We start from the raw sequence: 70732 nt of genomic DNA, 5'->3' as shown, positions 1-70732 counted from the left end.
CAATGACAATAACATGCCAACCCCTGAAATACCAGGTAGTCCTCGATTTACGACCACAATGGAGCCCAAAATTTATGTTGCAGTGAGATAAATTTGTTTCTTAAGTGAATCACTACAGTTGTTAAATTAGTAACCCAGTTGTTAAGTGAATCTGGTGTCCCCAGTGTAAATCACGTGACCATGGGTGGGCTGCAATGGTCATAAGTGTGAAAAATGGTTGTAAGTCACTTTTTTCAGGGCCGTTGTAACTTTGAATGGTCACTAAATGAACCGTTGTAAATCGAGGACAACCTATGCCAGGGGTCAGCAACCTGCGGCTCTGGAGGGGCAGGGGGCTCTTTCATCCCTCTGCTGCGGCTCCCTGTCACTCAAAATATGCGTCACAACTGTCAATGTACGGTCGTTAAGGCCATCATTAAGACCATTAAGAATAAATGGTCATTAAGCAAACCATTGTAAGTCAAGGACTACCTGTATGTACATCAGGGGTGAAATCCAGCAGGTTCTGACAGGTTCTGGAGAACCGGTAGCGGAAATTTTGAGCAGTTTGGAGAACCGGCAAATGCCACCTCTGGCTGGCCCCAGAGTGGGGTGGGAATGGAGATTTTGCAATATCCTCCCCCAGGAGTGGGGAGGGAATGGGGATTTTACAGTATCCTTCCCCTGGAGTGGGGTGGGAATGGAGATTTTGCAGTATCCTTCCCCTACCACGCCCACCAAGCCATACCACGCCCACCAAGCCACACCCACAGAACCGGTAGTAAAAAAAAATTGTATTTCACCACTGATGTACATCCATTAGACATGTGAGGTGTTGTTGATTCAATAACATGAAGTTGGGTCTAGTTAGCTAATTCATCAACAGCCCATGATTCTATAGGAACAGAAATCTCTTACTCGACTTACTACAACAATTGAGCCCAAAATTTATGGTGCCAAGTGAGACATTTGTTAAGTGAGTTTTGCCCCGTTTTACAACCTTTCTTGCCATAGTTGTGTTGGAAGAAATATCCTTCTGGGTTCAGTTCCAAGTGGGGAAAAAGACACTGGATTCGTGGAAGTTGCTTGGAAAGAAGGTTTTATTGATGAACAGGATCACATGCCTTGGAGATCTTGGGTGGAAAAAGGGAAGAGATGCTGAGAGTCCTTGGGTTTTATACCCTCTCTGGCTTTGAACTTCCCAGGGCACAGGAAGAGTACCCTGATTGGTTGCTGTCAGAGGTCATGGCTAGCTTTTTAGGTTGTCTGTGTGTTATGTTTGGTTGAATCTTGCTGGGTGATGCAATAAAGGGCAATTAAATGGCTCTGCCTGAAAGAGGTAGATCTTTGTTATGTAGAATAGACTGGCCCAGGCCTTCATGGCCCAATGATAAAGATGGGGGAGCTGAGTTTCTGCCTCCCTTTTAGGGGAAATATTCTGCCCTTTTAATATTTCATAAAATATCTCATTTTCCTAGGAGAGGGGTGGGTGCTAACTTCCTACAGTTGTTACGTGAATCACTGCAGCTGTTAAGTTAGTAACCCGGTTGTTAAGTGAATCTGGCTTCCCCATTGACTTTGCTTGTCAGAAGTTTGCAAAAGGGGATCCCATGACCCTGGGACATTGCAACCATCATAAATATGAATCAGTTGCAAGCATCTGGATTTTAATCACATGATCATCGGGATGCTGCAAAGGTCGTATGTGTGAAAAAATGGTCATAAATCACTTTTTTCAGTGCCGTTGTAAATTCAAACTGTCACTAAATGAACTCTTGTGTGTCGAGGACGACTGGCATAGCGTCACAAATCAGCTGTCGTCATGCAAAAGGTATTGTTGGTTCATCACTTCATCATCCTACCATCATACCAGGGGTGAAATCCAGCAGGTTCTGACAGGTTCTGGAGAACCGGTAGCGGAAATTTTGAGCAGTTCGGAGAACCGGTAGAAATTTTAAGTAGTTCAGAGAACCGGCAAATATCACTTCTGGCTGGCCCCAGAGTGGGGAGGGAATGGGGATTTTGCAATATCCTTCCCCCAGGAGTGGGGAGGGAATGGTGATTTTGCTGTATCCTTCCCCTGGAGTGGGGTGGGAATGGAGATTTTACAGTATCCTTCCCCTGCCACGCCCATCAAGCCACGCCCACAGAACCGGTAGTAAAAAGATTTGGATTTCACCACTGCTTCATACGTCTTGCATATACTAAATTTGGACCCAGACACCTTAAGACCTCATCTTTGATGAGTTCTCCTTCAAAGGAAACCTCACCTGGTAAGTCTTTTATGCTCAGGGAAGCATAAGGAAGCAATCCCAAATCCCAGTGTCTGAAGGAAAACACCTGGATCCCACTTTTCCTCTAAAATCCTTTCTAAAATCCTGAAGCGCTTTATTTAGCTGTCACCTGAATATATGGAAGACCTGGTGTGAAATAAGGTGAACCAGCCCCTTAACTCAGTTTTTATTCACCTGGAAATGGCTGGATGAATATAAAGGATTATCCCCTTGAAAGCATTTTTCATCATCACCACTCTCACCTAAAGAACCTTCAGGCAACTAGTAGTTTTAAAAAGTTTCCTGCTAGGTCTGAGAATAATTTGATGATGGCTGTATAAGCTTGATCATCGCTCACTAAGTCACACTCGAGATTTGAAGCGACAGGTTGAGAGAAGATGATTGTCATTGAAACTCCAAAGGTAATTTTGGAGTGGAATCAAAACTCTAAGCTCCAGTTATCACACTGACTCTACACTCAATGTTGACTCTGCCCTCTTAGGGGACTTAGGGTGGGTTCTAAATTTTTTTACTACCGGTTCTGTGGGCGTGGCTTATTTTGTGGGCGTGGCTTGATGGTCATATGACAATTATTTAGGATTTAGCAGAGGTACTGGTCTACCAGGCTTTTAACTGCTTGCAGAGCTGTACCGATCTACCCATTTATTTTTTGTAGGCACTGGTCTACCCATTTATTTTTGCAGGCACTGATCTACTCATGTATTTTTGCAGGCACTGGTCTACTCATTTGTTCACTGATCAGCTGTAGGGTGGCCCTTTGAACACCGTGGCAAGAGTTTAAACAAGTTTTTTTCCCTCTAGCCATCAGCTGGGACTCAGGAGGCAGCAATAGATTGGGGGTGGGACCAAATAAAAGGTAAGAATAACGTGGGGGGGCGCGGGGGTTGATGGGGGGCACGGGGGGGGCGGTGTGTGTGGAAGAACCAGTTCGGTGACATCATATCGTCACTGCTACCGGCTCAAGAGGACCAGGCCGAACCGGGAGGAACCCACCACTGGACTGGAGGCTAAAGCATATAAAGAACGGTTGCTGGAATTGGGTATGTCTAGTTTAATGAAAAGAAGGACTATAGATGACATGATAGCAGTGTTCCAATATCTAACAGGTTGCCACAAAGAAGAGAGAGTCAATCTATTTTCCAAAGAACCTGAAGGCAGGGTGAGAAGCAATGGGTGGAAACTAATCAAGGAGAGAAGCAACCTAGAACTAAGCAGAAATTTCCTGACAGTGAGAACAATTAATCAGTGGAACAACTTGCCTCCAGAAGTTGTGGATGCTCCAACACTGGAGGATTTTAAGAAGACATTGGACAACCAGTGTTCTGAAATGATATGGCTACGGCATATTGTGGCGAGTTGGTCATGACAAATTGGTCACGGTGAGTTGGCCAAAGTGAGTTGACCCATTCCAAAGCCAAAGGAGGAGGCCAGTCTACTGAACCTTTGGTTAACAGCACGGTGGTGCAGCAGCCACACGTTTGTCAAATTTCACGCCTACAGGGAGTCTTGGGTCCTGGATTTTGGACCCATTCTGTAAGTTAGGCCATTTGAAGTACCATGGTTCCAAAACTATGCACCATTTCACCCAATGGAAATATAGAGACAAAGAGACACAAATGTTTTAGTAGTAGTATGTATATATGTACAATATGTATGTATGTATGCGTGGATGAATTATTACAGTTTTGATCTAGTAGCCTTATCCTCATTACATGTGGTGTTTCTTAGGAATGATCGATTAATTATGTATCATCAAGTCAGTGTCAATTCTTAGCAATCACACAGGTAAATTTTCTCCAGGATGATCTGTCCCTAACTTGGTCCTTAGGTAGCCCCATTGCCACTTATAACCGAATCCGTCCCCCTTGCTGCTGGTTATCCTCTTCTTCTCTTTCCTTCCTCCTTTCCCAGCATTACAGCCTTTTTCAGAGAGCTGGGTCTTCTTATAGGTAAAGGTAAAGGTTCCCCGAAGACGTCTCCGTGGTCATGTGGCCAGCATGACTAAACACCGAAGGTGCATAGAACGCTGTTACCTTCCCACCAAAGGTGGTCCCTATTTCTCTACTTGCATTTTTTACGTGCTTTCGAACTGCTAGGTTGGCAGAAGCTGGGACAAGTAACGGGAGCTCACCCTGTTACGCAGCACTAGGGACTCGAACTGCTGAACTGCCGACCTTTAGATTGATAAGCTCAGCGTCTTAGTCTCAGGTCTTCTTATAATGGGTGTGAAATAGATAATGTGAGCCTGATTACTTGTGGCTTGAATGACGGGCTGATTTGTTTGATGATTTATTTCTTGACTTTCCCTGGTATCTTCAGGAGTCAGCACTGAAGTTCGAAAAACTGTCAATCCTCTTTCTCTCCCGTTTTTTCAAAAGCGAACACACTCACTTCCAAGGACTTTATTTTCTTTGGATCGGTGAATATTCCATATTGTCGTCACTTAAGTCTGGAACACCTTTACTTTTCGGCTTGAAATTTAGGGCTGCATACTGCAATTCAGGTGGTTCTGATCTCCTTGGGGCTGGAACGGTAGACACCTGGGGTACTTTAGGCTTCCTTTCTCCAGCAGGTTTTGGCTTATCGGCTGGGGACAACCTTGGACCCTGAAAGAAAGGAACAATGTTTTGGAAAAGAGGATAAAAAAAAAAAACCTTTTCTCCCCTTGTTCTCACCTTATTTTCTAACTGATTGTTGGACACAAACAACAAAGAAATGGGAGAGAAATTTGCTTAGTAGCTTAGGTCAAGTGCCCAGGAAATCAGGAGATTCAGGCTGTTCCAGTGGTGGGATTCAGCCGGTTCTCTCCGGATCAGGCAAACCGGCGGGAGGCTCTGCCCACCTGCCCAGACATAATGCGCGAGCACTGCACATGCGCAGAAGGCCGTGCGCATGTGTAGAGGTGGCGCATGCGTGCTCAAATTTGTGAACCAGTAGGCAAGGTAAGTGAATTTCTGCCAAGCACCCAGGATTCTGTTCACGTGATCACAGGGGTGCTGGGACAAGCCATCATTCAGAGGACCAATTGTAACTATCATTCGTTCAGCAATTCTGTAACTTCAAACAGTCGCTAAACAAATAGCTGTAAACGGAGGATTATCTGTATTCTTTTTCTCCCTTCCTGAGAGTGCTTGATGGCGGCATATTTAAGATGACAGTGAAAAAATAATAATAGCTACACCTGACTCATTGACATATGGCACACAAAAGTGTCAGTGCCTCAGTTTCCTCAAAACTGGGTTAATTTAGGCCATGGGCAACATTTGGGGTCTCAGCAGCATAACAACATGCCCCAAAGAAGTTAGAACTGAAAAGAAGTCAATTTTTTTAAAAAAAGAAATATATTTCTTTTTCTTTTAATTAGCTCATTCCAAACCTGAAGGAATTTACTATATATTTTTTTTTTTACATTTTTTTAAATACCAGGAATCTATATGATTTCAGGAAAGACTAATGGACATAAGCTTGCGGATTTAGTTATTTGGGTTCCCTTTTCAATACATTGTCTTTTTAATGTATCTTTACACAAAGGTTGTTTGGATGGTTTTTTTGGCCAATATAAAGATTCCTTACAAATGCCATAAACATAATGAACTCTTCTGGCCAGCTATATTTAAGGAAGGATTACAGCTTGACCCAAAAAAAAACATGCCACACTGGCTTTTGATGAAAGGATTACAACAACAATGTTTTGTCAGCTTTTGAAATTCCCTTACTTAGGATCTTTTAGGACAGCAAGAACTGGTTTTCTATGAACAGAAAAGAAAAACCAGCTACAGAAAGGAAATGTGTTTTTTTGTTAGGTTTGATTTTGACCAGATTCCTTGAACAATCATTTTGCACTCTTAAAAATGGATCCGTAATTTGGAATAGAGTGCCAGAAGATAGTGTTGTGGCCCGCCAGAGGCCAGCAGAGCTGGCAGCAGATTCGGACAGTGAGGAGGTTGAGGAGGAACATGAGCCAATCCTGGAGTCTGGGGAAGGCTCAGACAAGGGCTCTGAGTTGGAGGCAGAGAGGGGGCCAAGGCCCACTGGTAGTTCTTTGCTGCCTCCAGAGTCTCAGGAGCCTGACATCAGCGAGGCAGAAGAACAGTGTGAGCCTGTTCCCAGTGTGCACATAGGCAGAGCTGCCAGAAGACAGGAACAATTAAGAAAATGGGGTCGACTTGGGAGTAAGGCTTGGAGATGATTGGCCCCTCCCATAAGACATAAAAGAGAAGCAAATGGGACATGAGCTTTTGCAGGAAGCAATTAGTTCATCTGGTCGGTAAAGTTCTGTTTGACTCTGTGCCAAGTTTGGCCTTGCCTTGCGTGTAGCAATTAGTTCTCTGGCAGCATTGCAAGGGGGATAAGGTGGGTGTTTCTAAACACTCCCCTGAAAGACTGTTTGAGAAGCCTTTCGGACTGGGAATGACAGTAATTCACAGCCATATGAATTAAAGAGGTTTGCCGGGACTAAGATTGTGCTGTATACTTTCTAAGGAAGCCTAGGTCAGATCAAATAGTGATGAAATCCATCGCTAAGGTTTCATTTCAAGCATCCTGCCTTCCATTGAGGACCTTTTGCAACAACAACAACAACAACAACAACAACAACAACAAAATTATTACACTCTTAGACTAGAGACCAGAACAAATAAAAGCACTCAGTATCTATACACTTAAACTTCTAGTATAAAATAATAAATAACAACTAAAATCTATAATAAAATCCAGTGTCAATTATTCACGATCTGACTATACAATAGTTGCAATCCCTAAACTGTGTGGCCTGTTGTCGGTTCAACGCTAAAAGGGAAATGACTAAACAGTGCAAAGGGTTTGCCCCAATTGTTATGTATCATCAGTGTGGTGGAGAAGACGTGTGTTTGCTTCAAATCTCCAGTGCTGCGGCACAAAATCTAGCCATCTGAGCTGTAGTTATGGGCTGTTTGTCTTTAAGCAGCCACTGAAGCAGTGGTGGGTTGCTCCGGTTCGGTCCGGTTCTTGTGAACCAGGAGTAACGGCGGCGGGAGGCTCTGCCTACCCAGCTGGATGTCATCATGGACAATCTGTGCATGTGCAGAATGCACGTGCAGTCATTGCGAACCGGTAGTGGCAGTAAGTAGAACCCATCCCTGCACTGAAGATAGGTAATGTCGGAATAGCCGGGATACCTAGCAGTTATTGGCAGAATATGTTTTTTCCTAATCTCCGTATAAAAGGAACATCTAAGGAGCATGTGACCCACAGTCTCCACCTCTCCTGAGCCACAGGGACAGAGTCTTCCCATGAATGGTATCCTTTTACACTTGCCGTACAGGACGGCCGATGGAAGCGCATGGCACTGCACGGGGGCAAATGCTTTCCGGTGGTTTGCTGACTCCAACTGACTAAGATGAGGATCTGTGAACTGCACAGGTCAGAAAGAAGGCTGAGAAAATATCTACAGACCCTTCACATCCTGGACATAAATTCCTTCCCTCGGGATGATGCTACAGGGCATTGCGTGCCAAAACAATTAAACACAGAGAGAGTATTTTTTTTCCCTAGTGCCATCACTCTGCTGAACATCTAATTCCCACAGTACTGTCTTAGGTCTAAGTATTTTTACCCATGTAGTATGGCTGTTTTACTTTTATCCTTCTCATCTGTTCCACTAACTTCTCTTATTGGTATCACTTTTATGATTATTATTACTTTGTTGTTTTGCATGTGCACTGAGAGCTTATGCACCAGAGACAAATTCCTTGTGTGTCTATCACACTTGGCCAACCTATTGTATTGTATTGTATTGTATTGTATTGTATTGTATTGTATTGTATTGTATTGTATTCTATTCTATTCTATTCTATTCTATTCTATTCTATTCTATTCTATTCTATTCTATTCTATTCTATTCTATTCTATTCTATTCTTCCGCCTTGCCTTGCCTTGCCTTGCCTTGCCTTCCTTCCTTCCTTCCTTCCTTCCTTCCTTCCTTCCTCCCTTCCTTCCTTCCTTCCTTCCTTCCTTTCCTTCTCCAGATGAAGAGACAGAGAATAGCAAAGCTACATATGAAGCCTACCATCGGAAAAACGTTGCTGTAGATATGGCTGGAATTCTTGGGTTTCTCCTGAGGTTCTCTTCCAGAAGAGATTCCTTCGACATGGCTAGCTTCGAGAATTGCTTTCTTCTGCTTAAAAACCCTGGCAGGAATTCAGTAGGACAACATTAGGTTATTATAGATCCATGGAGTCATAAAATGGATGGGACCTAGGAAATAATTTAATTCAGGGTTCCCCAAAGTGATTGACATTAATCCCAAAGGCTGATGGGAGTATCCAAGGGGTAATCAACACTCCTTTAACTAATAGTGCTATAGGATTATCTGAGAAGTTATTGCTATATTTTTGTATATTTATTACATAATAATAATAATAATAATAATAATAATAATAATAATAATAATAATAATAAATGCTTGGGGGCTAATGAGCAATTAGAAACTTCATCAAGGGGTTGATGAACTAAAGAGTTTAAGGACCCCGATCTAACTCAACCTCTATTACTAGAGTTCCAGGCCCAAAATGGGGCATGGGGGCATTGCGTGCCCCCCTACACCCTATTTTGGGCTTGGATGGCCTCCTGCACTATCCTGGAATCCAAAACAGGGCATGCAGGGGGTCTTCTGGGAGGGGCGTGGTGGGGTGGGGTGGGGCGAGGCCAGCCAGAGGGGGGATTAGCCAGTTCTCTGAACCAGTAAAAAATGTAACAACCGGTTCACTTGAACCAGTGTGAACCAGATGCAGACCACATCTGAGAGTAATCCATTGCTACAGCAACAGTTATTCCAGAGTAAGAAGCAGGGGTGAAATGCTCCCGGTTTGGACCGGATCACCCGATCCAGTAGCGATGGAGGCGGGTGGTTCGGAGAACCGGTAGCAAAAATCCCTGCCCCCCCCCCATGCCCAGCTGAGCCGCGCAATCATCAAAGGCTTTCTTTTTTTATTTTTAAAAGCATTTTTTCTACAACCTCTTTGGCCAAAAAAAATGCTTTTAAAAGTAAAACAATTGCCTCTGATGATCGCGCGGCTCAGTTGGGGTCATCAGAGGCTTTTAAAAGCATTTTTTTCTACAACCACTTCGGCCTTCCTTTTAAAAGGGAAAAAAGCCTCTGCCGATCAGGCAAGTCAACTGGGATCGTCAGAGGCTTTAAAAGCATTTTTTTTTACAATCTCTTCAGCCGAAGAGGTTGTAGAAAAAATGGTTTTAAAAGTTAAAAAAAAAAGAAGTTGGCCACACCCACTCAGTCATATTACCCCCCACCATATTACCCCCACCAAGCCACGCCCACAGAACCGGTAGTAACAAATTTTACATTTCACCACGGGTAAGAAGCCATCAGCTTCTCCATTTTTTCCTCCTAAAGCTGATCTCTTAATCCCTACCTTTTTGCTTGTGTCAATTCCGTAATCGGTTTACATCCATCATTTTTCCGTCCCTTTCTCTTATTAATGATGCATTTCCTTCCCACAACAATGCAACACTCCATTTATTTGAAATCGTAATAATATTGGGTTGGGGTCTTATGTCTTTGTACATACTTTATAAATACTAAAGATTCAGATAGTGTCACCATAGAGGGATAGATCATACTTTGGCTCTTCCCAAATGTAACAATGACAGATGGGTAGTTTAGGCTGAACATCTGGAGTCAAGCAGAAAGTTTTCAGCACTATTATAGATACCCTACTCGGGAGTAGCTTAGTGATAGTAATCAAGCAAGCATGATGTGGAGAGAAACTCACCTGATCAGGAATAAGCACAACATGAAGATTCCAGCTCCCAGAAAAATTCCACAGAGCCCAGCAATGAACAAAGCCTTATTAGATTTTCCTGCAACAATAAATAAACCAAGACCTTTGTGGAAAATCCACCCTGGGGAATTAGGTAATCTGGTTCTTCTGGTAATCATTTGGTAAGAAATTTTAGGAAATTAGGAAGTCTAGTTCCTAAGACCGCACAGCTTGGAGACAGAGGAAGGCTCTGTTCCCAAGACTGTGGAGAATCAGAGTGATGACCTTGAAGCAGGGATGGGCTTCAAAAATTTTAGCAAGAGGTTCTCTGGCCGGTTGCTGGGTGGTCGTGGCCTAGTTGGCCTCCTGCACCATGGCGGGGGGGCATTTTTGCCCTCCCCGGGCTCTGGAGGCTTTCCTCGAGCCTCCAGGAGGGCGAAAACTACCTCCCCAGGCTTCGGATATCCTCTGGAGTCCGAAAATGGGCCTACCGGAAGTTCGGGAAGGCAAGTTTCCGGCCTTCCTGAACTTCCGGTAGGTCCGTTTTTCATCCTCCCTGAGCCTCCATGCGCACCCTGCACTTACCTGCATCCAAAACGGGCCACATGGGGACTCCTGGGAGGGGCGGGGTGGGCGGGGCCAGCCAGAAGTGGGATTTGGGGGTTCTCCAAACTGCACAGAATCTTAGCTAGAGGTTCTTCTGAACCCCTGCGAACCCCCAGCAGCCCACCCCTGCCTTGAAGGAAACAGATAGGAATCATTATAAATAGTCCTTGTTTTACAACCATCCATTCGGGGACCTTTCCAAGTGACACTGGCACTGAAGAAAGTGAGTTAGAAGTGGTCCTCACACTTAACAACCATCATGGCTTCCCCACGATCACAGAATCAAAATCTTGGCACTTTGCAACCGGGATGTATTTTAGGACAACTGCAACACCCCAATATCATGTGATCGCCGTATGCGATCTTCCCAGTTGGCTTCTGATAAGCAAAATCAATGAGGGGGGGAGCCAGTTTTGCTTAACAACTGTGTGATTCACTTAACAACCGCAGGGATTTGCTTAACAACTGTTGCAAAAAAACAACAGGCTGGTCATAAAATTGGGTGTGACTCACTTATCCATAGCAATGGAAATTCTGGTCCCAATTGTTAATTGTAAATCAAGGGCTACCAGTAACTGAAACTTGCAAGCTTGAAACGACCTCTCCCCTTCTTAAATTTTTCTCCCAAAAACCAGGGAGAGTCTTTTCTGAGATGTTTTCTCCTCTTTCTTTAGGAGTCATGTTTCATTTATCAGACCATTGTTTAGCAATAACAATAGCATTTAGAATTACAGTATATACCTCTCCATAGTGTTTTATAGACCTCTCTGAGCAATTTACAATGTCAGCATTGTCCCCAACAATCTGGGTCCTCATTTTGCCGACCTCAGAAGGATGGAAGGCTGAGTCAACCATGAGCCCATCAGGATCGAACTCCAGGCTATTGGCAGAGTTATCCTGCAATACTGCATTTTAACCACTTGCACCACCAGAGCTCTTATTGTCTAGGCCAGGGGTCTGCAACCTTAACCACTCAAAGAGCCATTTGGAGCCGTTTCCCACAGAAAAGAAACCACCGGGAGCCACAAAAACCCTTCCCGTGCCTGACTATTTCTTGAGCGGCCACAAAACTAGCATATGTAGTTGAATTAAACCTTCTGTTTTCTTCTGAAACTTTTCCTTTCTTGGATTTATCCATGGTTGGCATACCAGGAGTTGAAAAGCTCAATAAATCACGTGCCGGCAGGTGTTGCACATTGGCAGTTGTGACGCCTCTTTTGAGTGACAGGGAGCTGCAGCAGAGGGGTGAAAGAGCTATCTGTGGCTCCAAAGCTGCAGGTGTCTGATCCCTGGTCTGGACTGTGGATTTTCCTTCTACTTTTCAAGGTAATTCCCACATATCCTTACACGCACCTGATGGAGTTCCTTACCTATAGAAGATTCTGAAGTTGAGTCTCTCTTGGCATTCAACAGGAATTGCATGCTTTGGATTCCATAAGAATTGCTCCCCATGCAGATAATATTATGAGCTCTATCCAGGCTGCCAGTCCAGTTTAAGGTACTGGTGACCTCATTCATCTTGACTGAAACTTCGACTGTCCAGTTTCCTCTTCTCCTGCTCTCCTCAGTTATCCTCTCCCCATCTACCTCCCACTCGATCTGGGGAGGTGGCTTAGCATGCAAGGTACAAGTACACAGGAAACCATTGTCATGATAATAACACGTTGTATTTTTCTGGGGGTTTCCGCTGAGCTTTGGGGCATCTGGAAAAGAGCAAAAGAGCCATGTTGTTCAAACATTAAGACTGTTGTGACTTAGGCCCAAGTAGTTATTACCAGACACAATCAGTCTTAAACAAACATATTTTATTAGAACAGCTGAGAATTACTTCATTCTCAGCTTAGTCCAAATTAAGTCCAACACAAATTCTTCGTAAACAGTCCTTCGGCCTTATCACCAACCTTTGTCTTCTTTGGCACCCTGCCAAAGGCTTTTCTTGGCAAAAGTTCAGAAGCAAGAGATGCTGACAAGAAACAAATGTAGCAACGTTGCTTTCCTACAAAGATCCCAAGAGCCGTTGCTGCTCTTTTAAGCCTTCTGGGAGGGGCCAATCATCTCCTGGCCTTACTCCTGAGTCGTCCTTTTTGCTTTAGCTGCTCTTGCCTTCTGGCAGCTCTTTCGCATGCGTGCACTAGGAACAGGCTCCTCCTGTTCCTCTGCCTCTCTGCTATCCGCCTCTGGAGGCTCCGGAGTCCGTGCATTGCTCCCAGATGGCCCTGGCCCTATCTCTGCCTCTGATGCAGAGCCCTCGTCCGGGCCTTCCCCTGACTCCAGGACTGGCCCATTGTCCTCCCCAGCCTCCTCACTGTCCGACTCAGCAGCTCCGCAGTCTGCTGGCAGACCTCAGCAAAGACTTCGTAGCAGATTTGCAAGACTTTGGCATCTCGGCATGAAAAGGAAAACGGTGACACATTTTTTTCCAAACGTAGGAAAAACGGACTGTCATGGTGACAAAAGTATCACTGATAAGAGTCTCAGTGTTCTATAATAGGTCTTCAACCTTCATCTCACCTCCCTCATTATGAATGTCCTACTTGGCTTGTGGTATCTCTCTTCAATTCTCTCTCTCTTCAGCTCAACTGAATCTAGGACTGGTTTTCTGCCAAGGATGAGAAATATCCTATAGCTCAAGCAATCTACAGCTTTAATATCTTCCTTCTGGAACTGTGATGGTGAACCTATGGCACGTGTGCCAGAGGTGGCACGCAGAGCCCTCTCTGTGGGCATGCGCACCATCGCCAGCTGCTCTTCTGGTTTCTGGCACACATCTCTGTGGGCACGCGTGTTGGCCAGCTGGTCTTCGTGGGCACCGAAGCACCAGAAAACAGCCCAAAAACAGCCCCAAAATGGCCAAAAACCAGGCATGCATATGCCAGCCAACTGAGCTTTGGGTTTTTAATGCTCCGGCATGCACGAAGACCAGCTTGCCAGCACACATGCGCTTGCTGGAAACCTGAAGACGCTCAGTGCCAAAAAGGTTCACCATCACTGCTCTAGAAGGAAGTGCCTTCTAGAGGATTATGGTTCACTCACATGTCACATAGAGCCGGAAGGTTCCCTCAACATTGCCAAGCCCATTTTTAGCTTTGCACACATAGACACCCTCATCTTCAACTGTCAGATTGGTCAGTCTCAATTGGTTATCTGGAGGCTTCTGCAAGCGACCGTCCCTTTTCGCCCAACTTGTTGTGGCTGGAGGATTGCTATCTGCTTTGCAGAGCAGCTCCAATGAGTCACCTACTTCGGCTGTCCACTCAGACACACTGGACAGCTCCTTGGAGCAACCTGAAACCAGAGAAAAGCATCCATCATTTCCATGAAAGAGCCTTGGTCAAGCCAGCAGGTGGCATCCTTCAGAAAAGTGAGGAATCCTGCTCGTAGTTGCACCCTAATGTACCTTGAGTGAGTATGGAGCCTCTTCTGTGAGTTTGGGTGGTGTTGAAAACCAGCATCCTTGGACGATCTGGGGGAAAAAGAAAACAACCATATCAAACTTCATGAGAGAAAAGCTTTTGTGGAGAAGAAGGGTAAGACCTCTGGCCTGCAAGACAGAGCCTCTTAAAGATTGCTTCGGAGTTTATGGTCAGTAGATGACACGTGTGATGAAATGAGGGGTCTCACTTTCTCTTACCAAAAGGTGAAGAGCTGAATTTTCATGGCTTTTCTAAAGAACTCCAGAATGAGGAGTCGGAAGTTCGAAATAAAGGATTCAAACTGTGTGAATTCTGTACTTTTCTGCACAGGGGTCTAGGACAGGGGTCAGCAACCTGTGGCTCTGGAGCCACATGTGGCTCTTTCATCCCTATGCTGCGGCTCCCTGTTGTTGGTCGGCTCCACATTTGATAGGGATTTCGGTTAGGACAGGTAGAGGAAAAAGGACGCCATGCTAGGAGGAGACTCTATGATGCGGGAACTGGACTTCCAGTCGGCTCCAGAATTGAACAGGGGCTTCCGATTAGGACCTTTGTGGCTCTTTGAGTGTTTAAGGTTGCCGACCCCTGGACTGGGACAATTGGCCATGGCCAACAATTGGTCATGGCGACCTTGTTGCAGACACTTCACCAAGGTGGCAGGATCGCACTGGGTCAGCTGGAATGGGGGGTGGCAGTGAAGTGGCCACGACAATGTGGCCGTGGCCAGTTGTCCCATTCCATCAGCCCAGCACCCCGACAACAAAATACCCATTTCTGAGTTACTGACTATATTTCCTGCATCCTTCATTGTAAACATTTCCTGAATGGGACATCATGTATTCCTTTCATATTGTTATTTGCCTCGTTGTTTGCAGGAGGGAAGTGAGGAAAGAGAATGAAGTAGAATGAAGTAGGCGGGGGGGGGGGGGCGGGGAAATAATCTTCATTTTCCCCTGAGGCAGCCTTTTCTAATCTTGTATCTTCCCCCAATACTTTGAGTTATAATTTCCATCACCCCCAGCCTTCAAAATAGAAGAGAAGAGAATAGATTGGTATATAGATATCTCTCCAAAGTAAAGCAGACCAAAAACTGAAAGAAAAGGGTTTGAAGGCAGCAGAGCAGAAAAATATATTGTGCAAACAGGTCCAGCTTTCCTTGCTCAACTTTTATTTTAGGAAATAAGACACCACGCCCATATTCCTTTCCACAGTTTATACAATCGTTGCATCCCCTCAAAAGTGTGCCTGTTCTTTTGTGGTAAAAGGGAGTTGCAACTGAAATGTTTTTAAGAAAGGAAAAATGTAGTTTGAGCACTGATGCTTATGGCAACTTTCTTAGAATTCCTTATTAAAGGTAAAGGTAAAGGTTCCCCTCACACATATGTGCTAGTCGTTCCCGACTCTAGGGGGCGGTGCTCATCTCCGTTTCAAAGCCAAAGAGCCAGCGCTGTCTGAAGACATCTCCGTGGTCATGTGGCCAGCAGGACTAAACGCCAAAGGCGCATGGAACGCTGTTTCCTTCCCACCAAAGGTGGTCCCTATTTTTTTTTTTTTACTTTTAAAAGCATTTTTTCTACAACTTCTTCGGCCGAAAAAATGCTTTTATGCTCTGGCGATCCCAGCTGAGTTGCCTGATCGTCAGAGGCTTCTAAAAGAATTTTTTTCTGCAACCTCTTAAGGTTGTAGAAAAAAAATGCTTTTAAAAGTTAAAAAAAAAAAGTTAGCCACGCTCACCCAGTCACATTAACCCCCCCAAGCCACACCCACAAAATAAGCCATGCCAACAGAACCGGTAGTAAAAAAATTTAGAACCCGTCCCTGCCGCAGTGCCTCTGCCAGCGAAAATGGAGCTCCATTTTCGCTGGCAGAGGGTTGCAGGAGGCCATCACAGCTGGAAATGGAGCTCAGGAGCCTGTTTTCACTGGTAGAGCACTCAGGCCATCACAGGTGCCCCCGACACAAGTGACATTGAGCTGGCCATGCCTCTCTGGCCACACACCCCCAAGGTCAAACACAACCCTGATGTGACCCTCAATGAAATCGAGTTTGACACCCCGACCTAGATGAACAGTAGGCATTCACATCCGCACACCTTTGTGGAGACCTCCATTAGCGGAAGATTCACCTGGGTAGGGACATATTGACCATGTGCTGCTGCACCAGATGAAATGGGAATGTTTGCTGGATGACTGTAAGTCAAGCTATAGTGGATGAGTGTTTTCAGCTGCATAACCCAACAAGTAGTAAATCTTACACTGGACAATCAGTTCAACCATCGTCTTGATGGTTGATCTGTTCTGCTGATTTGCCAGGCACTGGTATTTTCCAGCATCCTCTGGTCCAATTTCACGCAGCTGAAGGTAAGGCGTGGGTTCACCAATTTTCTGGTTCTCCTTCATCCAGGATAGGTTGGGCGTTGGTCTACCATCAGCAGCACACATCAGGTTGACAGTGTTTCCTTCCTTGGCTATCACAGGGTTGAGTTCCTCTTTCCTTTCCTTTCCTGAGCCTGCAAGCATTTAGAAGCATCAGTCAGGGAATGAAAGACAAAAAGGACAAGTACAAAAAATGGAAAGAGGGTCACATAAGTAAGGCAGGATATCAGCAGACCGCCAGAATCTACAAAGATGAAGTCAAGAAAGCAAAGGCTCAGAATGAACGTAGACTTGCAACAAAAGTCAAAGATAACAAAAAAAAAAAAAGTTTCTTCCAACATATAAATAACAAGAAAAAAATCAAGGAAACAGTCAGTCCACTAAAGAGAGAAGATGGCAAGGAAGTAACAGACAGCAGAGAGAAAGCAGAGCTGCTTAACTCATTCTTTGCATCGGTCTTCATGCAAAAAGAAACTATAGCCCAACCTACCAGAAACATAACTGTATGTTATGGAAATAAAAGTTAAAATAAGCAAAAAAAATAGCAAGAGAACACCTGTCTGATCTTGATGAATACAAATCACCAGGACCTGATGGATTACATCCCAGGGTTCTAAAGGAACTGGCAGATGTCATCTCAGAACCATTGGACCACATCTTTCAAAAATCCTGGAATAGTGGGGAACTACTAGAGGACTGGAAAAGAGCTGATGTGGTTCCCATCTTCAAAAAAGGAAAAAAAAACAGACCCAGGAAACTACAGACCAATCAGCCTAACATCAATACTCAGGAAGATAGTGGAAAAGATCATAAAAAAACAGATCTGCCAACACCTAGAAATGAGTAAAGTAATAACTAGCAGTCAGCACGGGTTTGTTAAAAACAGATCATGCCAAACCAATCTTATTTCATTCTTCAGCATAGTGACTAAATTAGTAGACCAGCGAAATACTGTGGACATAATATACTTAGACTTAAGCAAGGCATTCAACAAAGTAGACCACAACCTACTTCTTCATAAGCTAGAAAAAAGTGGGATAGATAGCTTCACCACCAGATGGATTCTCAACTGGATGACAAATCATACTCAACAAGTAGTCCTTAATGGGTCTAAGTCTACATGGAGAGAAATAAGCAGTTGGGATGCTACAAGATTGCATCTTAGGCCTAGTACTCTTACCTACACTTAGGTAAGAAAAACCAAAAGCACACATATAAACTGGGGGAAACCAGGCTTAATAGCAGTAACTGTGAGAGGGATCTTGAAGTCTTAGTGGACAACTAGCTAAATATGAGCCAGCAGCGTGCAACGGCAGCTAAAAAAACTAATGCAATCCTAAATTGCATTAACAGAGGGATACAATCAAGATCAAGTGAGGTACTAATACCACTCTATAAAGCCCTAGTAAGACCACACCTAGAGTACTGCATCCAGTTTTGGTTGCCACACTATAAAAAAGATGTTGAGACTCTAGAAAAAGTGCAGAAGAGAGCAACCAGGATGATTAGGGGACTGGAGACTAAAACATATGAAGAAGGGTTATAGGAACTGGGCATGGCTAGTCTAGTGAAGAGAAGGACCAGAGGAGATATGACAGCTGTCTTCCAAAACTTGAGGAGCTGCCACAGAGAGGAGGGGGTCAAGCTGTTTTCCAAAACAGGTGAAGGCCAGACAAGGAATAATGGAATAATGGATAATTTCAGAAAACCAAGATAATTGAATATTTGGTTGTTTGGTTTCATTCATGAAATATATACCATATTTTTCGGACTATAAGGCGCACCTACCTTTGTTGGTGAGGAAAAGAAGAAAAAGAAATCTCCCTCTGCCTCTGCCTCTGAGCAATTTTGCCTCGTTGCAGCAAACAGCAAACAGCCTGCTTTACTTTCATTTTCGTTTTCAGCATAGCTTGATTAGCACAAGGGGAAAAAAATCTGCTCCAGCAATTTTCTTCCTTGCAGCAAGCAGCAGAGGCTTGCGCAAAACAGCTGAGAGTCAGGAGGCCGATCCAATCAATTTGTGCTAATTAGACTGTGCTGAAGCTGAAAGGAGCTGTTTTTTCCTGCTGCTTGCTGCAAGGTGGTAAACTGCTGGGAGGCAGAGGCCAAAGGGTGGGGGCCAGTGGGTGGGCGGGGCTACATTTGGTGTATAAGACACCTAAATTTTCACCCCCTTTTAGGGGGGGAAAGGTGCGTCTTATACTCCGAAAAATACAGTAATGCAAATAACCTCGACCTGGTAAAATGGGGGGAAGAGATGCTGCTTATGGAAGGATCAGATAAAAGGGGAGAAGGTTAGAAGCTTGCAAGAACATTTGGGAACAGAGCAGAGAATCAGCCCTCTGTACTGTGCCTGAAGGGCTCTGCAAAAACATCCATGGTTTGAAATCTCACCGGAGTATCCTGCGCCTTCAATGTTCACTGTGATAGTGACTTTCTGGGGTGGTTCTGAAACACAAGAAAAGGAAAAGTGAATGTTCCAAGATGGTATATAGGGTCAGCAAGCTCATAGAAGACAGGGTCAGCTGTCGCAACTTGGCCACTTAGAAAAGAAAGACCCTCGACTCCATCCGTAGTGAAAGTACATTTTACTAAAGCCAAGCTGTTACAACGTAGCAAAGCCGAATCTGATTATTCACGCCCGAAGCATCTGGTTAACTCTTCCCTTCTCCCCACCTTCCCCCTTAGTTATCTCCCCATCAGAGGTGAAATCCAGCAGGTTCTGACCAGGGGTGGGTTCTAAAATTTTTTACTACCAGTTCTGTGGGCGTGGCTTATTTTGTGGGCGTGGTTTGATGATCATATGATAAACAATTCTTTAGCATTTAGCAGAGGTACTGGTCTACCAGGCTTTTAACTGCTTGCAGAACCGTACCGGTCTGCCCATTTGTTTTTGGAGCACACTGCCTTTTACCGCTGATCAGCTGTAGGGCGGTCCTTTGAAGTGCCGCGGCAAGAGTTTCAACAGTTTTTGCCGCGCTGCCACCACAGAGAGCATCGGAAACCGCTTTCAGGCAGCTTGGCCTCAATTGCCAATTTACCACCACCGAGCGATTTACAAGGAGCAGATCGGTTCTAGACGATCAGTTGGGAGGCTTCTTGGCTTCTCAATTTAAAGCTAAGGTGCCTTGTTTTTTTTTTCTCTTCTTTGTCAAGTGAGCCCTGAATTTTTCCTTCTAGCCGATCAGCTGGGACTCGGGAGACAGCGAATAGATTGGGGGCAGGGGCAGGCAGAGGTGGTATTTACCGGTTCTCCAAACTATTCAAAATTTCCACTACCGGTTCGCAAGAACTGGGGAGAACCGGTAGCAACCCACCACTGGGCTGTAACCCAGAATATCTGGAAGGCACCAGGTAACATATCTCTCTTTTTAAAGCAGGAGTCTCCAACCCTGGCAACTTTAAGACCTGTGGATTTCAACTCCCAGAATTCCCCAGCCAGCTGGCTGGGGAATTCTGGGAGTTGAAGTCCACAGGTTTTTAATTTGCCAGGGTTGGAGACCTCTGCTTTAGAAGCATGAGAAGAGACCACAACAACAGATTGCAATTCGGTTCTTAATGTTGGCAGAATATAACCTAATTTATTTCCTCTGCTGAATCAACATCAGGGGTGTAATGTAAAATTTGTTACTACTGGTTCTGTGGGCGTGGCTTGGTGGTGGTGGGGTAATGTGACTGGGTGGGCGTGGCCAACTTTTTTTTTTAAACTTTTTAAAGCATTTTTTCTAATGCTTTGAAAAGCCTCTGACAATCAGGCAACTCAGCTGGGATCGTCAGAGACTTTTCAAAGCATTTTTTTTACCACCTCTTCGGCCAAGAGGTTGCAGAAAAAAATGCTTTGAAAAGCCTCTGACGATCCCAGCTGAGCCGCGCGATCATCAGAGGCTTTTTTTTTTTTACTTTTAAAAGCATTTTTTCGTTGGAAGAGGTTATAGAAAAAATGCTTTTAAAAGTTTTTTTTTTTAAAAAAAAGCCTCTGATGATCATGCGACTCAGCTGAGCATGGTGGGGGGGGCAGGGATTTTTGCTACTGGTTCTCCGAACCACCCACCGCCATCGCTACCGGATCAGGTGATCCGGTCCGAACCGGGAGCATTTCAATCCTGGTCAACATTGGAAGATGGAAGGAGAGGGAGCAGTTGTTTGCTCATCGTTGTAGTTGCAGGCCTCCAAAAGAGTGGAGGAGGGGAAGAAAGAAAGTCCAAAAAAAAAAGGCAAAATGGCGGGCACCAGAGGTAACCGAAGGCTCATCTTTTTGATAACATGTAATTGCACTTTAAAACAAGATGAGGCTTCAGTCACATAGTCACAGAGGCAACCTTGTTTTTTTCACCCAACACATAGATACCTCCGAATATCTGTTCTCCTTTTCTGATCTCTTCACAATATAAAAGAGACCAAAACAGCAAAACAAATAACTCATCCAACAACAGAAAACTACTTACCTATCACATGAACATGAGGTAAAGTATGCTCCATTTCTGGGAGAAAAGAATATTTTAATTGTCTGCTTCCCTCAATTCTCAAGTAGTATCGCCCTTCGTCTTCTATGCGAGCATCCGTGATGACAAGTGAGCAATCTCCTTGATCTGGAACTCCTAATAAATAGAAGCGATCCTTGGCTGAATGTTGGACTGTCGGATATTGGTAGTTGGTAGCTACAGGCTTGCAGACTTCATAATGCAAATAACAGGAGGAAGAATATGGCGGATACTTAAACCAATAAGCAAATATCTTTTCACTTCTCGACAGATCTCTCTGGTCATAAGTGAACCGGCATGGAATATGAAGAGCGAGACCACGCTGTACGGAGAAAGAAGAGTCCACGGTGATACTATACCTCCACGCTTTTTGAGTTCTGATTCCTGATCCAAGAAAAACAAAACAAAATTGGTTACAGACAAAACCTAAATGAAAACACTGGAAAACCCCCTAAGGTTTCTTGCAGGACCAGCTCATAAAATGGAGAACACGACAAATTGTCAACTCGTCCAAAAGATGAGACCATCTGCGCACCCTCTCCACCATAACAAGAGATTGAAAGAAAAGATGTTGTTCAGCAGTTTAGGATTCTCTATATTGTGGCATTATCTGGCTATATTGGTGAACAACAACAACTGTTGAGAAGCCACCGTGTAGTTTTGGTGTTTGGAAATGGTATGTAACAAAAAGGCAGCAATTCTCTATTATTAATCCAGGTTTAGGGTTTGCCATGTTATGTCCAATACAGCCAAAGTATCCAAGACAATAATAGCAATAGCTCTTAGACTTATATACCGTTTCACAGAGCTTTACAGCCTTCTCTAAGTGGTTTACAGAGTCCGCATATTGCCCACAACAATCTGGGTCCTCATTTTACCAACCTCGGAAAAGATGGAAGGCTGAGTCAACCTTCAGCCAGTTAGAATCGAACTCCTGATTGTGGGCAGGGTCAGTCTGCAACACTGCATTCTAACCACTGCGCCACCATTGCAGTATAAATAATAGATGTAACTCTACAATGAAATGATTCTCTGTGGTTTAAGAAAATGCAAGGAAAAAAAAATCATAATTGGACACTTATAACTCATAACTTATAATTCACTCATAAAAAGTGAATTTTGCCAAATGGTTAAACCATCTCAGTTGGAAAGGACAGAGTGAATCAAGAGATGTGTAAAGACTGCAGCCAAAATGTAACCAACCTCCAGTTGTTGGAAACTTATCTAAGAATTTTCTGGATCTCTCACTACCTTTATTTATAAACCATCTTCTGATCTCCCTGTCTGGGAATAACCAATACAATGTTCTATATCAGGGGTGTCAAATGCACCCGGCCCGTGGGGTGCTTAGATCTGGCCTGCGGGGCTACCCAATCTCCATTTTTCACTGGCAGAGGGTTGCAGGAGGCCGTCGCAGCCGAAAACGAAGCTCAGGAGCCCATTTTTCACTGGCAGAGGGTTGCAGGAGGCCGTTGCAGCTGAAAACGGAGCTCAGGAGCTTGTTTTTCGCTGGCAGAGGGTTGCAGGAGGCCGTCGTGGCCGAAAATGGAGCTCAGGAGCTCATTTTTCGCTGGCAGAGGGTTGCAGGAGGCCGTCGCAGCTGAAAACGGAGCTCAGGAGCTCGTTTTTCACTGGCAGAGGGTTGCAGGAGGCCGTCGTGGCCGAAAATGGAGCTCAGGAGCCCGTTTTTCACTGGCAGAGGGTTGCAGGAGGCCATCGCAGCTGAAAACGGATCTCGGGTGCTTGTTTTCACTGGCAGAGCGCTCAGGCCACCACAGGCGTCTCGACACAAGTGATGTCGAGCTGGCCACACCCACCCTGGCCACACACACATCCACCCCCCACCCCAAGGTCAAACACAACCCTGATGCGGCCCTCAATGAAATCAAGTTTGACACCCCTGTTCTATATCTATGTCTCGGTTACACAGTTGAAGTTCTGTCTACAGTATTGCCAGTTTCTCATTTACCTTATAGCCCTAGTATTCTCCGGAGGTATCTCATCTGAGTCCTAACCAAAGCTGATCGTTCTTAGCTTCTCAAAACAAACAAGTTGCTCCTGATCAACTTAGGCATTTGTAAATAAACCAAATTTCATAGAAACATCACAACTCTCCAGTGCAACAGTGGAGACCACTGCTCCAAAGGAAACTGAAATCAGAGTAGAACAACCTTCTATCCACCAGGAGCCTGGATAGCTCAACAGACAGAAGCACTGTAATTTAACACCAGCTGTCTGCAATTAAAGTAAGATCGAATCTCGCCAGGCTCAAGGTTGACTCAGTCTTTCATCCTTTCTAAGGTAGGTAAATTGAGGACCCAGTTTGTGGGGGCAATAAGCTGACTTTGTATAAATATACAAAAGTATGAAGGCTATTGCTTAACGCACTGTAAGCCACCCTGAGTCTCTGGAGAAGGGTGGCATATAAATCAAATAAATAAATTTAAAAAAAGATATGTTGAACCCTATCCCTCCCAATGTCAACTGGACAATAATATTTAATTCCATATTTTTTTTTCTTCTTTTACTACATTGCACTTACCTTTGCAGAGAATGGTCAAGATTGCTGCCAAAGAAAGAAACAGTTTATTTCTCTTACAAGGAAGAAGCCTTATCCGATCAGTGCTCTCATTTTCTGGCATCTTGTTTTATCTTGATATTTCTTTGGAAGAAGGAGCTCTGTAGCAGGAAGAGAAGCAGTGTGACCTGGTGTACTTACAAGAAGCAAAAAAAAAAAAAATGTTTGCAACCTGTCACAGAGATCCCTTTGAAGCATAAGTGGATCCAACATGTTGGGGTGGAAGGTAGAAGTTGTTTCAATTATCTTAAGCAAGACCATCTCCTAACCAGAATGGATTAGCCATGCAAAGTTAACAGGATTCACCTGAAATATTTTGGCAGTAAGATTGGATGAGTTAAGGCGGGGGGTGGGGGGGTGAGGGTCAAACTCAATTTTATTGAGGGCCACATCAGTCTTGTGTTTGAGCTTGGGGGGGGCAGGGTGGGGGAGGCCAGGGTGGTTGAGGCCAGTTTGATGTTACTCATATCAGGTGCCTGAGCGTTCTGTCAGCGAAAACGGACTCCCGAGCTCTGTTTTCAGCCGCGACAGCCTCCTGCTGCCCTCTGCCAGTGAAAACAGAGCTCTCTCTCACACACACATACATTCACACATGAGTTCTGTTTTCACTGGCAGAGGGCAACAGGAGGCCATTGCGTCTGAAAACGGAGCCTGGGAGGGATGCACACGGCCCTCCTGAGCTCCATTTTTTCTGGCAGAAGCACTGTGGGCCAGTCCTTTGCTGTTTCTAGGGTGGCCCCGTGGACCAGATCTAAGCACCCCACAGGCCGGATCGGGTCCCCGGGCCTTGACTTTGACACCTCTGAGTTAAAGAGTGACTCTCTGTTTGATTCCCATCTGAGCAATCCCAATAGTTACAATTATTAACCTTGATCATGATTACTTGTCATAATTCCGACATTTTTGTCTTTTGACAACATCCAAGCTTGTTCCGCATGATATTTTTGGCATGCCTGGATACAAGTCTCTGGTCTAGAGAAGAAGTGATATGTTCTTTTCTCTTTTTTTTTTCCAACTTAAGAAAAGATCTTACTGTAATTTAGTCGGTTAGGAAAGGGGAAAGTATCTCATGGGAACCGAAATTACTATTAATTACTTTGAAATGTTAGTTTTTAGGGTCGGGGGGGAAAAAATTCTGAGGAAAAGTAAAATAGACAGTGCACTTTCAGTTTGGTTTCCCACTTCCTCTTAGCCAGTTTCTGAGATTCTTCAAAACAATTGCCCCAAAGAGGAAACATAAAATTGGCTTGATACAGTTGGTTTGCTTCAACAAAACAAACTCTCAAGTTATTTTCTAAATTAGTTATATAGTGCTGCACTGAAACTATCTCTGGCTGTGTTTTCAACAATCTCTTCCAATTTGATGAAAGAACTACTTTTCCATGTTTTCGATGTTCTGTGTTTGCTCAAAGGAGTACGTTTGGGTGAACGTCTACTAGGTAAGGTGCACCATCTTCCACTGATATCGATGTGTGGGGCGGTTGGAAGGTATGTGAGTATCCTGTTTGTCATTGCACAGTCTTTTTCCCAGGGAACGTGTGATGGTACACTTCACTTAACAACCGTGTTACTAACTGAACAACTGCAGTTATTCACTTCACAACTGTGGCAAGAAAAATCATAAAATGGGCCAAAGCTCACTTAGTAACTGTCGCGCTTAACAACAGATATTTTGGGCTCAATTTGTGGTCGTACATCAAGGACATGATAGCAGTCCTTCAATATTTGAGGGGCTGCCACAGAGAGGAAGGGGTCAAGCTATTTTCCAAGGCACCCGAAGGCCAGATAAGGAATAATGGATGGAAACTGATCAAGGAGAGATTCAACCTGGAAACAAGGAGAAATTTTCTGACAGTGAGAACAATCAACCCATGGAACAGAAGTTGCCTTCGGAAGTTGTCGAAGCTTCATCACTGGAAGCTTTCGAGAAGAGATTGGACTATCATCTGTCAAAAATGGTGTAGGGTCTCCTGCTTGGGTAGGGGGTTGGATTAGATGATGTATAAGGTCCCTTCCAACTCTGTTAATCTGTATCTGTATCTGAGATTCACATTCTTAGTAGCTGATTTTCCTGTGTAGTAAGTTAGGAGAACTTACTTGTTCCTACAGTAGCCATGAGGAATAGACTAAGAACCTGGGAAATGTTGACTATTAAAAAAGGAAAACAATCCAATTGCTGTGATTTCCATAACTTCATCCTATCCTCTTCCGATAGCCTCCTGGTAAGGAAACTCTGAAAGAATCTTTCTTTGAAGGCGAGGTAGCCTTCAAGAACTTCAGATCTGATGTCTCTTGACCTTCTCACTAAATCTAAGACAGAGATGTAGGATCTGAAGCTTCATGATGATCTACTGTGCGTCAGAGAATTCCCAAAAGTTGTTAGAGAAGAACAGAATCTATGAACTTCCGATAAGTAATTATAGAAAAACTAGGAAGCCATTAAGAAAGAATTCTAGAGTGGCTGGGTATCAAAAGCAAATCTTACCGGTATATCTAGTGGGGGTATAGTAATCATATTTCTGTGTCTCTTTCTCCATCTTGAGCTACGTAGTAGTAGCTTGGACAGATTCCCTTTTGGGTGTAAAGCTAGTTACTCTCTGTCCTTCATGTTAGCAATGGATTGTGTTGATGGTTGGCTGCTTTCCTCTTAATGTAGGAGAACTAACTTTGACATGTCCTAAAGGAAGAAGAAATTCTTCCCATGGATTTCTTGTGCCCTTATCGCAATTACAAGATGAGAGAGACTTGTGTGAATGTTGTTCCATTTTGTAGCTAGACTTCAGCTTCCTGGCACTTTGGTTCAGTCCCCAAGGAAGAAGTTAACAAAGGAATTTCTCCATGGACCATTTTCAGATTAGGAAGCCAAAATAAGACAGAAAACATCCGGAGTAAAGACACAGATAATAGAATGCAGCAACATTTGCATGCTCTTTAGCCTTGCAACAGTAAACACCAGAAAAATAACTCATTGGGGGGGACGGGGACATGGAAAGCATCCTTAGAACAATGTAGAAGAATCAAAGACTCCTTGCATGGTGAAGGAAAACATTAGAGGAATGAGAAGACAATTGCCACAGCCATATTCTTTTTATGCATGACCCTGTGATTCAGCAATCCTGACTTCTAGTTCAAAGTGGAGTTAACATCCAAATTTAGTTCTGGTTTACAAAAGAAAGCATCTAAAACCCAGTTTTGAGAGACAGTTTGGTGTAGTGGTTTAAGGCATCAGGCCAGAAACTGTCAGTTCTAGACCTGCCTTAACCAAAAAGGCAAGTGACTTTCTCTTCGTTCTGGGAAAAAGGAAAGGACAAACCACTTCTGAAAAATCTTGTCAAGAAAACTACAGGGACTAGCGCAAGCAGTCACCAGGAGACAACAATACTCAAAAGCTTCCACGTGTCTGCGCACACGCACACACAAACCCAATTTTTGATCTAACACGAGTGTCGGGATTTATGTTCTGAATTAATTTGAGTCAGGAGTTATCCAGAGGATTAGCATTCAAATGAAAATAATACACCATGACGTTCCCTCAGAAAAGTTACTTAAATTCGAAGACTATACCTTGGTTTCTCGTTCCAGATTTCGTCCCTTATCCGATGAGATCTTTTTCTCCGTTATATTATGGCTAAATAATCTACTTTCTCTTCCCACCACGACCGGTGCGTTCTGATTCTTCTGTGAGACTAAGACCGTAGAGCTGAACTGTAGGGAGACGTTTTCTGAAATTAAGAGATAGTGGTGTGCAGAAAAAGCAGAAGTATGTGAAAATTACGTGTGCAAGGGAGGGGTATGATATTTTCCCCAATTACAACATGCCTTCAGAGGTCATTTGGGAGCAAACAGAATTCCACTTGCCTCTTTTATGCTGGTTTGTTTGTTTGTTTGTTTGTTTGTTTGTTTGTCTGTTTGTCTGTTTGTTTGTTTGTTTCCTGCCTTTATTCTTTTTATAAATAACTCAGGCTGGTGATCACCCACAATATTCCTTCCTCCTCCCATTTTCCCCACAAGAACAACTCTGGGAGAGTTGGGCTGAGAGAGAGAGTGTGTGTGACTGGTCCAAGGTAACCCAGCAAAGAAAAATGAAACAATGCTAAAATTAACCAGTTTAACATGTTGTACGAACCAACCATGAGAGTCTTGGATGGAAATTAGCCAAGGAGAGAACCAACTTAGAACTAAGGAGAAATTTCCTGACAGAACAATTAATCAGTGGAACAACTTGCCTCGAAAAGTTGTGGATGCTCAAACACTGGAAGTTTTTAAGAAGATGTTGGGTAGCCATTTGTCTGAAGGGGTGTAGGATTTCCTGCCTGAGCAGGGGGTTGGATTAGAAGAGCTCCAAGCTCCCTTCCAACTCTGTTATTCTGTTAAATGTCTTGACTTGTTACAGGTATGGACACTGAGCCTAAAGTTGGGGACAAAGTTCTCTCAGGGTTAATTTTGAAAACTGCAACTGTTCCACAGAAATTGTACACTGCCAGAAGATTCGTGCGCATTCTCCATGGAGCTACCTGAGCACACGAGAGAGTCTACTCCAAGTTGTACCAATTATCCAAGCACACTGAATTTGGTTAAATGAGCATTTTCTGCCCACCAGGGTTCAGGAACTGTGACACAAAGGGAGATAAAGCCTTGTACTGCTGTGTCTTCCTTCTACAGGGGATTTTGCCTAACTATTCAGTATGCATGCAGGGGGTTTCCAGAGAGGAGACACGTACAGTAATTCTATTTTGAGAAATTCTGCTGTTCCTCTCAAAGATGCTCTTAGTGCAAAATTACCAGACAGAATATAAAATGGCTGAGTAGACACAGATTTTTCTTTCTCGTAAGATGGGTAAGAAATAACTGGTATGAGGGGGGGAGGTTCTCCCCTGGGAGAATAAGACAGAAGAAAGTGGAAATGGTGCTACAGAAGACTGAATTCTTAGTTCTTCAAAATATTTAAGAAGAAGCCACCTCTTAGGAAGAGGTAAGTGCAGTGATGCTGAAAACCAAAAGCAGTCTGTGCATGGGGCTACTTGTGGCTATTCGAATGAATGTTCTCCCTCCGTGTTGTGGAGGGAGACAAGGTTTGTCAGGTGGGACATAAAGTCTTGGAGGTCAGCTGATGATTTGTTCTTAGTGCTTGAGAATTGCCTCATGTCAATTTCTGTTTGAAATACAGGTTTTATATTTAGTTGCTCAATAGCTTGAGGTCTGGAGAGCTCTCCATACATACATACACTTGTATCTTGTGAGTAATGATTGCAACTGTGAGCTATGACTTACCACTTTGTTGCTTGTATGTATAGTGAGAGCTTATGCGCCAGAGACAAATTCCTTGTGTATCCAATCACACTTGGCCAATAAAGAATTATATCCATCCATCCATCCATCCATCTATTCATCCATCCATCTATCTAAGAATAGAATAAAGATAGAATAGACAGAGCCTGAGTGGTGCAGCAGACTAATGCTACTTTTAAAGGTAGTATTTAGCTTCCAGCTGCCTGCAATTACTGCGAGTTCAATTCTCACCAGGCTCAAGGTCGACTCAGCCTTCCATCCTTTCTAAGGTAGGTAAAATGAGGACCCGGATTGTGGGGGCAATAAGATGACTTTGTATAAAAAGAACACCGCTTAGGGGGGCCCGAAAGCCCCACTACATAGGTATATACAAAAGTAGGCTATTGCTTAACGCATTGTAAGCCGCCCTGAGTCTCCGGAGAAGGGCGGCACATAAATCAAAATAAAATATAAATAAATAAATAAATAAAATAAGATAAATGATAGAGATTTCTATCTCTATCATTTATCTATCTATTCTACCTCTACCACAGTCTTCTTGAACCCATCTATCTATCTATCTATCTATCTATCTATCTATCTATCTATCTATCTATCTATCTAATCTAAGATTAGAATAGAGATAGAATAGATAGATAAATGATAGAAATAAAAATCTCTATCATTTATCTATCTATTCTATCGCTTCCACCCATCCCTCCCTCTCTCTCTCTCTCTCTCTCTCTCTCTCTCTCTCTCTCTCTCTCTCCTATCTATCTATTCTGTCTGTCTGTCTGTCTGTCTAGGGATTTATCATGAACCAGAGGACATGTCACCCCACCCCAGAATAAAGCATCATGGCAAGGTGGAGACTAACATTTATTTATTAAGAAAATATATGTGGCTGCAACTCACTCATAGAGACTCCAGGCAGTTTACAGATATAAAAACACAGGACAAGGGGCAATAAATGTCCATCCTTCTCTGACAACTATCAAACCAACCATTGAATGGGCTCCATATCACCTTGGAGTCCCAAGGTCTGTTGGCAAAACCATGATTTCAAGGCTTTTTGCAAAAGAGTGTCAAAGTAGGAGCCAATCTTATTTCAGCAGGGATGATGTTCCACAGGAAGGGACTCCACCATGGACCCACCACAGTCTTCTTGAACCCATATTAATTTATCAACATGCTATATTAATTGCCCAGAGAAGAATCAGCTAAAGTGATGTTCTTCCTTTCATCTTCAAAGTATGCCAGAAAACATATGAACTTTGGAGCAAAGTTCATTTTCCTTGCAGGTTAGCATCAGAATAAGAATAATTTTATTTCTATACCGCCCTTCTCCCGAAGGACTCAGGGCGGTGTACAGCCTATTAAAAGCACAAGACAAACATCAATTAAAATAATTTAAAATTATTAAATAATTCGACTCAATTTAAAACCCCAGAAATTTAAAACACCCAATTTAAAATTATTATGTTGATAGCCCGGCCTGGCAGAACAACAGGGTCAAAAGGAAACATGTTCTCATTTCTCCCATCAGTTCTGAGATGACCACTCACTGCCGAAGCTCGTTAGAGAAATTTTCTTGCATTTTTTTGTTCCCTCCCATCAATTTTTGCTCAGTGGAATGAAAGAGACAAATAAGAGATAACACAAGGATAATAGTAAATGTACTGGAATATTATGAAGCCCACCCAGAGAAACAAGTGGCTCTTGTTTTTCTGGATGCCCAAAAGGCTTTTGACAATCTAAACTGGCAATTCATGATTAGGCAAATTAGACACGTGAAACTGGCAAGTAAATTCAAAAATATGATAGCGGCAATATATACGACGCAGAAGGCAAGGGTAATAGTAAACGGGGACACCACCAACACATTTCAGATAACCAAGGGCGTACGTCAGGGATGCCCACAGTCGCCACTTCTCTTTATTTTAACATTAGAAATTTTACTAAATAGAATGAGAGCAAATTGAGAAATAAAGGGAATGAAAATTAAAAGAGAAGAGTACAAAGCATAGGCCTTCATGGACAACATGGTATTCATTATTGAGGAACCTCTGGAATCCGGTCCTATTCTAATACGAGAAATAGAAAAATATGAGGAAATATCTGGACTTAAAATTAACAAAGGGAAAACCAAAATGATAGTTAAAAACTTAACAACAAATCAGAAAAAAAGAATTAGAAAAGGAAATGGATTTACAAATTGTAAAAAAAATTAAACACTTAGGGATATGGTTAATGGTGGAGGAGGATAACTACATGGTATTAGTCCAACAAATAAAGAAGGATTTGGATAAATGGGGGACGCTACAACTATTGCTTTTAAGTAGGATAGTGACTATCAAGATGAACATCCTACTCAAACTATTATATCTATTTCAGACAATTCCCATATCATTAGATAAGAAGTTTTTCGGAGAACTGAACAAAATTACTACAAAATTTGTTTGGTCAGGAAAGAAGGCAAGGATAAAACTACTCTCTCTCCAAGATAGTAGAAGTAGAGGTGGCTTTGGACTCCCGGCGTGGGAATTTTACCACAAGGCAGCAACTCTGGTTTGGATAAGGGATTCGGTGAATTTAAACAATAGAAGAATCTTAACACTGGAAGGACACAATCTGCAAAAGGGGTGGCATGCCTTTACGTGGGATAAAAGGAATAGGACACACTCATACTTTTATAGACACAAAATAAGAGATGCATTGTTACAAATTTGGGAGGATATAAGGAAAAAACATTATATGAAAATTCCTGGTTGGTTATCCACTATGGAAGCAATGATCCATCCCAACACATTAGCTATAAGCAAAATGCCCAGATATTCAGAAATTTTAGATAAACAGGGGAAGCTTAAAAACAACCAGGTACTAAAGGAATAGGGAATTTCTATTGATTGGTGGCCATATTTACAACTGCAATCTAGATACAAGAAAGACATGGAAGAATATGGAATTGACACGGAACCAAAACAACTCGATAAATTGTTGATAGGCCCTGAAGTAAAATTAATATCCAAAATATACAACTATCTATTAAAATTTGATAGAGTAGAGGAGGTGGTGAAAGAACTGATGATTGCATGGGCTAAAAACATAGGGCATAATATAGATTTAGACGATTGGGAAAGAATTTGGAACAAAAATTACACTATAGCGAAATCTGCTGCTTACAAGGAAAATCAGTACAAAATGCTCTACCGTTGGCACCTAGCCCCAGCAAGGCTGGCTAAAATGTATTCGAATCTAAGCCCAAAATGTTGGAAATGTAACCATCTGTTGTGGCCCATCAGTGGCCTGCGCGGATTGTGGCTGATCCCAACGACGAGGAGGCTGGTGTGGTTCGTGCCGACAGCCTGTGCAGCCGGCGCTCGAGTCGGACAGCGAGGAGGTTGTGGTGCCAGAGGCAGAGACTCAGCCAGGGCCTTCAGAACCTCCAGAGGCTCCTTCAAGTGAAGAGAGTGAAGTGGAGGAGCCTCTTCTCAATGCTCGAGCACGCAGGACTGCCAAAAGGCAGGAGTGGCTACTCAGGAGGAGGTCTCCTCGAGAGTAAGGCTTGGGGTTAATTGGCCACTCCCTTAGCCTATTTAAGTTCGCACACAGATAGCAAATGTTGCTGGAAACAACGTTTTGGTCCTACGCAGAGCAATTTGAGAGTGAGTTTTTTGTTACAACTTGGTTTCTGGGGTGATTGCCAACCCTTGTCGGACTTTGTTTAATCTCTGTAATTCATAGCAGGCTGATAAGGACATTTGTGGTTAAAGCCTGCATTTTGAAAGGGGTCTGTTTGTATTAAACGGAGTTTTTGGAGCTCTGTGTGTGTGCTACACTTCTTGGGACCCGTAGCTGGGGCAGAACACCATCATCAAGGTACCTTCTTTCATGCTTGGTGGCTATGTCCTGAAGCGAAAAAGTACTGGACTAAGATACAAGGATAGCTACAAAAGCTAATAAAATGTCAAATAGAATTAAACCCGGAAACATTTCTCCTGAGAATACTTAAAACAAATATTTGATTCTACACATATTAACAGCAGCAAGAATTGTGTTCGCGCAATACTGGAAGCAACGCAATACACCACCAGAGGGATTGATCATTCAGAAGATATATGAATGTGCTGAAATGGATAAACTGACCCTAGAATTAAAGATGATTTGGAATTTTATGTGGAATTTTATGCAGTTTGGGAAAAATGGTACACCTGGATAGATAATAGAAATAAAAATTGGAAATATGCATAAGGCTATTGAAGATTAGATATTGAATGTATATAATGTATATATTGTATGGAATGTTGATCCGAAGTATACAAAAATGACAGTCTGTTGATTATGTATTAGACTTGTATAAAGGAACATTGTAATAAAAATTATTTTTTTAAAAAAAGAGATTTTGTTTCTAAAAGAAACATTTTTGTTTCCATCAAAGAAAAGGAGCATGTGGGAGAAAATTGTGTGGTTGAAGTGTGCAGTTCTCGCCTTACTCTGCCAAGATGTGCCCAAGGGGCATTATGGGTCTCCAGCATTTCCTTTAAACCCCATGAGGCTTTTCAACAATGGTGCTTCGGTTTTGCCCTTGAGAAAAAGCAAAGTTCTCCTTTTTGTGGAAAAACATTTGCAAAAAAGGAAGAAGAATCCAGGAGGGCAACACATTTGCATTGGCAATTTGCATTGTCTGCCTCTTGAGAGTCTACGTGGCACATACTGGAAAATCTTTTTTTTTTTTTTTTAATTCCCCCGGCTGCTGTTTTGCAAGCGTTAGCCTTTGAGAGAATGACTCCTCTAACGTCATCCATTGGAAATTGTGTGTTTGTGTCAGTGGTGGGTTTCAAAATTTTTTACTATGGGTTCTGTGGGTGTGGCTTGGTGGGCGTGGCTTGGTGGGCGTGGCAGGGGAAGGATACTGTAAAATCTCATTCCCTCCCCAATCTAGGAGAAGGTTACTGCAAAATCCCCATTTCCTCCCAATCAGCTGGGACTTGGAAGGCACAGAATAGATGGGGGTGGGGCCAGTCAGAATTTTAACTACCGGTTCTCCGAACTACTCAAAATTTCCTCTACTGGTTCTCAAGAACTGGTCAGAACCTGCTGAAACCCGTGTGTGTGTGTGTGACTTACAACCGTTCCTTTAGCAACTGTTCCTTTAGCAGTTTTAATCATTTTGATCTTTTATTATTGTATGTTTTTAACTTGTGTTCGCCGCCCTGAGTCCTTAGGGAGAAGGGCGGCATATAAATTTTTGGTAAATAAAATAAATAAATAACCGTCTGGAGTTACAACAGCACTGAGAAAAGTGACTTACGACTGGTCCTCGCTTTTACAACTGATGCAGCGTTCCCAGGGTCAAATCATCAAAATTCAGGCACTTGGCAATCGACAAGCTTTTACAATAGTTGAAGAGTCGTGTGCAGGGGTGGGTTCTAATTTTTTTTACTACCGGTTCTGTGGGCGTGGCTTATTTTGTGGGTGTGGCTTGGAGGTCATGTGACTAGGTGGGCGTGGCTAGCTGGTCAGAGTCATTTCTGGAAGGTCCTCGCACTTACGACCAGTCCTCGCACTTACGATCTGACTCATTTGTTTGCTTTTAACACTGATCAGCTGTAGGACCGCCCTTTGAAGCCCCGCGGCAAGAGTTTAAACAGTTTCTTTCCCTCTAGTCATCAGCTGGGACTCAGGAGGCAGCAATAGATTGGGGGTGGGGCCAAATAAAAGGTAAGAATAACGTGGGTGGGGGTGGGAGGGCGGGGGGGGAGAACTGGTTCGGTGACATCATATCGTCACCGCTACCGGCTCGGCCGAACCGGACCGAACCGGGAGGAACTCACCACTGGTCGTGAGGTTGTGTGAGCACCATTTGTGACTTTCTCAGCCAACCTTTGACAAGCAAAGGCAGTGGGTGAAGCTGGATTTATTTAACAACTGAGTGATTCACTCAACTGCGGTCACAAATTCATTTAACAGCTGCTTTGCTTAGCAACAGAGATTCTAATCCATATTATGATCATAAATGGAGGACTATCCGTATTATCTGGCAGTTATAAGCTGCTAGGACAATAACATGATTAAAAGCAGGCTAGAATCCTACAAAACACATACAATAAAAACTGTAATCGAAGCCCCTCCTTTTTGGGGGGCATATCAGTGTAAAAAAAGGAATCCTAAAAAACATAGTTTTGTTGGAACTGATACATTGTACACAAGGTAACAAGCTCTAGCCAGAGATGTAAATAGGAAAAAAACCAAGACTAAATGTTCTGATCTATTAATACGTCAACTGCACACCACAGGGTCACAATCGTCTGATGTGTCATTTCCAGTAGAGAGAGTAAAAATCAAGAAGAGGGAAGTTTGCAGGTGAAGTCTTGAAGGAGGAATGGGCTGAAATGTCAATGGATTGTGACTTCTAAATCCCATTTCACAATCCAGTCTAATTATGCTTGAGACATGGTTTTGTTTTCACACGTTCAGAAAGATGGAAGGAAGGAATCCAGTCCGCACCATTTATGAACTTTCTGAACAACAGAGCAGTGGGGAAATGTAAAATTTGTTACTACCGTTTCTGTGGGCGTGGCTTGATGGAGGGGGGGGGGGGTAATATGACTGAGTGGGCATGGCCAACTTTTTTTTTTTAACTTTTACTTTTAAAACCATTTTTTCTACAACCTCTTCAGCTGAAGAGGTTGTAAAAAAATGCTTTTAAAGCCTCTGACAATCCCAGCTGACTTGCCTGATCGGCAGAGGCTTTTTTTCCTTTTAAAAACATTTAAACGGCCGAAGAGTTTGTAGAAAAAATGCTTTTAAAAGCCTCTGATGATCCCATCTTAGCCGCGCGATCATCAGAGGCTTTTTTTTTTTTCTTTCTTTTAAAAGCATTTTTTCGGCCAAAGAAGTTGTAGAAAAAATGCTTTTAAAAATAAAAAAAAAAGCCTCTGATGATTGCGCGGCTCTTCCTTAGTGGGGGGAGGGGTGGCAGGGATTTTTGCTATCGGTCCTCTGAACCATCCGCCTCCATCCCTACCGGATCGGGCGATTCGGTCCGAACCGGGAGCATTTCACCCCTGCATCAGAGCTGAGAAGACCCAAAGTCTTCAAAGCAAATTCTTTGTGTTCCCTCCACTTGCTGCAGCTTAGTTTCTTCTGGAGCAGCAGGAGGATATCTGGAGATGGAGGATAACTTAAAATGTCAGGAACTGACTGAACCAGGAGTGGGTTATATTTACCTTTACTACCGGTTTGCATTGTGCCTGCGTGCACGTGAGAGCAAGCGCAAGCACGCATGTACGCTTTTCTGCGCATGCGCAGATCGCTTCTGATGACGTCCGGGTCAGTGGGCGGAGCCTCCCGCCGGTTTTACTATAGGTTCTATAGAACCTGTGTGAACCGGGGGCAAACCACCACTGCCCCCATGCAGGTATAATATTCTGCCTTTTTAATATTTCCTAGAATATTTCATTTTTCAAGGAGAGGGGTAGGTGCTAACTTCCTACAATAGAAAAGAGCAATTTAACAGTGGAATCAATATTTTGGAGAAGAGGAGGGATTCCCTGGATGTTTGCAAGCCAAATCAGGATTTCCATGGAAAAAGCTTTAATCTGGACTCCTTCAGGAAGGGAGAAATCGAAATCCAGATTTAACACACATGTCTAACTCTGTAATTCCATTAACAATCAATGAGGTTTTAATATGTGCAGCAAGTTCTTGGTTCCGTGTGCGTATAATAATAAAATAATCCACAATTATTTTATTTTAGAAGAAAGTAAGATTAGCAAATGAGGACTGAAAGTGTCTTTTGCATCAAGCCCCGCCCAACTGAGGTGAGGTCATAGGTCTATGACGTACGCTTGCGTCATAAATTATCCTTGACGTCACCGCAACGGGAAGAATAAAGGCAAAGTTGCTTTGGCAACCTAGTCACACAAACTCGCCCTCCTCTGCTTCTGCTGAAAGAAAAGTTGGTTCCGCTCTGGCATTGGTTACTATGAGCTGTCTCTCAAAAACATTGTCTAATCGCCTCACCGTAATCGGAAGGCTGAGTTAAGATTGCATTCCAGGGGCGGGACTATTCCATAGTCCTTTGTGAGCCGTATGACAGAATGAATAGAGAATAATGGTCCTATTATGAATCGGGAAAAGGCGGGAATATAGTCCATCTAGCCAATTGAAATGAAAGAGAGGCGGGCATAAACGACCTAATTTCCCAAATCTCTTTGTGGGTGGCGCAGTTCGGAAATATCTGTCCAATGAAGAACAAGAAAGCCAATGACAGATAGACAGCTATGCTAAATTAGAAGATCCGAAACGGGGAACTCGTCTAAAAAGAATCCAATCAGCTTCTCGTATAGAATAGAGTGACAACCCGAGGAACCAATGGCCTCTCATCCGCCCCTGCAAGGCGACAGCGAGAACCCCGCGCAGTCTTCAGAAGAGAAGCCGGGAGCTAAGATGGCGGCCGCCGACGGAGATGACTCCCTTTATCCTATCGCTGTGTTGATCGATGAGCTGCGGAACGAGGACGTTCAGGTACGGCCCGATTCGGCGATCGTTCAGCTCTTGCTGAGGGAGACCAGCCGCGGGGAGAATATTTCAGGCCCGAGAACCCAGCTCCCGGCACGATGACCAATCAGGGACGGTCTTTTATCTGAGAAACCCGGATGGGAGTATTGAGAAACGGAGCCGGATTGGTCGCGAGAGGTCTCATTGGAGAACACCAAGAGGAAGCGGGTGGCTAATGAGAGCGGCTGTCTTATCTGTTTCTCCCCTCCTGCGGCAATGCAAGCAGCCGCGCGATTGGTTGGGCCATCCATTTCTCTGCTGGGGGGGGTGGGGGTGGGCGGGGGGGGTGTTGGTGGAAGAAAGGGAGGCAGGTCGTCTTATTTTTTTTTATAAAGCGTACTTGGGGAAGAGAGCGGAGGGTTCTGATTGGATCCTGCTTAGCTTGATTCAAGCTTCCTAGCCAATCGGTGAAGAGCCTTGGGGCAGCCGCTAGGATGGCTTCCTGGTTGTGGCATTTCTTTGCTGGGGGTGTTTTAGCCCCCCACCCCACCCCCTTCCCCCTGTTCCCTCTGCATGAAAGGCGGCAAGGGAGGGGCTGTCAATAGAGGATGCCGAGGTGGAGGGTAGCCCTTGATGGCTGAGGAAGGGGTGGAGTCTCCCCTCCCCACCCCTCTGGCTTCCGGGTGGATGCCCTCCAGATGTGTGGCTCTTCTTCTCCCACAATCCTGAGCTTTCTGGGGCGTCTCTGTTTGAGAAAACAGCTGGCCCAGTCATTCATTGTCTCCTGCTCTGGATGTTTCAAATCAGAATAGAATAGAGCTGGAAGGGACCTTGGAGATCTTCTGCGTGAGCTGCACTGGCTCCCAGTGGTCTTCTGGGTGCGCTTCAAGGTGTTGGTTATCACCTTTAAAGCGCTCCATGGCATAGGACCTAGATATCTTCGAGACCGCCTGCTGCTACCGATGACATCTCATCGACCTGTGCGCCCCCACAGAGAGGGCCTCCTCGGGGTGCCATCAGCCAAACAATGTAGGCTGGTGACCCCCAGGGGAAGGGCCTTCTCTGTGGGGGCACCTACCCTCTGGAACCAGCTGCCCCCAGAGATAAGGAGAATCCAAGACCTCAGTGCCTTCCACCGTGCCCTTAAAACCTTCTTTTTTCAGCAAGCTGGGCTGGCTTAACTTTTTTTTTCTTAATTTTTTAAATGTTTTAAATGGGTTCGTTATTGTTCTTAAATTACAGGGCCAAATTTATATATATTCTTTTAATATTATTTTAATGTTTGTAATTTATGTTTTTATTCGGCTGTACACCGCCCTGAGTCCTCAGGGAGAAGGGCGGTATATAAATTGGAAATAAATAAATAAATAAATAAAATCTTCTAGTCCAGCCCCTCCTCCCCCTCAAGCAGGAGAATTTATACCATCTCAGAGAAGGGTGGCTCAGTGGCTACGACGCTGAGCTTGTCGATCAAAAGGTCGGCAGTTCAGCGGTTCGAATCCCTAGTGCCGCATAACGGGGTGAGCTCCCGTTCCTTGTCACAGCTTCTGCCAATCTAGCAGTTCGAAAGCACGTAAAAAGAAAATGCAAGTAGAAAAATAGGGACCACCTTTGGTGGGAAGGTGACAGCGTTCTGTGCGCCTTTGGCATTGAGTCATGCCGGCCACATGACCACGGAGATGTCTTCGGACAGCGCTGGCTCTTCGGCTTTGAAACGGAGATGAGCACCGCCCCCTAGAGTCGGGAACGACTAGCACATATGTGCAAGGGGGAACCTTTACCTTTCACAGACAAGGGACTGTCCAGTCTCTTCTTAAAAACCTCCAGTGATGGAGCACCCACGATTTCTGAAAGGCAAAATGTTCCACTGGTTTAATGGTCGATGGAGATTCTCAGTCATCCAGGTCATGGTTGTCCCCAAAGGTCGTAAATAATAAAGGCAGGATACAAAATAAGTAAAATTAAAAAAAAAAAAAGCCTTAGCCACCCAAAGGTACTTTTTAATTTTTTTTTCCAAGAGGCAACTGGGCTTTTTTGTTTTTCTTTTGAAGATGCTGAAGGAGCTTCTTGGAGGAGAAGCGAAACGTTTTTTTTTTGGGGGGGGGGGGGAAACACCAGAAAGTCCAGTTGCCTTTGTAAAAAAAACACCTTTGGGAGACTGCTGTGGATGTGCAAGGAAAAAAACAACAACAACTTAGGCTCTCTTGTTGCAGGAGTAGCTTTAGGAACGAGAGTCACTCGGTCTGGTGAGCAGCCAGCCAGTAGGATCCAGCCACCTTTATGTGCTGTAAAATGGTTCTGGTCTGTCTATTGGGTCGGTGTCTCTCAAGCTTGGTGACGGTAAGCTGCAAGGACTTCAACTGCTGGGAAACTGAGAACTTGAAGTTCATGCATCTTATTCAGGGATGTCAAACTGGCGGCCCACAGGCCGGATGCATCATGCACAGGCCATGCCCACCCTGGCTCCACAAAGGCAAAAAGCATCGTGATATGTCACATGACGCGATCGAGCTTGGAAACCCGTGCATCCTTGCCCCATGGTTGAGATACACTGCCTTGCAATAAAGTCAGAGCAAATAGGGATCCAGGTGATGGAATTGAATCTTAAGAGGGGTGCAGTCCTTTCTGGAAGCCAGTAAATCTCATTATGACTTTGAGCAAATGAACCTCCTAAGCAGTGAGGCCTGTGTCCTTCAGAATAGAAATAGAATGGAATAGAAGTCTTTATTGGCCAAGTGTGACTGGACACACAAGGATACATATAATGTATCCTTGGGTAACATATATCACAATGTACATATAAACAGCAAGTAATAGGTCACAGATGATCAGTCAGACTCTTGAAACTGAACTAATGCAGCAGAATGGGATACAACTGTATGCATCTGAACCTTAAACAAGGCATCTCCAATTGAATAACCCATCAACGGTAGGGGAGAAAAAACACCATCTTGTTGTTTGAAGATAGCGCCCCCACCACTATCACCATTTCTTTCCCAGTTTACACTCATATACATGCTTCACTTGGAAAGGAATCCAGTGTCTATTGGAGATGAATGGAAGCAATACACCAGGATAGTGCTAAATGGTCACCTAAAGGAGCAGTCTGTAGTTTTTAAATAGATAATATATATCTGACCTTAAAGGGTGCTTAATGTATCCCAAGTAAATGCAGAATAAAAGCATTATTATGTATTAGTCACCAGATGTAAACAGCAGTTCTGTAGCTTTTGAGTGAGGAAAAAAAGGAAAAAGGTGAAGTCTTGCTGAGTGCAGTTATATTCATTATGTCCTATCATTATATCTTAGTAGTATATGATCAGGGTTATTCAGTTGGAGATCCTGACAGTTCATACAGTCATAATTTATAGAAAGATTCAGAAAAGTCAACATGTACTAGACATATAGGCAAGGAACGGACATCTATTTATAAAATTGGAATAAAACAGTTCTAGTAGTTTCTACTAAAATTGTGATTTATGTTAGCCATACATACTATTTTTATCTGTATCTGTGATTATATACTGTAGATGAGAAGAGTAATACAGATTTGTATGTTTGAATAAGTATATGAAATGGGGCACCTGCTGCCATGTGGGTGGATTATGAAGATGAGTCCAAAATTGGAGTGCTTTATTAATGCCATAATAGTTGCAGTTATCTGCAAAGTCAGTATTCAGCATTCAGAAAAAAGTGGCAGTTTTCTCCTAAGGTTCATCATCTGTGTGAATCTATTCCTTGCATTTCTCCCTCCCATATGCAGCTTCGTCTGAATAGCATCAAGAAACTCTCTACCATTGCACTGGCCCTGGGCGTCGAGAGGACGCGCAGCGAACTCTTACCTTTTCTCACAGGTAAATGAAAATACACGGCAAGATAGGAAATAGAATATGGAACTAGCCTAGAAACAGTTTGGGCATATTTCTGTTCCAGTCATTTATTTTTGAGGATTGCAGTGTGCCTGCTCCGTGAGCATATGAAGGTCCTGAAGAGTACTGCGATATCCTTTACGCCATGCTCATTGGGAGTGAAATTTCACTGGGGCTAAATCTTTGCTGATCTGCATTAACTCAAGGATGTTTCAGTTGTCAAACGATCCTCTTTATGGACAGTTAATCTTCTCGCTTCAGTTTTCATTTGTCACCAGAAATTTTAGTGACAAGTAATATCTAAATAAGTTAATCATCTTTATTCATAAACTGAACAAAAAGAAAAGATTTGTAGAAATACAGTGTCCTCGGACCTACACCTGTATCTCACAGTAATCAAATCTGAAATTGTATGCCAGACTTCCCCTAACATGAAGCATGGCAGACGTTTTGCCCAATAGCTCCATTCCTGACCAGTGATCATGCTGGCCTGGGGTTGATTGAGGTTGTAGTTGAACAGATATGGAATCATATCCTGTAAGCAGTGTCACCAAGGTTACCCTTGGAAGTTGTATAGAGTATTCTATGTTCTAAACTATTCAAATTTTGCCCAGTATTGTTTCTTCCCAAGACAGTTTGTGAAATATTGATGAAGTTCTGTTAAATTGGATATGGTTCTGCCATGGTTCATTGGTATTACTTCAAATCTCTCCTTAGATTTCTTAAAATCCATGTTCTCATAGTCATTTAAACTCAGTATTATTTATTACTTAAAATAAATACCATGTTTCCCTGAAAATAAGACCCTGTCTTATATTTTTTTGAACCCTGAAATAAACACTTGGCCATATTGCCATGCGCTCAAGAGCCTGGTTGGGCTTATTATCAGGGGATGTCTTATTTTGGGGGAAACAGGATATCAGTCCAGCTATTCAGAGACTCTTTTTGGCTGCCTGTCAGTTCTCCCTGTACATATGGAAGGATAATAAAATAAAACAGAATTGGCACTTTACATTTTTTGTTCTAAGAATATACAGACTTTGTCTTACTTTTTGTTGGTTTCTCGTTTTTTAACTTCTTGCAGACACTATTTATGATGAGGATGAAGTGTTACTTGCTCTGGCAGAACAGCTGGGAACATTTACAGCTTTGGTCGGGGGGCCAGAATATGTCCACTGCTTGTTGGTAAGTTTCTGTGAAGGGCTCAGGAAGAGTGACTAACACAGAGGGAAAATGAAACCACTTCTGTTCCTTCCAAAAGATGAAATTGGGGTACGCATGTTGTTACATGCCCAGAGATGACCAAGCTGCTGATAAGTTAGCCTGGGTGGTTTAGGATCCTAGATCATCATCATCTTTTAACGACCCCATAATCCCTTGCGGGGTGGAGTCTGGGCAACTGAACGGAGCTAGCAGTTTAATGGCCGGATGCCTTTCCTGTCGCCAACGTGGAGCTTTGTTCAGCAGATATATTCTCAGCGTGCCCAGAGAGAGAAATAGCTGCCTCTGCCTAGGATCGAACTCACAGCCTCCTGATTGTGAGGCGAGAGCTCCATCTCTAGGTCACCGCACCACTCCTGGTTTAGGGTCCTAGATGGTTTGGTTAACTAGTAAAGAAAATGTTTATTCGCTACCAAATTAATAAAAGTGTTAAAATGATATATGGTGATCATTGTTTGATTCCTTATCATAGGTGGATTTAATGGTACATGGGATTTTTTTTTTCCAAATCTTTGAATTGCACCCAGATAGAACACTATGACTGGAATGTCACTCATCCCATTTGAACGCACAAATCCCAATTTTCGATCATACTCCTTGCTCCCTGTGTAGACTTTCTTACCTTCTTCTCTTGTCAAAAAAGAGAGGAATTACTTAAATTCTTATGGTGAACCCAAATGAACAAGGCGGTAATTAAATTATGGCAGAGAGCTCTTTTGTTTTTCCTTCTTGGTGGTTCATGCAAGATGCATATGTAATGCGCCATTTCCTCCCTCTTTCTCCAGCCCCCACTCGAAAGCCTTGCTACGGTTGAGGAGACGGTGGTGCGGGACAAGGCCGTGGAGTCCTTGAGGGCAACCTCCAATGAACATTCTCCAGCTGACCTCGAGGCTCACTTTGTGCCCCTGGTGAAGCGCCTGGCGGGGGGTGACTGGTTCACCTCTCGCACCTCTGCTTGTGGCCTCTTCAGCGTCTGTTATCCCCGAGTTTCCAGCTCAGTTAAAGCTGACCTCCGCCAGTAAGTCATGTGACTTGCAGTCGAAATTGGGACCCCGTTATAAAATTCTGAGTCATCAAAACAGAAGAAATTCTTCCTGTCCCAATATGTTGCAGTTAATAAGTTTCTACCTTCCTTTTTTTTTTTTTTTTTTTTTTTTTTTTGGCAGATATTTCCGAAACTTATGTTCGGATGATACTCCAATGGTGAGGCGAGCCGCAGCCTCCAAACTGGGCGAATTTGCTAAGGTCTTGGAACTGGAATATGTCAAAAGCGAGATCATTCCCATGTTTTCGAACCTGGCGTCTGACGAGCAGGTCTGTATGGTCTCGCGTTAGCCTGGGGGTGATAAAGGGAGTAAGTTGAACCCAAGAAGTGGGCTGTCTACCCCTTGTGTTCTTGGTGAGGAAGATCTTCCATAAGAGCCTCAGTGGCGCAGTGGTTAGAGTGCAGTACTGCAGGCTACTTCTGCTGATTGCCGGCTGCCTACAATTTGGCAGTTCGAATCTCACCAGGGTCAAGGTAGACTCAGCCTTCCAGCCTTCCGAGGTCGGTGAAATGAGGGCCCAGATTGTTGGGGGCAATAGACTGACTCTGTAAACCACTTAGAAAGAGGGCTGTAAAAGCACTGAAGCTTTTTACTAGGTTCAGGTATATAAGTCTAAATGGTATTGCTAGGGAAGGAGGGAAGGAAGGCAGGCAGGCAGGCATGGTAACACGCTTGTTATAATGCAGTATAGCAAGCTAACTCTGCTCACAGTCAGGAGTTCAATCCTGACCTGCTCAAGTTTGATTCAGCCTTCTGTCCTTCCGAGGTAGGTAAAATGAGGATCCAGATTGTTGGGGGCAATAGGCTGACTCTGTAAACCGCTTAGAGAGGGCTGTAAAGCACTGTGAAGCAGTATATAAGTCTAAGTGCTATTGCTATGTTACACACAGGACTCTGTGCGCTTGTTGGCTGTGGAGGCCTGTGTTAATATTGCTCAGCTCCTGCTTCAGGAGGACTTGGAGTCCTTGGTGATGCCGACGTTACGACAAGCAGCCGAGGACAAGTCTTGGCGAGTCCGTTACATGGTGGCTGAGAAATTCACGGAGGTTTGTACAAATAACTTGTCTATTTTGAAAATTGCATTTGCTTCATTTTTGAAAGTTAAATGACCATAAATGTTAAAAATGTAGCAGTGCTTTTGTTCTTCTGTCCACCACTGTCAGTTCTACGGACCGAGAGTTTTTGGGGTAGAATTATTTCTGGCAGGGAGGAATGTTTTGCTGTTTGGAGTGTTTGCATGGTCAGTTTTGGGACTTGATTTTTTTTTTTCTCCTCCTCCTATAGCTCCAGAAAGCTGTTGGGCCAGAAATCACAAAAACTGACTTGGTCCCGGCCTTCCAAAATCTCATGAAAGACTGTGAAGCCGAAGTGCGAGCAGCAGCCTCCAGCAAGGTCAAAGGTGATTTTTAATCCATATCGATACTGTTTTGATATTTACATACAATTTCCCTGTACAGGTAGCCCCCGAATTACAGCCTTTCGCTTAGCCACTATTCAAAGTTACAGCAGCACTGGGAAAAATGGCTTGAAGCCGTTGCAGCATCCCCATAGTTACGTGATCAAAATTTGGGTGCTTGGCAACCAGCTTATATTTTACAAGAGTTGCAGCATCATGTGAGCACCTTTTGCAACCTTCCTAGCTGTCTTTTTTACCAGCAAAGTCAGTGGGAAAAGTCAGATTCACTTAACAATTTTACGATTCACTTATCCACAGTGATTCACTTAACCATGGCAAAAAAGCTCATACAATTGGGCGTGGCTCACTTAACAACTGCCTTGTTTAGTAGTGGAAACTCTAGTCCCAGTTTGTCTTGTAAATCAAGGACTACCCGTATAAAGGGCTTCCTGAAAGGGATGGACTTCTGGGCAAGAAAAGAAGAATTTGAATTATTAAATAAAACTAGTTGTAATTGTTGTAAGCAGCCACTTTTTTTTTTTTTTAATTTGATTTATATGCCGCCCTTCTCCGGAGACTCAGGGCGGCTTACAATGCGTTAAGCAATAGCCTTCATACTTTTGTATATTTATACAAAGTCAGCTTATTGCCCCCACAAACTGGGTCCTCATTTCACCTACCTTAGAAAGGATGGAAGGCTGAGTCAACCTTGAGCCTTGGAGAGATTCGAACCAGCAGTAAATTGCAGGCAGCTGTGTTAATAACAGGGTGCATAACCACTGTACTATCAAGGCTCTTGATGTGTAGACATAAGGAAATTGTCTGGATCCAGTTGTAGGAAGACTTAAGTTTTCAGATCAGAGTTCAGGAAGACTTTTTGTGTATAGTTTTGCAGATGAGTATAGTATCTCTTATGTTGGGCCGGAAAGGTTTAAGTACTTAGTTGATAATTAGGAAAAAAAAATATTACCTGGGTGAAATCTGCACTGAAATTCTTATTTCTCCATCTTTCTTTCCCAAGAATTCTGTGAGAATTTGTCTCCCGATTGCCGTGAAAACATCATCATGACTCAGATTTTGCCCTGTATCAAGGTACGTACCAGGAACTCACCTTCTCTAGTAACCTTTGAGCAGTTCTTATAAGCATCAGCTCAGAGTTTTAGTTGGCTCAGTCAGAGGCATGCTTGCAGAAGGCTGAAGAAGGCATGGAAGAGTTGTCCTTAAAGAGGACAAGGACAAGGAAAGCCGTTGCTTGCGTCTGCCTCTAAGACAGTGTTTCTCAACCTTTGTAGCTTGAAGATGGGTGGTCTTCAACTCCCAGAATCCCCCAGCCAGCGCTGCTGGCTGGGGGATTCTGGGAGTTGAAGTCCACCCATCTTCAAGCTACAAAGGTTGAGAAACACTGCTCTAAGACGTTGATGTTCACAAGGTGACCAAATTGTAGAGGGAATCCGACTGACTTCCTCTATGAGTGTGTGTTGTAGATGTGAGTGCCTGATTGTAGAAGTTTAGAATACATTGTCTTATTGAACTGTAGTTCAATATTCCATTGGTGTGAATACATTGGCTTATGGAACTGTAGTTCAATATTCCAGCTGTTTATTACAATCAACAAATAAAATGGCAGCAGTGGTGTGTATAAAGGCAGTGAGACTGGAGGCATTGCATAAATAGTTTGTGGTGTCCTAAAATATGTCCTTTTATCATCTAGGAACTAGTATCAGATGCCAATCAGCACGTGAAATCAGCTTTGGCATCCGTGATTATGGGATTGTCTCCTATTCTGGGCAAGGACAATACAATTGAGCATCTTTTGCCTCTCTTCCTGGCTCAGCTCAAAGATGAGGTGAGTATTCCCCCCCCTCCCCTTTTTGAGGTCACTTAAGAGTCTTTGTGGTTAACTGTTGCAGGTGAACATTAGTTTTATCTGCTCAGATGGCTTCACTGCACTGAGATTAGTGAGTAAGGATAATTAAAGAAAATCTATTGGTTAGTGCCGTGTTTCTCAACTTTGGCCACTTAAAGGTGTGCGGATTTCAACCCCCAGAACTCTGCAAGTTGAAATCCACAGATTTGAAAAATTGCCACGGTTGAAAAACACTTGAGTTAGTAATAAGGCCAGTGGTGGCATTCAGCCAGTTTTATCTAGTTTGGGCGAACTGGTAGCGGCAGCTGTGGGAGGCTCCGCCCACCCGCCCAGACATCATCACGTCCCGTTTTCGACGCTCTGCACTGAAGGTCCTGCGAATGCGCAAAGATGATGTGCGCGAGCACGCTCCCATTTGCAAACCAGTAACGAAGGTAAGTGAATACCACCACTGAGTAAGGCATGTATAATCACCACTAGTTAAACGAATTTAGATTATCTATAGAAGACACTTCCTAGTCCTAGGATGAATAGTTTTCTGAATAGTATCAACTGCACTTGTTGTACAGGATTTTTTTTCCAAAACCTCACAAGTAGTTTCATTAGTATTGCCATCTTTTAGCTAATCAGAAAGTTGAAAATTTAACTTTGATTCCTTTTTTCATCTTACCTGAGTTCTTACCTGAACCTCCCCTTAAACTAGCACGACAGGAAGCATTTTAGAAATGACAGTTGAGGTAGGAGCTCTTCTCCCATTCTCATCTGCTCTTTTTCTGCAGTGCCCTGAAGTCCGGCTCAACATAATCTCCAACCTGGACTGTGTGAATGAAGTGATTGGCATCCGGCAGTTGTCTCAGTCTCTGCTGCCAGCAATTGTGGAGTTGGCAGAGGATGCCAAGTGGCGTGTGCGGTTAGCTATTATTGAGTACATGCCCCTGTTAGCTGGACAGCTGGTGAGTGTGGGTTTTGTTTTGTTTTGTTCTGATCTTTTGAAAATAACTGTAAACATTTGAGCTTTTTAGTCAGCAACCTGGACATTATTAAATCAGTTAGAACGTGAATAGCCACAGGTGCTTGTAGAGTTCCTGCTTTTCTGTGATTAATTCTGCTAGGGCTGTTTTGTCAAAACCTCCCCAAATTGGATGACTATCTGCTGAGTTGCCCTGCAGTGTCTACTAATTGAACAAAGTCTGTTTCTCCAGATTTCTGTTTTTGTTCTGTTGGTTTGGTTTTTTTCTTGTTGTTTAAACAATGAAAATTCTATAATCTTATTTGTAACCTTGCAATTCATAATCCTTGCTGATTCATTTGCTGTAACTTTAATGTTCCCTGTCTTCAGGGTGTGGAATTCTTTGATGAGAAGCTCAACTCCCTTTGCATGGCCTGGCTAGTGGATCATGGTAAGACTTAGATCCTGATAACTGATATTGGTTAGTTTCTCCTTTACCAGTCATCTCCTGTAACATTTGGTCACAATTGTGCACATCGCTTCTAAGTTGCCCAGTACATGTCTGGGAAGGTACAGTACCAAATCTGAAGATGGCTGTATTTTTACAAGTAGTTTTTCACTTACGACCAGTTGTAGACACCCAAAAGGCACTTACAACCTGGTTCCAAAGTTTTGATGGTTGCCTGCACCCCCAAGTTGCAGGGGAAGGATACTGTAAAATCTCCATTCCCTCCCCAATCCAGGGGAAGGTTACTGCAAAATCCCCATTTCCTTCCGATCAGCTGAGACTTGGGAGGTTGAGAATAGATGAGTAGATGTGTGTGGGGCCAGTCAGAGGTGGTATTTACTGGTTCTCCAAGCTACTCAAAATTTCCGCTACCGGTTCTCCAGAACTGGTCAGAACCTGCTGAAACCCACCTCTGGAATAGAAGCACACTTTCTTTCACCTCAGCTGCTGAAGATTTATTTGATTAATTGATTTTTATTTTGGAATAAAACAAACCTAATATTCCTTCCTTCCCCTATTTTCTCAACAACAACAACCCTGTGAAGTGTATTGGACTGAGAGAGGGTGACTGGCCCAAAGTCATCCAGCTGGCTTTCATGCCTAAGGCAGGACTAAAACTCACAGTCTCCTGGTTTGCAAGCTGGTGCCTTAAATCACCAGACCAAATTTTCATCCCAATTACCTGTAGAAGAAAGAGGCTTTAGCTCAAGGGGAGAATATAAGTTAAAGTAGTTACTTGGCTTTTGGCCCACATTTTTAAAATTCAGTGCTTTCCCCCAAATAGTAGTCTAGAGCACTGAAAGCATATTTCAGAATTAATGGAATCCATTGTGTCAGCAATTTTCTCCAGCTGAGAAAATGAATCACTAAAGGCTTTTAGCACTAAAGTAAAAGAGGTTGAGTCACATTTCGGTATTTAATGGGATAATCTTTTCTAGCAATTAAATTCAGATTTAATGCAAGTACATTAGGGGGGAAAAAACATTACAACACTAGCTTTTCTTCATCTGGTTTTTTTCCTTTTCAAACAGATTATTCAGCATGCGGCATTCATATAATTTTCAGTTATTTTTATTATATTTTGTATCATTTTGAGCATGTTAATGATAACCGTGAATTTGTGCTTTTTGGTCTCATTCTCACCTAATAAAATATGCTACCAGCAGTGAGTTCAAGCTCTGACTAGTAATTATATAACATGGTTAAAAGCTCATTTTCAACCTAGAAATTCACTGTCAGTTTCAGTTATTTCTGGGATAGGGTACAGAGTAGCTACAGCATTAAATGAGGATATAAATTGCCGGTGGAAGCCAACTGTAGCAAAGCTCTCACAATTATATTTCAGGTTCATCTACCATCGGTTCCAGTTGGATAGGAAAGAGGTAATGCAGACTGTAAAAGAATACAGTTGGCTCAATTAGAAATGCTGCCTGTGGCATAAAATAGAACTGGTTTCCCATGCTTGTGTTCCAAGAAAATGTATAGATAGGACTCAACCAAAGAATAGTAATTTGGCCAGTGTCAAATGTACAATAGAAGCACAGTCAGTCACACTCTCTCTAATAAAGGAGAATATTTATAGCTCAGTGTTGAAATGAAGAGTCCCTGGTGCTCTCTGAGCTTGCTTGTTTCTTGCAGATGTTTCATTACCCTAACTAGGGAGTAGAGTAGAGAGTAGAGTAGCGTAGAGTGGAGTAGAGTGGAATAGAATAGAGTAGAATATGGAATGAAGAATAGAACAGGTCAGGACAGAACCTTGGAGGTCTTTTAATCCAGCCCCCTGGTCAAGCAGGAGAACCTATACCATTTCAGACAAGTGACTATCTTAAGTTTCTTCTTAAAAACCTCCAGTGATGAAACATCCACAACTTCTGAAGGCAAGCTGTTCCACTGGTTAATTGTCCTCACTGTTAGAATTAAGATTCTCCTTAATTCCAGGTTGCTTCTCTCTTTGGTTAGTTTCCAACCATTGTTTCTTGTCCTGCCTTCCGGTGCGTTGGAAAATAATTTGACACCCCCCCTCCCCCCTTCTTTGTGGCAGTCCCTCAAATACTGGAATAATGCTATCATGTCACCCCTACTCCTTCTTTTTTCTAGATTAGCCAGACCCAAATCCTGCAGCCGTTCTTCATACTGTTTACTCTCCCGGCCATTGATAATCTTAGTTGCTCTTCTCTGAACTTTTTCCCCCTCTGACTACCACCAGTGACGTTACCTAATTAGGGTAATGAAACGTCTGCCCAGAGAGCATCAAGGACCCCTCACACTCTCTCTCTAATGAAAAAGTTTTTCTGCAGCCCCAAAGTATCTGCATTTTAGAGACAGGATTGTTTTTTTAAACAAAATCTTCAAGTTATTTTTTTCTCATAATCTTTGACACTCTCCCATATCTCTGAATATCTCTTTGTGCTGCAGAGTTCATCTGTTGAAACAGAAAATCATGTCATTGCTGCAGGTATATCTCAAATCAAGTCTTAGGTTTTTACAGCAAGAACTTGGCTCCCTTAGTCTTCTGTGTATTTCTATTCTAGAATACGTGTCCTAGCTTTAATCTGTCCTGTGTCTTATTACGTCCCTCATGCAGTTTATGCCATCCGAGAAGCAGCCACCAGCAACCTTAAGAAGCTTGTGGAGAAGTTTGGCAAGGACTGGGCCCATGCCACAATCATTCCCAAGGTGCTGGCCATGTCCAATGACCCCAACTACCTTCACCGCATGACTACGCTGTTCTGCATCAATGTGAGTTGGGGAAGGGAGTTGGGAGCGCAAAAAAAAAAAAGTGGGACCAATTGAGGGAATGTGGAAAGAGGTGTGTGCACTGGTTGTGAAGAATCAGTGTATGAACTATGATAAGTTAAGAATTGTCATTTGTTGTGGCCCATCAGTGGCCTGTAGCTAGTAACTGATTCCGACAGCGAGGAGGCTGGTGTGCTGTGCCAGCAGCCTGTGCAGCTGGCACTTGAGTCGGACAATGAGGAGGCTGGCACCACATCGTGCCAGAGGCAGGGATTCAGCCAGGGCCTTCAGAAGCTCCAGAAGCTCCCATAAGTGAAGAGGAAGAAGAGGAGGAGCCTCTTCTCGATGCACGGGCGTGCAGAGCTGCCAAAAGGCAGGAGTGGCTCCTCACGAGGAGGTCTCCTCGAGAGTAAGGCTTGGGGCTAATTGGCCACTCCCTTAGCCTATTTAAGGAAGGATGACGACTGAGGCAATTTGCAGGGAACAACTTCGTTCACTCTCCTTCGCGTCTTGATCTTAGTTCTCTGCAAATTGCTTCTGGGCTTTCTGCCAACCATAGTAAGATTACGATTATTTATTCTTTGGATTCTTGTAATTAATAGCCTTTGTTTGAAAAAAACTGATTTAATTTAGTAAACTAAGGTTTGTACAGACTTTGTGTGTGCTGCGTTCTTTGGGGTCCGTAGTTGGGGCAGAACATTATTCTGGGGTTTTCTGATTGGAGAGAACAGTTGGCCTTGTTAGGGAACTGAATCAAAGAGCTGCACAACGAGGTCAGCATAAGCCTAGCTCCAAAACAGCAAACTTCCTAAATAATAAGAGCTCATCAGATCCAAGTTGCACAGGGCCCTTCATCTATCTTCATCGCTCTTCCTTTGCTAGGTGCTGTCAGAGGTCTGTGGGCAGGAAATCACCACCAAGCACATGCTTCCCACGGTATTGCGGATGGCCGGCGATGCAGTAGCAAACGTTCGCTTCAATGTAGCCAAGTCACTTCAAAAAATTGGACCAATCTTGGATAATAGGTATGGGGAACAATAACTGTTGTTGATGCCATCCGGGTTTGGGGCTTATCTTGATCATTGGGGTGGGAGGAAATGAAGAGAGAGAAGCCATGGTGGCGCAGTAGTTAGAATGGCAGGCTAAACTCTGCCTACAGCCAGGGGTTTGATCCTGACCGGCTCAAGGTTGACTCAGCCTTCCATCCTTCCGTGGTGGGTGAAATGAGGACCCAGATTGTTGGGGGCAATAGGCTGACTCTGTAAACTGTTTAGAGAGGGCTAAACTGTTTAGAGAGTACTGTGAAACGGTATATAAGTGCTGTTGCTATAATGGAAATACTTGGATACAGGCTTTGTCTTCTGCCTACGTCTTCCCCCTCATTCCTTGCCTGTCTTTTTTTTCCCTCCAGCACCCTTCAGAATGAAGTGAAGCCAGTGCTAGAGAAACTCACCCAGGACCCTGATGTGGATGTCAAATACTTCGCCCAGGAGGCGCTGACTGGTGAGTGTGCTCTTCCGTGGTGAACTCAAGCCTACTTCCTTCCCTTCCCTTCCCTTCCCTGACTCCTTTCCCTTCTCTTCCCTACCCTTCTCTTCCCTTCACTGACTTCCTTCCCTTTCCTCCTCTTCTCTGACTTCCTTCCCTTCCCTTCCTTGACTCCCTTCCCGTCTTTCCTTTCCCTTCTTTTCCTTGACTAACTTTCCTTTCCTTTCCGTTTCCAAGGTGACTTCAAGCTCACTTGGCCTTTAGCCTGATCTTTGAATGCACCTGGTCCTTTGTTTTCCCTGCTGTTAGTTGTTTCCAGGAGGCAGCTTCCAGGAGAAGTTTTTTGATCAGCTCTTTTGTAACCACTTTAGAGAGGGAAATCTATTAGGTGCTTGTGATCTTGGGCCTAAGCTAGAGCAATGTTAATTTTATCTGTAAGGATTACCGTATTTTTCGGACTATAAGACGCACTTTTTTGTCTCCCAAAAGGGGGCGAAAATGTCAGTGCGTCTTATAGACCGAATATTGCCGAAGCCCCCGCCCACCCACCAGCCATTTTTTGGCCTCCTCACGCCCTGTTTTCAGGCTTTTTTTTGGCCCGTTTTGGGAGCTTTTTCAGCCCGTTTTTTTGGAAAAAATGGGCCAAAAAGCCTCACAAACAACCCCAAAAAAGCCCAAAAAAATGGACCAAAAAAAGCCCCCAAAATGGGAAAAAAAAGCATCGAAAATGGGCCAAAAAAAAAAGCCCCGGAAACAGACCCCAAAAAAGGGAGGCCAAAAACTTTTTTTTTTGTTTTTTGTTTTCCTCTTCTAAATTTAGGTGCACCTTAGTCCAAAAACTATGGTACTTCCCAAAGTTACCTCAAAGTCAGCATCAGGTTTCCCTTTGCAGCCAACCAAATATTTGTGGAAAGTGCAGAAGCAGAAGCTGAGGCCTGGGCAAGAGTTTAATAGATGTGAATCTTCTCCAAAGTTCAATCCCCTGATATTTCAGGGTTGGCTTCTTCGGATTCTTGGAGCAGCATGCTTCCTGAAGACCGGGACTGGGAGGTGGGGGGGTGGGAGACACTTTGTACACAGTTACTCAGGATCCAGGAATTGAGGGCAAGTTATATGTTTGAGATGATGTGGAAGTTGTATGTAGCAGAAGGCCCCACTTGCACCCTGCAGGGACCAACCAGTGAGCACCTAAACAGCTGGAGTCTGTACAGTGGGAGACTCTGGGCTTGGAACTCCCCTTTTCAAATTCATTCTAGCATTTGTGAGTAACAGTAGAGTGGTGCAGTGGCCTAGAGGTGGAGCTCTCGCCTCTCAATCAGGAGGCTGTGAGTTCGATCCTAGGTAGAGGCAGATATTTCTCTCTCTGGGCACACTGAGACTAAATCTGCTGAACAAACCTCCGCATTGGCGACAGGAAGGGCATCCGGCCATTAAAACACTCAGCTAGCTCCATTCAGTTGCCCAGACTCCACCCCGCAAGGGATTATGGGGTCGTTAAATGACGATGATGATGATTTGTGAGTAACAGTGTACAATGGGCACCGCACAACTGAATTTATCGCCGTTAATGAAAGAGTTTATTAGCTTTCATAAACTATGAACATTTAATATACTCTTTTCCTCTCTCTCCCATACAGTGTTGGCGTTAGTTTGAATCCGGGACCTAGCTCTGCTGTCTCTCCAACTTGGATGCTGCTGGGCCAACCATTTTTTCTCCCTTTTCCCTGCATGTGTATGACCAGCCCACCCATCTCCTATTGGATGTACATGATGGAATTAGGCCATGGCTGACTATCGTCCTCTCGGGAGCCCTACCTCCCTCTTCTCCTTCCCCTCCTCCTCTTAGCTCTGTGTTTTCAGAACCTTCTTGGGCAGCTGTGATATTTTCTCCCCTTCTCATAAATAGTCAGGTTCAACTTACAGTTTTGTTCCCACCATCCGGGGGCCGGAGATGACATCCTCTTCCCTCCCTCTCCCCCCCCCCCGCCCCCAGTTCTGTGAAACTTGCAAGAGAGACAGAGCAGGGGAAGGGAGGCAGAATCTATTCATTGAGGCCTCCTGTCACTTCTTGGCCACAGTTTGCATGGGAATGCCACCGCCATGCAGCGTGTAACTCTGCATGACGCCCCCCAGTTGAGCTTTCTCCCAATCCACGCTCGGCCTGGTCGGTCCCTTACCTTTTTCATCCCGATGATTAAAGCCGCCACCTTTTTCCCTCCTACTTGGCGTTGGAAGTATCAGTCAAATGGAAACGTTTTCCTTCATTCAAAATCAAACCCAGCAGCGTCGTTGCCTCGGTTTTTATTCCAGAGAAGGTAGAAGGGTAGTTGTTAAATCCTTGATTTAAATCTCTTGGTTTATCAGGCTTCGTAATACGGTGTTTCCCAGTTCCTCTGCATGCTTCTCTCCTGTGCCCTTTCTGTTCACGATACATTTCCTTTCCCTGGCCTTTGCTGGAAGGAGGTAGCTATTTGGCGCATGGGGATGTGTCTATGTGTATGTGTATGTGTGTGAGTGTGAGTGAGAGACAGACAGAAAGAGAGAAAGCTGTGAAGCCGTTGACATGGGCTGAAAAGTTGAAAACCCAAGTCGCTTTGGCTCATCACAGTGGGATGCTACCTCCAGGCTAAATTTAGCCCCATATTCCCACGGAACTTCCAAACGGGAACCGTTGCCAAATTCTGGTGGTGCAAAACGAAAAGCTGCTCTTTGATGAAAGAGACATCCATTGGTGGGAGAAGAGGGGACATTTGGGTGGTTTTCTCCAGCAGTGCTTGGATGATCCCATGGGCTCTTGATTGGTGGGAGTTCTGATTTCTTTTACTGTAGAAGTTCCTCCTCCCTTCCAGCTTTGCCTTAGTGATGTCCCAAGCTTTCCTTCTTCGGTACCTTTGGAGTTCCTTGCTGGTTGTCTCTCTAACATTGGCACTGGACATGCAAAAGAAGTCTGTATTCTAACCATTCATCCTCTAACACACAGACACAGACACACGCTCCCGTTAGCGGAACGTCATTTTAAAAACGTCAGAATTTTTGTGCGTGTGTATGTACACTTGTTTTATTTTTTTTTCTCCTCTCTCCGATTAATAAAATGCTCAATCGTTACTTAACAAGGCTGGGTAAGACTGAAGCTGGATCAGTGAATCTCTTTAAATGAGGGCGCGGCGGAAAACCAGTACCCATCCAGACATTCCTGGTCGCTCGAGTCTTTCTTCAGTTCTAGCCGAGAGAGCCAGGAGCAAAATAATGGAGTGTATACAGGTAGTCATCGACTTACGACTGTAATCGGGCCTCCCAGAGCGGTGGTCACGAAGTGAACCCATTGTTTGCTATAGGGTGGTTTTTCTGTGGATTCATAACTTTGGGAATTGGTCATAAGGTATCTTTTGGAGATCCATTGTAGCTTCAAACGGACGCTGAGCAAAAACTGAGAACTACCTGTAATTCAGCCGTGTTTAGAGGACTATCACTCCCCCTATTTATCTTAGAAAGTGATAGTTGACCGAGACCAAGGAATTGCGTCACATTGTGCAAGGTTTCCTTCCATTAAATTATGACCTACAAGCTAGGTCATTATTTATTTCCCACTGGAAAATAAGCCCTAGCATGATTTTTCAGGATGCTCATATAAGTCCTACCCCCAAAATTACCCCCAGTTAAGATCGTCAGCAGATGGAGGCGTTTAGTACTGTATTTACCCCCAAAATAAGACCTAACCGGAAAATAAGCCATAATGCGTCTTTTGGAGCAAAAATTAATATAAAACCCGGTCTTATTTTGGGGAAAACATGGTATTATTCGGGTTACAGTTGTTCTGTGTGTAAGAAAGACAGTGGATTGCTCTTCTCTCTTAAACAGATCACTTGAGTGCTTATACAGCATTGGATTTCCTCGTTCGGGGTTTTGTTTTGTTTTTGCCTGCATAAGCACAACACTTTTTACTTTGTTATGTTCCCTCAAAAGATACCTTGTGTAGTTTTTTTCCAGCTCCTGTTTGGTATTGTTCCTCAATCTCTGGCTCCTATTTCAAATGTTAAAATTTCCAAAAAAAATGTATTATTCCGGAGAATTTTTAATACTGCATTTGGTCCAGCTTTGACCTCTCATCAAGGCTAATTTCCATGTTGCATTTCCTTGGAGCAAGGTTCCTTGACCTTGGCCATTTTCAGACGTACCAGTAAAAGAGGATATTTGTAGTTTAGGATTGAACAGTAAGGGCCCTTGATATTCCCCGAGTTTGGTGGTTTTGCTTGTAGACATTTCACTACCGTACTAGACAGCATCATCAGTGCCACCACATCTGCAAGAAAGCAACCAACCTCAGCACTGTGGACCCTGCAGACTTTCAGATGTGTGGACCTCAATTCTGAAGTCCACACATAGGAAAGTGACTGAAAAACCCTGCCTTGGAGAGTAGCCTAGCTGCTTGGGAGCTGGATCAGGTCCTTCAGCTCGTGGAAAGATTTCAGTCACATCTTTTATGCCTCCAGTGTCTACATTCATTTATTTATTCTGCCCGCTTTTTCTATTCCAGTCATGCTTTGGCAAGGCAAACAAAACACACACACAAAAAAAACCCACCTGCATTGTTTCATTCGTTCCATCGTTGGCCATAATGAAAGGATCTATCTTTTCTGTAGTCGGGTTTATCAGATTCTGTTGTTACAATTAAACAGTGTGTTAACAGCTAGGCTGGTGAGAAGGAAAAGAAAGCAGGATTGACTTGTGAAGAAAATGGCATAAAACCGTGATGGCGAACCTATGGCACGCATGCCCAAAGTGGTACATGAAGCCATGTCGCATGTGCAGTCTTGCCTGTTTGCCTTCCAGGTTTCTGGCACACATGCGCACGTGAGAATCGGCTGTCCTTTGCACACGCAGCAGTGCCAAAAACCGGTGTGCGCATGCGTGCCGGCCAGCTGATTGTCAGGTGTGCATGCACACCAGAAACTGGAAGTTCGGCTTTTCTGGAGCGCAATTCATTTGCCCACGCAGCAGTGTTGAAAACCGACCTGCGCATGCATGCCGGCCAGCTGATTGTCAGGCGCGCATGCACACTAGAACTCGGAAGTTCGGCTTTTCCAGAGCGTGGTCCTGCGTGCACGATGTTTTTGAGCGAAGGTTTGCCATCACTGGCATAGAATTTCTTTTTAATGGATGGGGCTTCCCAGTGAAAGTTAGTGTGCCATCCTTAACATGCTCTTGAATCCAACCAGTCCTGGTGCTTTTATGTAATGGATCTTCCAGCATTTTGCCCGGAACTGATTTGTACTTGTGGTTTGCTCAGAATCTTATTTGTGTTCCTTTGATGACGAACGTGGAGAACAAAGTGAAATCCAATTTTTTTTTTACTACCGGTTCCACAGGCATGGCAGGGGCAGGATACTGCAAAATCCCCATTCCCACCCAACTCTGGAGCCAGCCAGAGGTGGTATTTGCCAGTTCTCCGAACTACTCAAAATCTCTGCTACCGGTTCTCCAGAACCTGTCAGAACCTGCTGGATTTCATCCTTGGAACAAAGGTTTAAGGATCAACAGCCAGAAACCTGAGGATGTTTTTAATTCAAGAAACGACATATTAAACGTGTCCCCACCACCCATTCCACATTTTTTTTGTTTTGTTTTGTTTTGTTTTTCTAGATGGGAAGGCAGTAGGAGATTTGTGATGTCTTTATCCCACTTGCTTTATTTATAAATATACAAACAGCATAATTCAAAGCAAGCAGACATTTTCCCAAGAGAAATACCCCACATCCACCCTTAGCCATTTATAGCCAGTTTTACTCATTTCCTCTGGTTAGGGTGCAAAAGCTGGAAATCGGGTAAGATGGCAAGAGGAGTCCCGTCTTGCTCCACGCGCCCCAAAACAATAAGACCTCCCTGAAAATAAGGCCAAGTGTTTGTTTCAGGGTTCAAAAAAATATATAAGACGGTCTTATTTTTGGGGAAATACAGAAGATATCTGGCTATCACTATCACCACCCGTATCTGGAGATGGGAAATTAATCTACAAGCTGTTCATCATATAAATAAGATTTTAGATGCCTTCTTTTTAATGAAGGAAACAAGTTTTTCCTTTTTTTGCTTTTCTGGCAGCTTCCTACCCACGCTTGGAAAGCTTCACTGCCACACTAGTCATCTTTGATCGTCCTGCTTCTCTTAATTCAGCCGCGAATGATGATTCTACTAAAATGACCGTCCTTTGTTCATCCTGTGCAATTGTCAGCCGCTGAGCTAATCAAAAGGATTTTTTTTTTTTTTTTTTTTTGCATTGCGGAGAACATTGTGCCTCTCTAGAACAGGCTCTGACGATGAATTTACATCAGAGGATACTTGTTCCTCACTCTTTTCTCCGGGGGAGGCACTGCGATATGGAGATGATGAGAGGAAAATTATCCCTGCCCATCATAGAACGCCTGGTGCCTCATGGCTGCCTGCAGGGGCTTACGTCAGTTGTAGTAACAGGGCAGGCATTTGGTAGTGGGTGCCACTGGTCTTCCAGCTCAGAGGTGTCCCAACATTGGCAACTTTAAGCTTTGTGGACTTCCAAGTCCCAGAAAGGAATTCTGGGAGTTGAAATCCACAAGTCTTAAAAGTTGCAAACGTTGGACATACCCTGTTCCAGATGATGACTGAGATACATGTAAAATGAGCCTCAACTCTACCTTCAAGTGGCATGTTGCGGTGTTCTCAGCTAGGCTGAGAAAAGTATAAAAATGTCAAGATGACACCTTCTCCCCCCAAAAAAGTGATTTGATTTTACATCTAGGCTATGCTGAACTCGGTAACTAAGCACATCTGCATTTGATATGTCAAGCAGTAAGCTAACCAAACAGGTTGGATTCAGACAACATAACTAAGCCATATCGCGATTAGAACTAAGCTTTACATGCTGGGCCACTTCAGCTGTTAAAAGTGGTGGGTAAAACAAGCTTTTCAAAAGCAATGTGCATTCTTTTTCTTAAAATGCACGGGGTCCGTCCCCAAGCACAGTAGGATGTAAGACGTGGTAGGAGTTTGATGATAGCAGGAGCGGGGTGACTGTCTCTAAATTCGCTCCCCGTCTCTTAAATTTTGTTATCTTGAAGCAGCAGATATCTCTTCTATGCCTCCCCCTGCACCACAATCAATCTTGGGTCCAAAGAACAAGCAAGTTTTTTAAGCCCAAGTCCTCACCTGATGCAAAATACACAATGCTAGCCACATTTTGCCGAAACGCTCCACAGAGACGAGACCATCATTTCAGACATCCTGTCCCATTAACCAAGTTTGGTTGCTAGTTGGTTGGAATTCTTGCACAATCCAACTTTTGGTTTTTAGTTACGCGCGCTGGTAAAAGTTCCATTTTGTTCCCCCAGTCAGGAAACTTGATCTGAAGTAAGAGACATTAGGTCTCCCTTAAAATCAGCCCCAAAAATTGAACGGAAAGAGCAAGGTCTGTAGCTATCCAGAAAACAAAATATTCTTCAAAAGTCTGGAAAGATGGCTCTCCATCATTCTAGAGTCATAAATGGTCTTAGAAGCCTCTTTGCAGCTGAAAATCCAGGCGGCCCAAAATTGCTCCGTTTGGTTCAAAAAATTGAGAATCTTCTCTTTTCATCGGGTGGGTCACATTTACCTTCCCAATCTTGTTTCTCTACCCTCAAGAACAGGCCACCTTAACCTTGGTAATGGGATGAGTGTTTTTTCTCTCCAAGAGGCAAATTAGAAACGCTCCCCCCCCAATCTTTCACTCCATGCTCTGCACAAAGTAAAAAGGGTTAGTATAATTGACTTTGGGGGTGTAAGTCTTTAGATAGTCACTTAGAAAAAAACTCACTTTTGCTTTTCAGTGAGCTAATTATCAGTGGCTATTATTCACCCCGGGACATTATGAAGAATGGGATAATGGTAGCCAGGGTACAGTATGCTTCTTGTTGGTGATCTTTACAAATGGAAAACATTTCAAGAACAGTGAGAGCTTTTGCAAGTAATATGACCAAGACACAAAAGAGTTTTTAAGGATGAAAGCAACGCAAGGATCCTCTTAATTTATCTTAAAAGTAGAGGTGACCATGTCAGGAATGTAACCGTATCTCAGGGGTCAGCACTCAAAGAGCCACAAAGGTTCTAACCGGAAGCCCCCCATTCAATTCTGTAGCCGACCGGAAGTCCGGTTTCCCCGCCACAGAGTCTCCTCGTAGCGCGGCATCCTTTTCCCTCTACCTGTCCTAACCGAACGCCCTATCAATTGTGGAGCTGACCGGCAACAGGGAGCCGCAGCAGAGGGATGAAAGAGCCACATGCGGCTCCAGAGCTGCGAGTTGCTGACTCCTTCCCTCTCTGAATGCTAACTTAGAAGGTGAACAAGTTTTCCTTGATAGCAGACAAAAACCGTGTTTCTGATTAAATAATGTCATGGACACAAACCTTCATCTCAGACAGAGAACTTTCTTCAAAATAACTCACAGCATATATCTTGTTTTTTCCCCCCTGAACAATTACTCAAGTAGTGCAAAACAAAGGCTCCCTATTTTAATTGGCAAGTGATTGATTAGTAGTTTTAAAAGTCCCCGTAGGTGCAGACACAGAAACCCTGCAGCATGCTTTGAAAAAAATGAAAAATTATCATGTGCTACATAAGAGGAAAAAGTGGTGCCACGGGGGAGGATCCCCACAAAAGGAATGCTTTATCTTACTTAGATTTTTTTTAAAAAATGGGACCATTTAAATTGTTTTAAATGATTCCTTGTGCTCTGACTACAGTTCCAAAGCTCTGGCATGATACTAAATGAGTGTTTTTGTTTTTTTTTTTAAAAAAACTCAGCAACTTTAAGATGTGTGGACTTCAACTCCCAGAATTCCCCTCGCTGGCTGGGGACTTCGGGAAGTTGAAGTCCACCTTCCTGAGGAGTTCTGGAAATTGAAGTCCATACATTTTAACAGTGGCTGAGAATGAGAGGCACTATTATGTATAGGAATCTCGGGGTTATTAGCTAGACTGGGAAGTAAAAAGACAACAATTCTCTCGTAAAAGCACCAGCCAACCATTTCCATCTGATGCCCAGAAAATTGCCTTGATGGATACATGCCACCAAGAGCCAGGCTCAACTTGACGAAAAATTTGTATTTTTATAAGAAAAATGAAAAGGGAGGAAGGAGGAACGCATGGAATAGGACAGTGTTTCTCAAGTGAAGTGTTTCTTAGTAATGTGTAGATGAGTAGACTTCAACACCCAGAATTCCCTAGCCAGCCATGAATTCTGGGAGTTGAAGTCCACTCATCTTCACATTGCCAAGGTTAAGAAATACTGGAATAGGATGTAATCTAGAAAAGGTAATCAGGGGTCCAGCTATACTGACCGCCATGACAGAAGTACACCAAGCGGTCGGATTTTTTTTTTTTCCCCTGCAGATTTTGCTTTACAGTAATTTACATTTTTGAGACGGGGAGGTAGGGAACTGCTCAGCAGAGTGGTGCAGTGGCGTAGAGGTGAAGCTCTCGCCTCACAATCAGGAGGCTGTGAGTTCGATCCTAGGTAGAGGCAGATATTTCTCTCTCTGGGCACACTTGAGAATACATCTGCTGAACAAAACTCCACATTGGCGACAGGAAGGGCATCTGGCGAATAAAAAACACTCTGCTAGCTCCATTCAGTTGCCCAAACTCCACCCCGCAAGGAATTATGGGGTCTTTAAATGAGGAGGAGGAGGTAGGGAACTGCTCTAATTCCTCTCCTGACCCACCCCCACCCCACTTTCCCAGGGAATCTGTGACCCAAAAACATTTGGAGAGGAGAGCATCCGAACACCTATAAGCAGGATTGCTTCTCCACGAGCTGCTGCGAGTTGAAAAAAAACGGAGCAGTTGAGCTGATAAACAGCACACCGGATGCAGAACTGTACTAGCTTAAGTAAGGTGGCAATCTTTTCCACTGAAGTGTACCCCCCTCCCCCACCCCACTGACCTCAATGGGGACTGAAGTTTGAGTAGACGCAGGTAAGATTCACTAGTAAGGAAATGGAGGGAGCCAGCATGGATAAAAGTGGAGAGATCCACAGCCGGACCGATTATGCACGTTCAGCAATTCTATGCTTCCATTACACCAAGGTAATGCGCTAATTAACTCATCATTTTCACTTCCATCCTAGTTTTTAGTCCTTGTCTCTCTGTCCCTCCCACTCCTTCTAGTTTGAGAATGCCCTCTTTTGCCAGGGAAACCCTGAGAGACCAGCTTTTCTGGTTGACCTCTCAGAGGTTGGCGCCCAGAGGTGCTTCCTCGAAAGCGGTCTTGAAGACCTGCAGCAAGGATCTCCTGACGGCATCCTGGAATTCCTGCCCTACGAAGACGTAAAGCAAGGGGTTGATGCAACTGTTGAACATGGCCAGGCATTTGGAGAGGGGAATGGCCACCAGCCGCATGCTCTCGGGCACGCGATCCATCGAGATCCTGGCCAGAGCCAAAGCATGATAAGGGAGCCAACAGAGGAAAAAACAGAAGACTACCCTGGTGACTACCAAGAAGGGTTTGCTGGATTTGTTCAGCTTCTTCTTGGTCATGGTCACCACCAGGATTGTGTAGGAAATGGAGATCACCAGCAAGGGGAGGAGGAATTGATAGAGGAAAATGCAAATGGTGAGGACTTCGGCTTGTTGCCAGTCCTGAAAGATATCCAGGTTGTTGCAAGAGCTCCGGTTGTTGTTATCCACGGAGACCTGGGTGAAGAAGTAGGAGCTGGGGACGAAGAACGCCAAGGACAGCAGCCAAAGAAATCCGCAAGCCGCCCAGGTGAGTCGAGGCGTGCGGTAGTTCTGGCACCAGACGGGAGCCACCACCAAGACGCAACGATCCACGCTGATGGAGCTCAGGAGCAACACGCCGCTGCATACACTCAGCCCGAAGAGGCAATTGGCCACTTTGCAAGCCACGGAGCCAAAAGGCCAATGCAGGTCAAGCGCCAAGTTGAGTACCGTGACAAAGATGAGGGAGGTGGACGCTAGGTCGGCTAAGGCCAGATTGAAGAACCAGACGGTGTTGGAGGTCCATCGCAGCTTCAACCCGGTGACCCACAGGACGACCCCATTCCCAGTCACACCAGCCAGGAAGATAAAGCTGAATATCACCCCTGTGATAACCTTTATGCTGTCCCGCACAGAGTTTTCCTCCACAAGCACTTGGGGGGAGGAGCCATTGGCACTCAGGTTTGTTGACATCTCCCTGTCGAAGAGAGAAGAACAAGGATGAAGATCTGTGATTCTTAGTTATCCACACCAGGCAATGTAATTTGTTTGCCAGGGATCACATTTTTTACCAAAAAGCAAATGATTCCCAAGGGTCACAAAGTTATTGATGGTAATGTCCCACCCTTGCACTACTACCGTATTTTTCGGAGTATAAGACGCTCCGGACTATAAGACGCACGTACCTTTTTTGGTGAGGAAAACAAGAAAAAGAAATCTGCCTCTGCCTTCCAGCAATTTTGCCTCGTTGCAGCAAACAGCAAACAGCCTGCTTTACTTTCATTTTCGTTTTCAGCATAGCTTGAATAGCACAAGAAAAAAAAATCTGCTCCCAGCAATTTACCTCCTTGCAGCAAGCAGCAGAGGCCCCTGCAAAACAGATGAGAGTAAAACAGCTGAGTGTCGGGAGGCCGATCCAATCAACTTGTGCTAATTAGGCTGTGCTGAAGCTGAAACAAGCTGTTTCTTCTTGCTGCTTGCTGCAAGGAGGTAAACTGCTGGGAGGCAGAGGCCAAAGGATGGGGTCCAGTGGGCGGGCGGGGCTACATACGGTGTATAAGATGCACCTAAATTTTCACCCCCTTTTAGGGGGAAAAAGGTGCATCTTATATTCTGAAAAATACGGTAAGTATTAAAATTGTACTGCATCAGAAAAAATGTGACTAAGCATCACTGGATGTTTTTAAGAAGAGATTGGGAAGCCACTTGTCTGAAATGGTAGAGGGCTAGAAGATCTCCAAGATCCCTTTCAGCTCTATTCCATTCCATTTATTCCAGGGTATGGACATCACAGTGACCATTACATGGGGTCAGAGTTGGCTTGCAGACGAATGCCCTAATTAAATCATGAGCCTTGAGCCAAGCTTCAAAAGAGATCCAGTTATTTATTAGGAGCTTCATATTGGCATGTTCTCAAGTGAAGCCAACTCTGACCCCATGTAATTTATGCCCCAATTATGACCCTGTTACCCCCCCTCCCTCCCCAGGGTGTATCATCAATCACAGTCGCCAATGGAGCAATTTCACGGGTTGTAGAGATCCCTCCCTTCCGGCTGCTGTGTGTAACCCTGGGAGACAGCCTTGAGAAAGATAAGTCTGGAATGTGCATCTGTCTTTGGCTGCCGTGCTGTTTCGTCGATTTCCCATCCCTCTTGCCTATGGCAACTCGAGAGCAGGCCAGGGATGCTTTGCGAGTTGACAGGCATCTTATCTTGAAGAACATGAAATCTAGCATTTGACCCAGGAAATTGTAGGGTTCAAGTCTAGTTGATAAAGCTGCCAATAGCCCCAGCATGGCCAATGCATTGTATTCATAACCTGCCTTTTCTTTGGGAACTCTTGCTTTTATCTCAACTGAGCTGAGAAAGGGCGATTTGTCAATGTCACTGCATCAGCTCTGTGGTTTAATGAAGGCTTGGTTCTAGATCAATGCCTCCCAACCTTGAGAAAACATTGATATGTGGTGTAAGAGACAACCAGGATGAGCTCGAAGGAGGGGGTCAAATGTGTCATCAGTCACGAGTCACTTACAAAAAGATCTAAGTCCAGTCCACCTTGAATTCCTTCTACTCTTACCTCCCACTAATTTCCCTTGACTGTTAGTAGTTCAGATTCTCTTAGAGAGCTTAATCTTGCAGTAAACCTTTACACCCATTTGAACTGCCTGGATCTTCTGATTTCCTCGACACTGGACACGTGGACTTCCAACTCCCAGAACTCTGTGCGGTGGTTGAGGAATTTTGGGAGTTGAAATCCACACATCGTAAAGTTGCCAAGGCTGAGAAACAGTGATCTAGAACATCACTTAACAAAGCACTGTGCTCCAAAGTTGCAACCCAATCTCCATCTGGAAGACTATAAATTGCTTACCTTTGGACTGTATCTTTAGTGGGCAAGCTGTGATATAATTGGAGGGCCAGGTGTAGCGTAAGCATGGGTGGCTTCCTTGAACCACCCACGCTGTGGAACTGGTTGCGGTATAAAATCAGATATGGTCTCTTACTTGGCTAAGATCTACGTTGCAATCAACTGGAGCAAAGCTACATCAAAGGGAAAGAAGTATCCTGATTGGACTCAGCTCCAGGTAACAAGATGGACCACATTTGACCTTGCCTTTTTCCAAGATAGTTCATCAACTTCCCAGTTGAGCTGATACAAGTAGTCCTCGACTTACAACCATTTAGGGACCATTCTAAGTTACCACAGCACTGAACAATGTGACTATGACTATTGTTCTCACAGTTATGACCTTTGCAGCATCCCCATGATCATGTGATCAAAATTCTGATGCTTGGCCACTGATTCATATTTATGACCGTTGTTGTATCCGAAGGTCACATGATCCCCTTTTCCCAAAGGTGCTTTTTCAAGGGGCAACTGGACTTTTTCAAGACGCACTCACAACTTCTGAATAATCGTTTCCACTGAATAATTGTTCTAACTATCAGGAAATTTCTCCTTAATTTTAGGTTGGTTCTCTCCTTGATTAGTTTCCATCCGTTGCTCCTTGTCCTGCCTTCAGGTAGCTTTGGAGAACAGCTTGACTCCCTTTTCTTTGTGGAAATCCTTGAGATCTTGGAACCCTGCTGTCATATCACCCCTAGTCCTTCTTTTCATTAAACTAAACATACCCAATTCCTGCAACCGTTCTTCATAGGTTTTGTAGCCTCCAGTCCCCTAATCATCTTCGTTGCTCTTCGCTGCACTCTTTCTAGAGTCTCAACATCCTTTTTTACATTGTGATGACCAAAACTGGATGCAATATTCCAAATGTGTCCCAAAGGTGCTTTTTCAAGAGGCAACTGGACTTTCTGGTTTTTCTTTGAAGACGTTTCACTTCTCATCCAAGGAGCTTCTTCAGCTCCTCTTCAAAGTCAGATCACGGTTAAGCAAAGCAGGGAGCGGGTCTCTCCCACAGATACAGAGCATTTCGATCTTGATCACTTCGATATATAGGGCAGGGGCAGAGGTGGGATTCAGCTGCTTAGGATCAGTTTGGGTGAACCAGATGTTAATTTTAATCTGGTTCACTGAACCGATTGTTCCAAGGACTGGCTCCCCCCGCCCCCCCAGGAGTCTCCACGCGGCCCGTTTTGGATGCCAGGTAAGTGCAGGGCATGCGTGGAGGCTCTGGGAGGGCAAAAAACGGGCCTATCGGAAGTCTGGAAACAAGTCTGTTTCTGACCTCCGGTACCTGGGGGAGGCTGTTTTTGCCCTCCTGGAGGCTCAAGGAAAGCCTCTGGAGCCTGGGGAGGGCAAAAACGAGGCTGAGTAGGCCACGCCCCAATGGCCACGCCTACCCAGCAACCGGTCAGCAAACCGGTTGCTGTAATATTTCAATCCCACCCCTGGGCAGGGGGAAATGAGAGAGAAAGTTAGAAATTAGAAAAGAAAACCAGACGTCTGCCAGCATCTTCAGCCTGCAGCTCAAGATGGGATGATGAAATGGAAAATGCTGTGTTCCTGAATTTTCCCTCTCCTAGGGGTGCTCTTAGCTAAGATGAAGCCCACCCGTCGGCCCAATCGCCTGTATTGTCCCCTCTTCCGTAATGGAAATTTTCAAGGGCAGTCTCTGTTGCTCTGGTTACGATATTACCTTCCGACATTGTTAGAAATATTGCAGAGGGAGGCAAGAACATTGGCGAATGAGCTTCTATTCAAAGCTAGAAAGTTACCATGGGGTTGCATAGGGGCTCGGTTGCCAAGCGATGCGAAGAGAGTTGCCAAGTGGCACAAGCTGAGGGCTCAGGATGTGACCTCTGGAAGCTTAACAGGGCCAGGTGTGGGTGTTCCAAAGAGCGTCAGAAAGGGATATAGAGGCAGCTCCAGCCAACCACACATCGCCATCCTGAACCCCATCAATGTTTTGATGAGCTTCCATTCCTTGCAACGCAGAGTGGGAATTTTCCATTGGATTGCATTCAGAGTTACGCAGCCTTGAGGTCAAAGAAATTTTGTGCTGGTGGCGGTTAGAATGCAGCATTGCAGGCTAACTCTGCCCACAGCCAGGAGTTCGATGCTGACCAGCTCGAGATTCACTCAGCCTTCCATACTTACAAGATCAGTAAAATGAGGAGCCAGATTGTTGGGTTGACTCTGTAAACCGCTTAGAGAGGGCTGTAAAGCACTGTGGAATAGTATAAAAGTCTAAGTGCTATTGCTATTGTTAAGTGAGAGAGTTGTTAAGCGAAGTTTGGGCCCTTTTTACGACCTTTCTTGCCACAGTTGTTAAATGAATCACTGCCGTTGTTAAATTAATAACATGGTTGTTAAGTAAAGCTGGCTTCTCCAGTGACTGTGCTTGTCAGAAGGTCAGAATGCAATATTGCAGGCTAACTCTGCCCACAGCCAGGAGTTCGATCCTAACAGGCTCAAAGTTGACTCAACCTTCCACCCTCACAAGATCAATAAAATGTTGGGGGCAATAGGCTCACATTTGTAAACCACTCAGAGAGTGCCGTAAAGTACTGTGGAGGGGTATATAAGTGTGAGTGCTATTAATATGGTTGCATATTCATGGGTTAGAACTGAATAAACCAATGAAAACCGGATGGGGATTTACTCAAAGGTGTAAAAGGTTGTCAAAAGGCAACTGGATATTCTTAGGAGGTTTTTTTTCCCCCCCTTGAAAATGTTTCGTCTCTCATCCAAGAAGCTTCTTCAGTTTTCTTCTTGGATGAGAAGTGAAAGGTTTTCGGGGGGGACGGACCCAAGAAAGTCCAGTTTATTTATTTATTTATTGGTTCGATTTATATGCCGCCCTTCTCAGGAGATTCAGGGCGGCTTACAATGCGTTAAGCAATAGCCTTCATACTTTTGTATATACCTGCTTAGTAGGGCTTTTGGCCCCCCTAAGCAGTGTTCTTTTTTTATACAAAGTCAGCTTATTGCCCCCACAATCCAGGTCCTCATTTTACCTACCTCGAAAGGATGGAAGGCTGAGTCAACCTTGAGCCTGGTGAGATTTGAACTTGCAGTAATTGCAGGCAGCTGGTGCTACTTAATAGCACTTTAGTCTGCTGCGCCACCAAGGCTTTTTAAAGTTGTCTTTTGAAAAAGCACCTTTGGGACAACCACAACCTGGATGGTTGAGAATAGCTGATTGGAGATTTAGTTTCCCTTTTTGCAACTTGGCCAGTGATGGGGGAGGAAAAAAAAAACATTGAGCAGGGAAAGTGTGAAATATGAGCGGATTTGCTCAAAGGGAATTTGTCGGGAGGGAGCGTTCCCGTGCAAATTTTCTCAGACCAATTTGACGGGAGGGTGGATAACTTTTCAGCTCTCCCGGGCTTGGCCTGATCTCAAAATCCTTCCGCAAGAGGATCAGATCTCCGGCCAGTGATCTGCTTCATCGGAAAATCTTGGGACAGATCACGCATTCCTCAACAGCCAGCCAGTTTCCCTAGCTAGGCTTTGGTTTTGTGGCTGCCGATAATAGCGTTCAGGCCTTAGAAGTGTGATTACTCTTTTGGCAACAGAGAGGAAGCTGGTTGGTGGACGACTGAACTTAGTTTCAGTCCAGCACTGGGCATGTCGGAGCCGAGAACATAAAACCAGCAGGAGGTTCATCACTTCGAGCACCACTTGTTGCTTGCCGGCAAGTCCGCGTAATAATGTGAACCTGTTATGCAACCCTACTACTTCAAATGGGGTTATTTGGTTACAGCCGGTTTGGATTTATTGGGGATGGTTATTGGGGATGAATCTCTCCCTCCCTCCCTCTCCTTCCTCTCTCCCCCTCTCTCCCTTGCTTTCTCTCTTTCCTTTCCTTCCCTTCCTCCCCTCCCTCCCTCCCTTTCTCCCACTCCCTCCTCTTTCTCCCCCTCCATCTCTTTCTCTCACCCTCCCTCCCTCTCCCTTGCTTTCTCTTCCCTTCCTCCCTTTCTCCCTTGCTCTTTCCTTCCATTCTTCCCTCCCTCTTTCTCTCCCTCCCCCTTCCTTCCTCCGTCTCCTTTTCTCTCCCTCTCCCTCCCTCCCTTCCTTGCTTTCTCTTCCCTTCCCTTGCTCCCTCCCTATTTCTTCTTCCCTCCCTCTCCCTTGCTTTCCTTTCATTCCTCCCTCCCTCTCCCTCTTTCTCCCTCCCCCTTCCTCCTTCCCTCCCTCTCCTTTTCTCTCCCCCCTCATTCTCTCTCTCCCTCTCTCCCTTGCTCTTTTCTTCCCTTCCTCCCCTCCCTTTCTCCCTCTTTCTCTCTCCCTCCCCCCCCCCTCCATCCCTCCCTCTCTCTCTCTGCATTGTGGGGGACAAGTTTCAGGTGTTGTTCAACAAGGAGAAGTGCCTTACCTGGAACGAGATTTTAAAAATGTACCAACGGCTATATTTGCCAGGATTTTTTTAAAAAATTTGCTCCACTTCCTAAAACTGAACCTCCCATTTTTTAAAAATATATATATATATATTATTTTCTCACAGGCTCTGCAAAACCCACAAACCACACACCTCCTTAACCACACACCACTTTAACCACCCTTTTGGCAAAAGGGAGGAAGTTGGGCGATGAACTTGTTAGTTTCGTTCCAGCGCTGAGCGATTCCGAGCCAGAGAACATCAACTCAGCAGGACGTCAAACAAAAGAGCCCATCATCTCTAGTCCTAAGAGACCCGTGGATTTTTCAAGAGGTGGGAGAGCCCTTCGCGGTTCTGACTTTCCGCTTCTGCCTTTCATCCTCTTGTCTTTTCACACCTAGCTTGGCAAAGGCCTGGTGGCGCAGCAGACTAATAGCCTGTTATTAACATTCAGCTGCCTGCAATTACCGCAAGTTCAAATCTCCCCAGGCTCAAGGTTGACTCAGCCTTCCATCCTTTCTAAGGTAGGTAAAATGAGGACCCAGATTATGGGGGCAATAAGCTGACTTTGTATAAATATACAAAAGTATGAAGGCTATTGCTTAACGCATTGTAAGCCGCCCTGAGTCTCCGGAGAAGGGCGGCATATAAATCAATTTTTTTAAAAAAGGCACAGAAACCAGCCCAATGGCAAAGAAAGGTCGGCTCCATCCGAGTTTTCCAAAGCTCATTTCTTCTTTTCCTTTGCCGTCGGCTTCCCACAACCTATTAAGCCTCGGTGTTGTCATTCTTCTGGTTTTGATTTCGAATGCTGCCTGAACCCAACCATGTTTATCTCGATGAAAACCAAAGTTCCCTAGAATAGAATAGAGCTGGAAGGGATCTTGGAGGTCTT

At 44.1% G+C, this 70732-nt stretch overlaps 3 protein-coding genes across 3 annotated transcripts; 1 reads left to right on the top strand and 2 right to left on the bottom strand.

The window, feature by feature from the left end:
- Window positions 1-3957: 3957 nt before the first annotated feature.
- LOC139321046 (sialic acid-binding Ig-like lectin 5) lies at window positions 3958-23547 on the bottom strand. The gene is made up of 10 exons (XM_070949652.1): window positions 23448-23547; window positions 20870-21289; window positions 18819-18872; window positions 16304-16558; window positions 14034-14099; window positions 13670-13921; window positions 12007-12339; window positions 10043-10130; window positions 8320-8440; window positions 3958-4879 (listed from the first exon to the last, which is right to left on the bottom strand). The coding sequence occupies exons 1-10, from the start codon at window positions 23545-23547 to the stop codon at window positions 4676-4678; spliced, it is 1893 nt and encodes a 630-aa protein (XP_070805753.1). The 3' UTR covers window positions 3958-4675.
- Window positions 23548-37171: 13624 nt separating this feature from the next.
- Window positions 37172-55463, top strand: PPP2R1A (protein phosphatase 2 scaffold subunit Aalpha). Its single transcript, XM_070949461.1, has 15 exons — window positions 37172-37280; window positions 41017-41107; window positions 42207-42307; window positions 43129-43361; window positions 43510-43657; window positions 44280-44435; window positions 44674-44788; window positions 45807-45877; window positions 46497-46631; window positions 47432-47605; window positions 47992-48052; window positions 50694-50848; window positions 51728-51870; window positions 52257-52348; window positions 53971-55463. Exons 1-15 carry the CDS (start codon window positions 37203-37205, stop codon window positions 53985-53987), a joined length of 1770 nt encoding a protein of 589 aa, XP_070805562.1. The 5' UTR covers window positions 37172-37202; the 3' UTR covers window positions 53988-55463.
- A 7101-nt stretch (window positions 55464-62564) lies between these two features.
- Window positions 62565-65488, bottom strand: LOC139321417 (C3a anaphylatoxin chemotactic receptor-like). Its single transcript, XM_070950118.1, has 2 exons — window positions 65424-65488; window positions 62565-63531 (listed from the first exon to the last, which is right to left on the bottom strand). The coding sequence occupies exons 1-2, from the start codon at window positions 65486-65488 to the stop codon at window positions 62565-62567; spliced, it is 1032 nt and encodes a 343-aa protein (XP_070806219.1).
- Between the last annotated feature and the right edge of the window lie 5244 nt (window positions 65489-70732).

The sequence above is a fragment of the Pituophis catenifer genome, unplaced genomic scaffold, assembly GCF_029215685.1.
Source record: "Pituophis catenifer annectens isolate HBS135680 unplaced genomic scaffold, rPitCat1.0.hap2 SCAF_9, whole genome shotgun sequence".
Lineage (NCBI taxonomy): Eukaryota > Metazoa > Chordata > Lepidosauria > Squamata > Colubridae > Pituophis > Pituophis catenifer.
The sequence above is the reverse complement of the archived record's forward strand: the minus strand, read 5'-3'. Positions and strand labels throughout refer to the sequence as shown.

Coding starts and splice junctions, on each gene's coding strand:
- LOC139321046 (XM_070949652.1), bottom strand. CDS start 23,547: ATGCCAGAAAATGAGAGCACTGATCGGATAAGGCTTCTTCCTTGTAAG. Junction 14,100..16,303: donor GGTTGAACTGATTGTCCAGT/GTAAGATTTACT, acceptor TTTTTCCCCCAG/ATCGTCCAAGGATGCTGGTT. Junction 12,340..13,669: donor CTTCCGGCTCTATGTGACAT/GTGAGTGAACCA, acceptor GCTCTTTTCCAG/ATGCCCCAAAGCTCAGCGGA.
- PPP2R1A (XM_070949461.1), top strand. CDS start 37,203: ATGGCGGCCGCCGACGGAGATGACTCCCTTTATCCTATCGCTGTGTTG. Junction 48,053..50,693: donor GGCCTGGCTAGTGGATCATG/GTAAGACTTAGA, acceptor TCCCTCATGCAG/TTTATGCCATCCGAGAAGCA. Junction 51,871..52,256: donor GGACCAATCTTGGATAATAG/GTATGGGGAACA, acceptor TTTTCCCTCCAG/CACCCTTCAGAATGAAGTGA.
- LOC139321417 (XM_070950118.1), bottom strand. CDS start 65,488: ATGCTTACGCTACACCTGGCCCTCCAATTATATCACAGCTTGCCCACT. Junction 63,532..65,423: donor ACTAAAGATACAGTCCAAAG/GTAAGCAATTTA, acceptor TCTCTTCGACAG/GGAGATGTCAACAAACCTGA.